Source organism: Schistocerca serialis, chromosome 7, assembly GCF_023864345.2.
Source record: "Schistocerca serialis cubense isolate TAMUIC-IGC-003099 chromosome 7, iqSchSeri2.2, whole genome shotgun sequence".
NCBI lineage: Eukaryota > Metazoa > Arthropoda > Insecta > Orthoptera > Acrididae > Schistocerca > Schistocerca serialis.
Window position 1 is genome coordinate 571,253,926 of NC_064644.1, and position 72,089 is coordinate 571,326,014.

A 72,089-nucleotide genomic window follows, 5' to 3' on the forward strand; every position below is an offset into this window, starting at 1 on the left:
TGTTCGTATTCTTCTGTGTCAGTAAAGGCTACCGTTCTTGTATCATTCAGATCATCATCTACCTTCGTAGATAAATTAGTTACCTGCTCAGAAAGTTCTACTACTTTTTCGGTAATGTACTGATTTCCTCCAGTGTTTTTCTGAACCAAGTTTCAGAGTGTTTATTTGTGTCGAAATCTTATCTACTGTGTCCTTTAGATTTTCCTAATTTTGTACAAGTTGCATGACCGTATCGTTAGACACAACTGAGTCAATTTTAGCCTGCAAGGGGTCGTGATTTTCATGAACAATAGTTTCCATTTCATTTAAGGCTGCTTCGTGATTCTGTAAAGCATTTTCATGACGTGAAAAAATAGGCTGAAAATGCTCACAAATTTGTGTTTTTACAACTTCAGAAATTTTTTGACATTTCTATTCTATTTTAAGTAACTCAGCGGTTAAACCTTCACTTGTTTATTCAAGTGTCTTTAATTTGTTTCTGATTTTGTTCAATTTGTTGCTGTGATTGTTTTTGACTTTGTTCAGGCATTGTGTCTAGCTTTTGAAGCCTTTGTCCCATTTGTTTCTGATTTTGTTCAATTTGTTTCTGATTTTGTTTCATTTGTTGCATTAACTGTAACAACAATGTATTAGTGTTTGGAACCTGTTCCTTTGTGCTTTTCGGCAGTGCATTTGCACCGGCAGCATTAGCATTTTGAGAAGCAGAAAATGTATCTTGATTTGATTGCGAAAAGGGTAATGATGCAAAACCTGAATCTACAGTATTTACACGATTTTGTCCTGTCATTTTGGATTTCTGAGGCGAGCTGTTGCCGACAGATCGATCGACAATACATCCCTGTCCACTAATTGTTTCACTGTCTACACCATTATTTACTGTCTGGTCCATTTCCCTATGCACAATTACCAGATTACTACTTTGAATACCTGATAATTCATTACAAGGTGGTGCTGGTAAGCTACGCTCGTCGTCGCTATCATTTCTCAATTTACTTTGGGGCTCAGTGTTACGTTTTTCACACGCCATAAATGTCACAATATTTCATACGATAACACAGAACAGCACAATTTGAAGAGCAAAATAAGAAAACACATTAAAATAGCACTGAGAATAATACCTAATTAATTGCAAGCGTGGCTACGAAATACTTGGTGCAAATCTACCTGCATGCCACAACTGTTTTACAGTACAGCAATGAAAAACTACAACCACGAAGGAAATTTTTTCTACAATTATGCGCTAGTAATAAACAGTAACTACACTAATTACTCAAACTACAAGGAAAATCAGAAGATTCCAGTGAGGTATCCTCGGCTAAGGGTCGACATATTAAACTTCCCGTTTGAATGTAAAGAATGACTGTGCTGGTAAAACTTCTACGTTACTTGATTTTCAAACTCCAGATTGAAACTGGACGTACTGAGACTGTTTTCTCTTTATTTATTCTGACCATTACTAAACTGACACACAATATTTTAGCGCAACGCTATCTGACATTCAATAATTCCTACAAAAGAATAGCCCTGACTAACAATAACCTATTCCCTTCATGAATCAATTACCTCACAAAAATCTTCGTTACTCGAACTACTGCAATACAGCGGGCGCCACTACTGGCAGCTAAACAAAAGATTCTAACTACTGAAGGCACTAACTACTGATAAGCACATAGTTAGCAAATTAAAGATTTTGATAGAGAACGATGTATTTACCTTAATAATGTGTTAAAAAGTCATTATATATGTATATATGTATGTAAATTCATGACAAGCAGTATACAAATTTCCTTTTTCTGACGGATACGCGTGCACATCGTCCGCTCATATTAACATTTCAGAACTCTGGCATCTCTCTTCCTACATCCACCACTGCTGATGGCTCACCTCCAACTACCCAACGCTACGGGCTGTTCATATCCAACTGCCCAACACTACACTGGCGAAAAACTTGCAACAACGAGTCCAACCAGCCCCAGACTGCACACAGCGCAGTCAGCGATTTTAATACAGAGCACTACGTGGCGTCACAAACCTAAAAACCTAAACAGCCTACTTACAGTCAGTCTTCTGACTGGTCTGATGCGGCCCGCCGGGAATTCTTCCCCTGTACCAACGTATTCATCTCATAGTAGCACTTGCAACCGACGTCCTCAATTATTTGCTGGAAGTATTCCAGTCTCTGTCATCCTCTACAACTTTTGCCCTCTACAGCTTCCTCTAGTTCCATGGAAGTCATTCTCTCACGTCTTAACTGTCCCTTCTCTTTGTCAGTGTTTTGCACAGATTCCTTTCCCCTCCGATTCTGCGTAGAACCTCGTCATTTCGTACCTTATCAGTTACCTTATGTCCGCCCATGCTAGCTGAGTGGTGAGCGCGACGGAATGTCACACCTAACGGCCCAGGTTCGATTCCCGACTGGGCCGGAGATTTTCTCCACTCAGGGACTGCGTGTTGTGTTGTGCTGGAAATGTAAAGTTATGACGTATGGACTGTAAGACTGTTAAACCATCCAATCCAGTCATGTTATTCGAAATTATGTGCTGCTTACCAACCACCACATCGACATAATATCTCACTTCTTAAGTACAACGATGAGCTTTTGATACTCGCCGATATTTACTTAATTTCTCGAACGCACTTTTCAAATACAATTAACTTACTGGCGAAACAGAGCACAGCGCATAGAACTAAAAGAAAATGAGCTAAAATCAGTATATACCTGATCTAAAATACAAGATTTTGCTGACAAGCCGACAAATTGTCGTTCGTGTTACATTTTAGATACTGTGATTCAGACATCTTCCCCCTACACATTTCTTAATACAAGATACATTTGTGAGAATGATTTCAAAATTTTCCACAACGTCTGAATGATTGGCACGAATTGCTTCGTGATTGTGTTCCTGGAAATCCAATACCGAACAGTTTAAAAAATATTTAATGTATCGAATTACCTCTGGCAACCTTCGATACACTCTTTCACAATCGAAGGATTAGCACATAGGGAGGTTGATATTGGCTATCTATCTAGATGTTATTTCTATCGCTATGAAATACACTCCTGGAAATGGAAAAAAGAACACATTGACACCGGTGTGTCAGACCCACCATACTTGCTCCGGACACTGCGAGAGGGCTGTACAAGCAATGATCACACGCACGGCACAGCGGACACACCAGGAACCGCGGTGTTGGCCGTCGAATGGCGCTAGCTGCGCAGCATTTGTGCACCGCCGCCGTCAGTGTCAGCCAGTTTGCCGTGGCATACGGAGCTCCATCGCAGTCTTTAACACTGGTAGCATGCCGCGACAGCGTGGACGTGAACCGTATGTGCAGTTGACGGACTTTGAGCGAGGGCATATAGTGGGCATGCGGGAGGCCGGGTGGACGTACCGCCGAATTGCTCAACACGTGGGGCGTGAGGTCTCCACAGTACATCGATGTTGTCGCCAGTGGTCGGCGGAAGGTGCACGTGCCCGCCGACCTGGGACCGGACCGCAGCGACGCACGGATGCACGCCAAGACCGTAGGATCCTACGCAGTGCCGTAGGGGACCGCACCGCCACTTCCCAGCAAATTAGGGACACTGTTGCTCCTGGGGTATCGGCGAGGACCATTCGCAACCGTCTCCATGAAGCTGGGCTACGGTCCCGCACACCGTTAGGCCGTCTTCCGCTCACGCCCCAACATCGTGCAGCCCGCCTCCAGTGGTGTCGCGACAGGCGTGAATGGAGGGACGAATGGAGACGTGTCGTCTTCAGCGATGAGAGTCGCTTCTGCCTTGTTGCCAATGATGGTCGTATGCGTGTTTGGCGCCGTGCAGGTGAGCGCCACAATCAGGACTGCATACGACCGAGGCACACAGGGCCAACACCCGGCATCATGGTGTGGGGAGCGATCTCCTACACTGGCCGTACACCACTGGTGATCGTCGAGGGGACACTGAATAGTGCACGGTACATCCAAACCGTCATCGAACCCATCGTTCTACCATTCCTAGACCGGCAAGGGAACTTGCTGTTCCAACAGGACAATGCACGTCCGCATGTATCCCGTGCCACCCAACGTGCTCTAGAAGGTGTAAGTCAACTACCCTGGCCAGCAAGATCTCCGGATCTGTCCCCCATTGAGCATGTTTGGGACTGGATGAAGCGTGGTCTCACGCGGTCTGCACGTCCAGCACGAACGCTGGTCCAACTGAGGCGCCAGGTGGAAATGGCATGGCAAGCCGTTCCACAGGACTACATCCAGCATCTCTACGATCGTCTCCATGGGAGAATAGCAGCCTGCATTGCTGCGAAAGGTGGATATACACTGTACTAGTGCCGACATTGTGCATGCTCTGTTGCCTGTGTCTATGTGCCTGTGGTTCTGTCAGTGTGATCATGTGATGTATCTGACCCCAGGAATGTGTCAATAAAGTTTCCCCTTCCTGGGACAATGAATTCACGGTGTTCTTATTTCAATTTCCAGGAGTGTATAATGTGAAAGGAATACTGATTTTACATTGTGTATGAGTCAGAATCTGGTCATATTGTCACTGAGTGATTCAAAAGTGAGCGTTGAATACGTTGTAACAAATGTTTCATACTTTTTTTCTCCAATTATTACTTGGCATGTTGTCGTAGCATATCGTCTCCCAAACTCTTCGACGACAGTCAGGTGATGTTTGTATTGATAAGAGTTCTCTGCGAGCATCGATCGATTCCTGTGGCCGATCAGATTATATTTGACATTACCCTGACACGACTTTATAAGAATTGTCCCACGAGTTTACATACTAAAATGTCTACAGAACTCTTGCACCAGGTATTCAACATTGAAAATATGGTCTACTGGTATGTTGAAAAACACGCCTGCATTCACTGAAACTGGGTGTGCCCTAGAAGTGCTGTTTGTTACGAAGCACCCTGACGTTATCTCTTGAACTTCGTAAGTTAACCCTTTCACGACGGATTTTTTTAAATTTTATATAGAAACTTCTTCTTTTGACCACTTAGTGTTTTATTAGTCTTACTTTCTGAAATTATGCCCTGGACCCTAGTGTCCCAGTAGTCTTACTGAGTGGGACACGGGTGTCCCACTAGGCCAATTGAGTGGGACAAACGTTGTCCCACCAGTACCCAACAGCATTAGCGGTTACTAAAATATATATAGAAAACAAGATGTATACAACCAGTTTTTTATTACACTAGTTAGTAACAATTTGTAGAACACATTCACTATCAAAGAATTTATTATAATTACATATGATATGTAGCAAAGCACTTTTTGCATAATGGATGCTGGCACATTTTGCAGATAGTTTTTATTCTTGTTTCCTTGTTGTTGCTGGAACACAAAACACACCTTCTTCTTGTAGGTCCTACTTCAGGGAGGTGTAGCCATACATTCTGCATAACTCTTGCTCTCTCAGAAGGGCGCCTGGTTGAGGATTTCCACTGTATCTTGGAAACCTTTTGTCCTTGGCAATCATCTGCTCTGCTAGGTTGACTAGAACTGGTGGGACAATGATGTCCCAAGAAAATGAACTACTGGGACATATACATCCCAAGTCGCAAAAACACGATTTCTGTTTTTTTTTCATACGATAAACTTTCACAGTCATGCGAATTATAAATCAATACAACATAAAAGAGTGTAGATAATACTTACATATGACACTCACGTTTTCTTAGCTCTATTTCAATGATACTCTTCAAGAAACGATGCAAATCTCACCACGAACATGTGATTTATTCACCACTATGCCGCCATGACAGTTTCACAAGTGCTGCCAACAGTCCAGACACTAGAAGGGAAGTTTAAAAGACTGTAATGTGCAAATTAATTGTTAAATTGGGACGCCTTCATCCCAACAGTCTACTTGGAACTTCTTGTGGGACATATATGTCCCGTAAGGTTCGAAAGGGTTAAGGTAGGACTAGAAAGTAAGTATTAAAGTATCGACTCCACAAGTACTGTGATTAAAAGCAACAAAGCCCCTGTGGTCTCAGTCGACTGCCTTTCCACACTCAGCCAATGTCCTCGTTTGGATGCGGTTTGAAGCGACGTGGGAACAGCACCGTTGTCTCCCGGCCGGCGTCGGCTTTGCAGACCTAGCAGCCTGCCGTTACTTCTCATTAGAGCAGAGCCGCAGTGGACATCCCAGGCAGTACCTGCCGTCGTAGCAGGGGCCTTCGCGTGGCACTCGGCCACTCTGACCTCCCAGCTGCGGGGGCGGACAGCACAGTGGTACGATAATCGTCTATCCGCCCCTCCCGCCTCTCGCCCCCCCCCCCCCCCCCCCCCAACCCGAAATCGTGGGATGTATCTGTGCCACCCAAACATGCGAGTGCCTTTGCATTAAATGTCCTTGGTGAATTTTTCGGGCTGTCGGGTTAATTATCTATGAAAATCCGAGCAATCGACATCCGCTATTATCTTCGTCAGGAAAGCAAAGAACTGTCGTAGTAGTCACAGCCCACACTAATGTGAATAACGTATATGTACACACTGTGACACACAGTAACCACAATAACACTGTCTTTGTTTCACAACATACAACAGTGGCTAAAAGAATCGTGACTCTTTCGTGGGCTGGATTTGCTACTGGGGTTAGTGAATATAAAGGAAATGGACAAAACACCTACGCAGCCTCTGCATGTAGGGAACCTTCTTCCACACCTTGTAGAGTGCATAGCTCGTATCTCCGTTGAAGCTACTGACGTTGTTGTTGTTGTGGTCTTCAGTCCAGAGACTGGTTTGATGCAGCTCTCCATGCTACTCTATCCTGTGCAAGGTTCTTCATCTCCCAGTACCTACTGCAACCTAAATCCTTCTGAATCTGTTTAGTGTATTCATCTCTTGGTCTCCCTCTGCGATTTTTACCCTCCACGCTGCCCTCCAATACTAAATAGGTGATCCGTTGATGCCTCAGAATATGCCCTACCAACCGATCCCTTCTTCTAGTCAAGTTGTGCCACAAATTTCTCTTCTCTCCAATTCTATTCAATACCTCCTCATTAGTTATGTGATCTACCCATCTAATCTTCAGCATTCTTCTGTAGCACCACATTTCGAAAGCTTATATTCTCTTCTTGTCTAAGCTATTTATCGTCCATGTTTCACTTCCATACATGGCTACACTCCATACAAATACTTTCAGAAACGACTTCCTCACAAATCTATACTCGATGTTTACAAATTTCTCTTCTTTAGAAACGCTTTCCTTGCCATTGCCAGTCTAAATTTTATATCCTCTCTACTTCGACCATCATCAGTTATTTTGCTCCCCAAATAGCAATACTCATTTACTACTTTAAGCGTCTCATTTCCTAATCTAATTCCCGCAGCATCACCAGATTTAATTCCACTACATTCCATTATTCTCGTTTTCTTTTGTTGATGTTCATCTTATACCCTCCTTTCAAGAACATGTCCACTCCGTTCAGCTACTCTTCCAGGTCCTTTGCTATCTCTGACAGAATTACAATGTCATCGGCGAACCACAAAGTTTTTACTTCTTCTCCATGGATTTTACTTCCTACTCCAAATTTTTCTTTTGCTTCCTTTACTGCTTGCTCAATATACAGATTTAATAACATCGGGGAGAGGCTACAACCCTGTCTCACTCCCTTCCTAACCACTGCTTCCCTTTCATGCCCCTCAACTCTTATAACTGCCATCTGCTTTCTTTACAGATTGTAAATAGCCTTTCGCTCCCTTTATTTTACCCCTGCCACTTTTGGAATATGGAAGAGAGTATTCTAGTCATTGTCAAAAGCTTTCTCTAAGTTTACAAATGCTAGGAACATAGGTTTGCCTGTCCTTAATCTATTTTCTAAGATAAGTCGCAGGGTCAGTATTGCTCACGTGCTCCAAAATTTCTGAGGAATGCAAACTAATCTTCCCCGAGGTCGGCGTCTACGAATTTTTCCATTCGTCTCTAAAGAAATTGTGTTGGTATTTTGCAGGAGTGGCTCATTAAACTGATAGTTCGGTAATTTTCACATCTGTCAACACCTGCTTTCTTTGGGATTGGAACTATTATATTCTTCTTGAGGCTGTTGATACACTTTCTAATATCATCACCGTCTCTGAGGACTGAGTCGTTGTTATTTGAATCGTCGGCTGGAATCATAGTGCGCTCAAACAAGATCTCATGCTCATTGGTAAGGCTGTCTGCCGGAGCAGTGGATTTTCCTAGAAAAGTACTTGTTACACTGTTATGCGTTCCGTACAGCCCTACGTAGAATGCCTCAGGAAGCAATTCGCACATTCGGAAGGGATATTGTAAACCTCTAGCGCTCTGAGTCAATGACTAATGTTTTAGAGAGGTTGAGAGACGGTTTTAATGTCAGGTACGTCTAAGAATCGTCCGATTTCAGTTTCTGTTGACCAACGGTAGCGAAAAAATTACGCATGCTCATATTGTTGGGATGATCACATTTAGGCCTGCGTTTTCCGGAAAGAACCGACATAATTTTATGTGCCTGTCAACCATTTTGTCCGAATACAGAGGAGATTGTAATCGTCCAATATGATTTTAGCTCTGTTTCAGAATATTCAGCACACATTTACTTTGAGCAGGACTATTGAAAATGTGCTCGTGACATTTCAGTCTCTGTGGGTCGGTTTACGATACACTGGATGGCCAAACCGGCCTTTCAAATTCCGCTGAAATAGAATGTATAAGACCAATCGTGTGTGCCCTGCCCATGGGAGATATCACATCTGAGAAAGCTGAATCAAAAGACCTGTCATGTGTCTCATTAGGAAAGGTGACACGTGAGGCGCTTTCAGGATGAGAAGTCGAGCTACCAGAGTCAACTGTCGTGTTTAACATCGTGTTGATGACACTAGTCGCCGCCAAAAACATGAATTCTACAACTGTGAATACACGGATCACAGGGATTTACTCGTCAATTAAATAATGTACAACAGCAACCGCTACACAGACACACCATGAATAATTGCGAAAACCCACTGGCACAAATACTAGAACTAATTTGGATACATCAGCAGTGAGCGATCGAAGCATATGAATGGGTCATATGCACTGATGAGCTGGCAGATTAAGAGCACTTAGTACCCAACTTGCTGCTACGTACCACTCAGTCGGCCGATTGAAAGTCTTCTGCACATGTGTGACCTGCTTGGCCACCGCTGCCGGTATGCACTTTGCCAGTGGAGTATGATCGCGTACCCCGAGAACCTGGAAACACGACTGTCCTCCCACCCGTGCCAACCAGTGACCCAAGTGTTTTGTGTAGCGAATGTTTATCTCTAATGAAATTAAAACCGTACGCATTCACAACTGTGTCTCACCAGTGAACAATAGGAACATTCTATCATATCGTGTGTACAAATGGATGTTGGACTGCAGTGCCCTGCAGGTGACACGCCCTACCAGTGGGACTCTTGCAGCCAACGAGTCACCTGAGCCCAGTAGAGTACGTGCAGAGTAATGTTGCCCGTGGATGCGATATCGGCAGCGCACATGAGGGGAGACAGATAGTGGTAGGGGATATGGGCAACCTCTGCAGGGGAAATGCAGAGCGCTGGAGGAGAACTGCCGTTATAAACTGAAGCCTACGCTCACATTTTTTCTAAATATTAAGTGGAACCTTTCCACACCTACACTTGCATGCTGACTATTAAAAAAGATCTGTTGCTTCTGCTTTGGTTTGTATGTATAAGGAATTCAGCAGGAAATGAAACAAAAACAGTGGCTTATTTTCTCCTGGCTTGTTAACAGTTTGTGCCTTTCAGAGAACCGCCGTGAGAGGCGGATTTTGAGTAAAACTTACGCATTTCTCTCGTTGCCACATTAGAATTTGCTTTCTCTGGCCAAAATACAGCAGAGTTTACACAGTGCCATCTCACTAAAATGCGAGATTTCTGAAATAGTGGTTTATTAAGTTTGTTAAGTGAGGGACTGAGAAAAAGTAAGATCGATATCTTATGAAAAACCAGAAACTCGATAGAAAAATGAACGTATAATGTCTTCATTTATGTTGTTCCAAAACCCACAGCATTTATCGTTTCATCAGTTATCGATGGTCCTTAAAAGCTACATTCTTTCGTCGAAAAAGCCTGGAGTTTGAGGAATAACGCCGTCGATAATGAAATTTTGCGTAACAACCATACTGAAAAATACTCCCTTATTTGCTAACATTTGCCAAAATCTCATTTCGATATGTCAAATAGTTTCTAAGATATGAGGAATAATGTCGATATTTCACTCTGGTTTAGTTACTGGCGCACGATACTGCAAAAGTGCTACACCAAATCGATTTTCTCGAGGTTAGTAACACATAGAGACCTTCTCCCAAGTCTAAAGAAAAATGCAGTATGTTAGCTAAATTTCATACACAGTAACATATTATACAATATGCACCAAACGCAAAATCATAGCGACCCCCATTTTTCACTGGAAACTTTTTCGAATCCGGCGCAGTGTCTTATGTTACTATAACTATGACTGTTAACGAAATGATAGGCATATCACCATGAAGCTAGCACACAAAAAATGCTATAGATAACAAAAAATGAACTTTTTAACCGAATCGTTTCTCTAAAACCATTTGAGAAACGCTGTAGAACGTGAGCATCGATTCTGTCATCGGCGACCTGCCGGAAGGGGGCAAACACTGTCAGCTTATCGTCCCAAACAAACGAAAGAACTCGCCCAGTGCCTTGGACGAAAACTGGCCACTGTGCGTCGGCCACCGTGTCCTGTGCGGACTCGTACATTAAGCACATCTGAGATGCCAGCAGCGCTATATGATCGTCCGCTGACGATGTTGTTGTGCAAGGAAATGCATCGGGGTTGGAAAATCTTGTGGAGACGTACGTAATATCACATTCTATCTTTCTGTTGTAAACATTTTCTTATATTTATTCACATTTAAAGAGAGCTGTAATGAATAAAAGCTCTTTTTAGAAGTGGATAAATATAAGAAACTGTTTATAATAAAAAGATGGAACGTTGTAGTTTTTAAATACAAGAATATCTGTAGCATGTCATGTTGCGTAAGAAGTTAGTATTAACAGCGAAACGAGAAATTAAAGTAAAATCCGGTTTAATGAAGGCTTATAACGCTAAGAAGACAGAACTCTTGAAAGGATTCTGGGAAAACGCAGTGCATCTTTAAAGGAAAGACCCCAGTGTGACCACTTCTAGAGTATTCTTGCATTTTGGTGTATATATCAAGCAGGCGTAGCGATAACATATCGAAGGATTTCAGAGACGTGCTCTCGGGCCCCAACAGTTTGGTGCTCCTGCAGTCCACACGGCGGTGCGAAGGAAAAGTTCAGAGAACCGAAATGGGAATGCCTGGCGGAAAGACGACGTAGTTCCCAACACATCTTTTTCGAAATAATAACAAACTGTGTTTTAAGAAGATTCTGTTGCCATTGTACTATATCGCATAGGTATCATTAGAATAATGTAAGATAGAGTACGCCGGGTTTACGGTCATAGAGACAATCAGCCTCCGCTAGCAGAATAAACGAATAAAATAGAAAAGAAAATCGGCAATACTGGCGCGATCTACGCTCCACCATGAGATGTGCAGCGGCTTGAGGAGTGTAAACTTATAAGAAGCAATCAAAAAGATTCCTCTCGAAAGCCGTGCAGCCCAGAATCGGTACACCAATTAGTCAAAATCGCCGTGAATACTAAGGTAGTCATCCCACCGAGGCACCAGGTTGAAGATAGCCATTAAGTAGGACACCGTTCTCCGCTGCGTGAAGAAGTTCGTAACTGCCTGCTTCACTTCCTCGTCCGAAAGGAATAGTCGACCCTCCTAGGCATTTTTTAAGGGACCGAAAGCGTGAGAATCGATGAGGAGAGATGAGGACTATGAGGTGGTGCTCGAGTGTCTCCCATCTGAATTGGTGTAATTTCTGTGTTACGATATTTGCGATTTGGGTACGTGAGCCATGACGAAGAAGCAGCAACCATTGTCGCCTTAAATTCTGTCCAGTACGCATTTTTATTCTTCGACGGATGTCTACCGGTGTTCGTCTTTCGGCAGCCAATAACAGAATAAAGGCACGCTGCTCCTGTTTCAATGCGTTTCGTAATAATGTCGCCATATTTCACGTCTCCGCATTTACCGCGTGCATGACAGTCAATCCTAAGGGCCCGGGTTCGATTCCCGGCTGGGTCGGAGATTTTCTCCGCTCAGGGACTGGGTGTTGTGTTGTCCTAATCATCATCATTTCATCCCCATCGACGCGCAGGTCGCCGAAGTGGCGTCAAATCGAAAGATCTGCACCAGGCGAACGGTCTGCAGGACGGGAGGCCCTAGCCACACGACATTTCCATTTCGGAAAGTCACGAATGGCACACTATTACTAGCATGTCGGTCTTTCTATGCTCGCATCGAAGTCGCATAGCATGTACGCTACAGCAATGCCCTCAAACGGAAACCTTTTGATCGTCCCTTATTGATACGCATATCAGTCGCCTTGTTTGTTAGTTGCAGTGAAGCGACAGTGGATTGGGACGTATTCCCAAAGATATCAGTGTTTCTTGGAGTCGATTCTACATAGCGTCTCTGCGGTGAAGGGGCATGTTTCAGTGCCAGTACATGAAAGTTCGCTATTCAGCCAGAACATTATCAACACCTACATACTATCGATATAAACCCGCCCAGGTGATAGCAGCGTCACCTGGCGAGGAATGGCTGCCATTCAGACCTACACATGGTGCATGTAGTGTTAGTAGGCGTGCAGACCTTGTGTAGAACAGGAAAGACGCACGTTCTATCTGAGTCTGACCGAGGCCACATTGAGATGGTACAGAGGCCCGGCGCTAGAGTTTCGGAAACTGCACGACTTGTCGCGTGTTCGAGGAGTGCTGCGGTGAGTTTTTTCAACGTGTGGCGGAACCAAGGTCAAAACACTTCAAGACGTCGTGAGGTTGGCCGGCCACCCCGCACTACGGATGTCGGGCGTCGTAGGCTGGGCACACTGGTAACACAGGACAGGCGGAGAACTGTGGCGGAACTAATGTCGGACTTTAATGCTGTCACAGCACAAGTCTGTCTGAACACACAAATCACTGAGCACTCCTAACGATGGGCTTCCGAGGGCGACGACCCATGCATGTGCCAATGTTAACATCGACAGCTGCGACTAAATGGTCACGTAACCATCGGCACTGGACGTTGGCGCAGTGGCAGAGTGTTGCGCGGTCTGATGAATTTTTATACCTTCTTCAACTTTAAGATGGGAAGGCGAGAATCTGGCGTCTTCCAGGCTCCTTAACAACTGTACAATGCGATAGAGGAGAGCTGGCAGCGGCTCCATTATGCTCTTGGAAACATTCATGCGGGCCCATGGATCCCATTAGCTCGTGCAAGGCACTATGATGGCCAAGGAGTGTGGTGCACTGGTTTCAGTCCACATACATCCCTTCATGACGATCACGTTTCCCGACGGCTGTGGCATTTTTCAGCAAGATAATGTGCCAGATCACAAGGTCACGTGAGTGATGGAGTGGTTAGGGGAACACAGCAGCAAGTTTCAGTTGAAGTCCTGGTCCAGCAACTCGCTAGATCTGAACCCTTTCGAAACGTCTGGGATGTCATTGATCGTGTCGTCGGAGCACATCGCCCCGCTCTCTGGTATTTACTGAAATGAGGTGACTCGAGTGCGCAAGTGCAGTGACAGCTCCCTCCAGAAACCTACCAAGTCCTCATTGCTACGGTGCCAAAGTGCTTCACACCACTGTTACCAGTCCCAAAGATGGATACCACGGATACTAGGTAGGTGGTCATAATGTTCTGTCTGATTAGTGTATCTAATTCTACTGCTTATTTGTGTATTCCGTTAAAGTAATGACAAAGTGAGTCACTGAACACACTGAGTGATTGTGTAGAAAATGTTGTTGGCTGTTATCAGTGTGCACGGTTTTGCAGACATCATCGTATGCTGCAGCTGTGTTTGTCATAGGACAATGGAATGTTGTGTCTCAGACACACCGTTAGTGCTGCTACCGCATTCCTCACCATTATTAACATTATTCTGTTACTGCTGAAGTCAGTGCGTCTGACTGCTATGCATAGGGCCCAGGTTCGATTCCTGGTTGGGTCAGAGTTTTTCTCTGCTCGATGGCTGGATGTTGTGTTACGATCACTTCATTATCTAACGCTAGTCGCCATTGCGGCATCAACTGAAAGGACTTGCGGCGTCTGAAGTTCCCCACATGGGGCTCGCATCCATCATCATCATCATCTCTGCCTAGAAAGAAAATCGCCTCAATGTGAGCAAATCTCACCAGTTCTGATATGGTCTGAGGTATGGTAACACACACACAGGTACAGTTGGGGATAAAATTTGCAAGTCCCTTTACCATTTCGTTAGTAGTAGGTTAATGGGAATGTCACCATACATTGCATGTTGCATGCATTCAGGACCGAGTATACATTCAGGGGAAAACTTGAGTGATTTATCTCCTTAAACTATTGTTATGTCAATGGATTTACGACCCCCAGGGAATAATCCATCATTCTGAGAAACATTACGCATATCAAGTAATTACCTTTCCACCACAAACACATCATAGCGCTAAATATATCTCAGGTCTTTATGCACCTACGTTTAAGAACAGAAGCCCCCCTTCTCCATTGCAACCTTTCCACTAAACATATCTGGTGAACTTTGTGTTCTGTACGGACAAGTTACTCTGTAACTACAACATATGATCTGAAGATGGGCAGCTAGCCCGAAACCGGTAATTGAAAATAAAGAATAGCGATCGAAGACTGAAACGCCATATTTTATTTAATGAACGATCGCGGAATACCCAGTGAGACAACCATGTCTAGTTTTGATAAACATCCAACCGATCACAGACATTCGCGATCGCAGTCGCAGTCGCTTCTTCCGCCGCCGGCAGGGACACTGCTACATTTCTCGGAGGCCAGTCAGGAGAGCAGGCATCTGCGCTTCCATCCTCTGGCATCCACACACCAGTCCTACTAAAGGCTGAGAGGTCGGAGAGCGTGTCACCAAGAAGTCAACCGATCAATTTCCAACGGGGAAACAATCGTCTGGTGCAAACATCACGCATATCCACCATGGTGTCTCCTCACGAGACAAACATGTCCACTTATGTCGCCGTCGCTACTCACACAGAACGATGGTCACTTAGCTAGCCCCTCCCCCCCCCCCCCCCTCCCCCTGCCGAGAGAAAGACCAGGAGGGTCGGCGCATTCTTTGTACCTAACAGCCCACCACAGGCTAAGTCAATCCGCGACTTCCGGCCGCCGACTCCTGCCGCCAGTCGAGGCACACATTGAGTCAAACAGCAGCTGCTTGGATGTATACAGTAGCTCTAACCAATTCCACCCTGACATAGACCCTCCGATTTAAAAAGTCCGCTGTACAGAATCCGACACAGGGTTGTTGTTGACCATACACCACGAATCATCATCATCATCATCATCATCATCATTTAAGACTGATTATGCCTTTCAGCGTTCAGTCTGGAGCATAGCCCCCTTATAAAATTCCTCCATGATCCACTATTCAGTGCTAACATTGGTGTCTCTTCTGATGTTAAACCTATTACTTCAAAATCATTCTTAACCGAATCCAGGTACCTTCTCCTTGGTCTGCCCCGAATTCTCCTACCCTCTACTCCTGAGCCCATGAGTCTCTTGGGTAACCTTGCTTCTCCCATGCGTGTAACATGACCCCACCATCTAAGCCGGTTCGCCCGGACTGCTGCATCTATAGAGTTCATTCCCAGTTTTTCTTTGATTTCCTCATTGTGGACACCCTCCTGCCATTGTTCCCATCTGCTAGTACCTGCAATCATCCGAGCTACTTCCATATCCGTAACCTCAACCTTGTTGATAAGGTAAACTGAATCCACCCAGCTTTCGCTCCCATACAACAAAGTTGGTCGAAAGATTGAACGGTGCACAGATAACTTAGTCTTGGTACTGACTTCCTTCTTGCAGAAGAGGGTAGATCGTAGCTAAGCGCTCACTGCATTAGCTTTGCTACACCTCGCTTCCAGTTCTTTATGTTGCCATCCTGTGAGAATATGCATCCTAAGTACTTGAAACCGTCCATCTGTTCTAACTTTGTTCCTCCTATTTGTCACTCAATCCGTTTATATTTCTTTCCCACTGACATTACTTTCGTTTTGGAGATGTTAATCTTCATACCATAGTCCTTACATTTCTGATCTAGCTCTGAAATATTAATTTACAAACTTTCAATCGAATCTGCCATCACAACTAAGTCATCCGCATATGCAAGACTGCTTATTTTGTGTTCACATATCTTAATCTCACCCAGCCAGTCTATTGTTTTCAACATATGATCCATAAATAATATGAACAACAGTGGAGACAGGTTGCAGCCTTGTCTTACCCCTGAAACTACTCTGAACCATGAACTTAATTTACCGTCAACTCTAACTGCTGCCTGACTATCCATGTAAAGACCTTTAATTGCTTGCAAAAGTTTGCCTCCTATTCCATAATCTCGTAGAACAGACAATAACTTCCTCCTAGGAACCCGGTCATATGCCTTTTCTAGATCTATGGTTCATGGTGTGCGTTCCTGTAGTCATGTCCTAGTTCATGAACCACGGGCAATGTATGAGTGGCCAAGTAAGTGGTCCCGACAGTCGGGATACCAGTTACTTTGGAATAAGGCTGGGCACCTCGGACGTATTCTGAGTCGTGGTCACCTTTGTGCTCATACGGCAAAGACTACCAAATCCATCGGTTAGTCCCTCAACCGTTAGGGGTAAAACTCAATGGGACACGGGGCAAGTAAGGCTAGCAACCTGCTTCCCTGGTACTTTAAATATGATGCTGGCAACAATCAGAGCAAAATGCCTCGGACCTTTGGAGGTGACGGAGTCCCACCTCTAACTGCCAAACCAGGGACTCCTAAGATATGACTCGGCAAACAAATGGTACACCACGAATTTCTCGCGCAAAATATACGAGTTATTTTCGAAGACAGAAGAAATCGGATCACATATGCGTTTCCAAATCGCTAAAGTATCGTAACTTGTGAAAATCCTGTAACAATATGGCGTAGCCTATATTTCCTGTAACTATTCCCTCCTCGGATAAAAAACCTGTTCTAATCAGCTTAATAACCGTTACGTTCTGCATCACAGGACTACAATATCGTATTTTATCTTTGACTCATCACGGAGAGTCAAAATCTGCCTCTATGGTAGGATGCCTCTTCGCTTTCGAACTTTCTTAATGTAACGAAATGCTTCACCACATACAAGCCTCTTAAGGCAACAGCATAGAGAATTTGTAAATATCAGTTTTATGCTATGTATCACTTTATAAACTTTATAATACATGTGATTTTATTACGGTGGTCACCTCTCTCTGAGTAAATCTGACATCGAAATTTCGTTAAAAGATAGTGCCATAACGAAAAACGTCTGATAACCGCTCCAAGTTTCGAATCATGTCCGTGGTATCCCAGGCCTCGCTTCCACCCGCCACGTGGCACGTCATTGATATCGATTTGATAGGGTAATTAATCAAATTGATCATAAGAGTCACTACGCACAGCGACAAAGTTTTTTATCAGAAGTCAGATAACACTTGCAAGGTAGTTCAAATGGCAGTCGCTGGAGGGAAGACGATGTTCTTTTTGAGGAACACTATTGAGAACCGACACTTGAAGCTAACTGCAGAAGGATTCTATCGGCACCAACATACTTTTCTCGTAAGGACTATGTAGCTGAAATTAGCGTTCATAAGGAGGCATATAGGGAATCATTTTCCCTCACTCTGTCTGCGAGTGTAATAGGAAAGGACATGGCTAATAGTAATACAGGGTAATCTCTGCCACATACCGTAGGATGGCTTGCGAAGTAAGCATATAGACGTAAATGTAAATTTAGTCCACCTATTAAAGTATCAGAATATCCATTTAATAGGCACACCGACGAATGTTGTCTCTTATTTATCTCGGTAAAAATATTCATATCAGCTCCTGCTTTTTCTCACTGCAGTCACTTCACTAGACGAATGTGAGAGGTTGTAACATGTTCACCCACAACACTTAGAAGAAGAGATACAGAGCTCACCTCTCAACTCTCCTTTCATCAGAGTGTCGGTTACCTGCTATATTCTCACGAATTCCCAGTCTTCGATACATAGCATTTGAATCCACGTCATTTCCATGAGTAAGCGGTATCCCCCCATCAAGTCACAGATTCCTGCTAATGCTATCACAATCCATCACATTCCGACGGCAGTGTTCCATTAGTTGAAAGGCTGACAGGCTGAAAGTCCCATCACAACGAGAAAAATAGCACATTGACATACAGGAGGAAATCTACAACCATGCGAGGTATAGGCGAACTGTACAAAAAAATTCAGAAGCATAACGCCTACAGTTCATCGATATCAAATGACGGTCTACAAATATAACTCAGTACATGTCGTAATCTCCTTTATCGTGTTCCTACGACTACCAAGCTAGAAATACGACAGTTTAATGGTGTCCGAGTCTTCATTGACAGCACAGTCTCCGTCTCTCCCTCCCTCTCTCCCTCTCTTTCTCTTCTCGTTACTTTTGTAACATATAGTAGCGTAAAACTAAAAAATTAAAAATCTCCTTAAACGTCACCTGATGGAGAACTCTATAAGATTTTGCCACGTATCTCTGTTCCAATATATCGGGAAACGAATACTGTCTTCATGTTGACATTTTCTACATGAGGCGATTCCATTAAATATATATGTATTGGTCTACTGGAGCAGGAGACCAGTGATCGAAGTCTCTTCTATAGACTTGTGTAACGTTTTTTTCGCCTGTACTGGGAGAGGGTTCTTGTTGTTTCATAACATGTTTGATACACTGTTTTTTGCTCTACCACGCTGAAGCAGTATAGGACCACAACTGTGTATTCAGCCATATTTTTTTTTTCCTACCATGACTTCTAGGTCTGTGTCAGGTGCTAAACTGACGTTAACATATTTCGATCCATTGACTCACACAGAAAACTGGACATCATATGGTGTAAACTATGCTGCTTCCTCAACACATAGGATTGTTAAAAGAAAAGACGGAGGCTGTGTTTCATACTGGCAAATATGTGGGAAACGTCGCAACGTATGGGAACTGGATGAGCGTGACCTTGTGGAACATTTCCATCAGCTGTCAAAAGGTGATAGCTTCTATATTTAATATCATCTCCCACACTGACGGTACCTACTACATGTTTCAGTGTAGTGTTTCAAAGAGACCAAGAGCATTCATTACTCATATTGCAGCCACGCACGTGATCACTGTTTCGGTGTTGGCCATCCCCAGAAGGTCTTGCTCCCACTAAGACGCCATCCCAAACAAGTGGTGTCGGCTGTTCATTATGTGGTAATCAACAGCATACCAGTGGACAGATGGGATGGAAAAGACGCCGTCGGAATGGGACGATATACTATAATAAGTATCGCAGTTGTTAGCATGATCGCCGGTCGCGGTGGCCGTGCGGTTCTAGGCGCTCCAGTCCGGAGCCGCGCTGCTGCTACGGTCGCAGGTTCGAATCCTGCCTCGGGCAGGGGTGTGTGTGATGTCCTTCGGTTAGTTAGGTTTAAGTAGTTCTAAGTTCTAGGGGACTGATGACCACAGCAGTTGAGTCCCATAGTGCTTAGAGCCATTTGAACCATTTTTTTGTTAGTATGATCAAATTTAGCAAATTTACCGGTATTCAGTAATTTCAACACCAACATGGCAGCATGCTTGTCGGTAAATCACCCCTCTACTACTATTTGAGTACAGTATACTAGATTTTGAATGTAGGTAGACGACTGTATAGTACATCCACTCATGGTTAATTCTCGGAAATATACCCCAAAGTACACCACACAGCGTCCTACACCGATGCAGTTAGCTTATGTACATATTTCTAGCACTTCGATCATAGTGCGGAATTTACGATTCGCCATCTGTGGATGGCAGAATATTTTCGCGTTCATAGGATAAAGTTGTTAATTGAAAGATCTCCTCATATTGTCTGCGGCCAATCCTCTCTGCAACAATGTGGCCAATTTAATTTGCAACTGACCAGAAATACGCGCTACATTCCACATCCCGTGAAGGAGCAGAGCGACCTGAATACGTAACTGCTGTTCAGTAAAGACTGTTATAGACCACTGTTCCTCACAGCACAAGATCTCTCCAGATGTGTGCTTGTCGAGGACGTTACCACCCCTTATCGGCGTATAGCACATATGAAAGTGTTGCGGTGATATAACAGTCTTTTAGAAAGATGTGCGTGTTTTATGCATGATGGAGGTCCAGATGGACTGATTTTCAAGCATTTACGTATATCAACTGTGATATAAGTTGTGAAGTATTGTTCTAGCGTTTGGAGTCAGTGCCTTCTTTGAACACATACGCTTCTAAGGCTACACGGCTCTACACTTAAACATAAAGGCCATATTATCCTACAAATGAGTAATACAACCTAAAATCGGACTGTGGCTTCTGTGTGCAGGAGGAAAGTTACCAGGGGCAGTGGCAAACCGCCATAAGACTTTTACATCTCCTCTGGCTACTGATCGTGGTGTTTATTTTCTCGTAAGCTATTGTCTCTTCGTATGCGTTTTCAGCTGCTGACGATCATTTTATAGGACTGTTGTGAACATATCATAATTTCTGAGCCGTAATGGGCTAGCACTTTGTAAATAGCAGGCGTCATACATCTCTGGAAACCTATGTAATGTTTGTGTTACAAAGAATCGATGTTCTCCTCGGTGTTTATGAATTTACAGTTTGTCACCACAGTTTATCGGGGAGAAACTTTTAGGGAGAATGTTGGCCATGGGCTGGAAATATGTTTATTGCACTGAATATTAACAGCGTAGCGGTCCACATGATTAATAGGTCGGAAACTGCACAGCTCTAGCATTATAGTGTGTTTACCCTGTAGCCCTTGGAATGTGTTTACGTTCCACGATCATTTCCCTCTCTCCAATACCTCTTAGTATGCACCCAAACACTGGAACAATACTTCAGAATTATTAGTACAAGTGATTTACACAAAATGTTTCAAACTCATTTTCTAAGTCACTGACAGAGAGGTCTGTGACGTACTGCAAACCCTGTGTGTGTTCATTTGCTTGCTCTGTGTATGGAGTTAGTGCAGCATGGTGTGTAAGTTCACCTGTCAAACACCGCTGTTCCGCGTTTGTTTCCTCATAAGATGCATTTCACATTGCTGGCGAGCTTAACATCATTTCTGAACCGGAATTGGATGTGGGCACTGGGCACTATGCACATCCGGAAATCTGTATCTTGCATGTCTCACAAAGAGTATTTGTTTTTCTTTGGTGGTAGTTTGTCACCGCAGTGAGTGGGATAGAAAACTTGGAGGGTCTATGTATGACATCTGTTCGACGTATATGTCCTCCATTAAAGTGTCAAGACCTTTGCACTCCGCATGACTAATATTTCAGAAACCACATGGCTCTAACATTTAGCGTGTATATGTGCAGAGCCGTGTAGCCTTAGGAGTGCGTGTATTTATGTCCTATAATCATTTCACTCTTGCCAATACCTTCTTGGTACTGACTACAGACACCAGAATATTACTTCGCAATCGATAGCACAGTTAATTTATGTAAAATGCTTCAAACTTCATTTGTCTGTCGCTCCATCATCCATAAACCACATGTTTCTTCTTAACTGTCTGTTATATCACCACAACAGTCTCATATCTACTATACGCCAATAAGAGCTACAAACCTTCACGACATGTACGTATCTGGAAAGATCTTGGGCACTTGGATGGGTGCCGTGAGTAAGACTGGTGCAGAACAGTCTTCGCTGAATAGCGGTCACGGACTCAGATCTCTCTGCTCCTTCACGAGGCGTGAAATGTAGCGGGTATGTTACACTCCTACTTCCAGCCAGTTCCATGTTAAATTGGCGACAGTGTTTCAGGGATGGTTGGTGGTGAGCCGTGACTGACTCGTGTGATGCTTTGCATTAAACTTTGGTTGCTATTCTGTGATTACTCTCAGTTATCGCAGTTATGCTGTTATCCTCTCTCTCCGCCAGTCGCAGCAGCAGCGTGTATCGATATTCCATGGAGGTAGAATAAGGGGAGATGGCGCTACGTATCCCAGCCGTACTACGTTTTGAAGCCATGGGGGCGTGGCTCGCTGCCATGATACTCTGACCAAAACATTGCCAGTGTGCTGTAGCGCTGCGTGTATTACAGTCGCTAATTGCACCATGTACGCATGTAACGTCATCAGATTGGTTGTTTCAAAGTTTTTGTTTACAATAAAATCTCGTAAAGGCGAAATTTCACGTTTCTTCTGATTAAAAATAGTTTTTAAAGTAATATTACGAATAGCTAGTCTTCAATGTAAACGATACAATTTTGTTAATTCAGTAATAAACGTGTATCACAAACTAAATAATAGAAACTGAAAACTAAGTTAGCTATACCCTCCCTCCAAAGCCCCATAAATACATCTTGTTTGTAATACGTACTGGGACAATTCAGTTACGTTACACTACTGGGAAACACTGTTCATTACCACCAATATTTACTGAAATACGGTACATAGAATGGGAAATCTACACAGTGTCCTGTTTAGGCCTATACTTTACGCCAGTTAATGTAGTGTTAGCTTTTAATTTGGTACACGATGAAGACAAAGTGAGTTACTCAACACTTCGATTATCGACGATACGTACGTATTATACTGAAACGTGAACTTGAAAACTAAGAATTTAATTCTTTGAATTAACATACCTTTTGCAAATGTTTTGGGTGTGTAGGGAAAACTGATGGTACAGCATTTTCTCGGAGCCTTACTGTTGAAAGGGAAGTTCGTTCTATGTCCTCTTCTCGGAAATGCTGAGAACATATAGTGCTCCATTTAGACGCACGCCAATTCTTCCTCCTCACGGCATTCTCCCACAGAGCTTTCCGACTTTCATTTTTAGGAAATCTAAAATCATCATACAGGAGAAAAACACGCTATAGTACAAGTACCGATGTAGCACACGTTCATCCACAATGAAGTTGTAAAATCACATTTAACGAGACAACTTACACATGAAATGTTATTCCCTTCGATTTCCCATCACAATCAGAACGATTCGTACATCCGAACACCACACAAGTCACCATAATAGCGCAAAATCCTTCCAAAAGCGAGCGACAAGCCTATGCACACAAGCTTACAAAAAATGGTTCAAATGGCTCTGAGCACTATGGGACTCAACTGCTGTGGTCATAAGTCCCCTAGAACTTAGAACTACTTAAACCTAACTAACCTAAGGACAGCACACAACACCCAGCCATCACGAGGCAGAGAAAATCCCTGACCCCGCCGGGAATCGAACCCGGGAACCCGGGCGTGGGAAGCGAGAACGCTACCGCACGACCACGAGATGCGGGCACAAGCTTACAGCAGCAATGTTTTGGTCGGATTGAGATGGCTACCCTCGGCTTCACATGGCTTCGCAGATGTGACGTCACGGCGTCTCCCTCTATTCTTACCTCCATGCGATATTCGCACCTTAGTACAATCTTTGGCCTCGCGCTTATAGTTTCCGGCTGTGCCGTGTGCGGGCAGTTGGTTGGTTGGCATGTAGCAGCGAGGAAATCTCCGTGGCGCGTGTCTGGCCAAGGCTGCTGGCGGCGTCCACGCGCGGTCGGAGTGTGAGGGGCTGTTCCCATTGCTATGAGGTCTGTGGCTCACCGATCCCGGACACGAAAATTGAGTCTCATTTAATCTACCGGCCAGCCCCAACTGTTCACATTTTGTCGTTTGAATTTCGCTGTGGGCTGTTGGGACATTCCCGCGAGGAACAAAGTGGGTTTTCAAGTTGGCGAAATTCTATCCGCCCTCCTTTCGAGTTGATTATTTTGAATTGAAGTGGGCCAGCGGAATCTTCTGCCTTGTGGCCGCTAACGTTCCGGTACCTGGCCTGGGCGTTGACGTAAATTCAGGCAGTGTGTTTTCCACGTTGTCCCGGCGGAGGTTCGAGCCCTCCGTCGGGCATGGGTGTGTGTGTTTGTCCTTAGGACAATTTAGGTTAAGTAGGGTGTAAGCTTAGGGTTCAAATGGCTCTGAGCACTATGCGACTTGACGTCTGAGGTCATCAGTCGCCTAGAACTGAGAACTAATTAAACCTAACTAACCTAAGTACATCACACACATCCATGCCCGAGGCAGGATTCGAACCTGCGACCGTAGCGGTCGCTCGGTTCCAGACTCCAGCACCTAGAACCACACGGCCACTCCGTCCGGCTGTAAGCTTAGGGACTGATGATCTTAGCAATTAAGTCCCTTAAGATTTCACACACTTTTTTTTTTCCTCGTCGTGTTGTGGCTGTCCAGCACAGCGTGTAGTTTGACAGCCGAATGTGTAATTCGTTCCATTGAACTCGTTGTTGTGTGCTGGTCGGGTGGAGCTGAAGTTATCCTGTCGCTTGGTCCGTTGACTGTCTGTCGGTTAGGTTGCCGTCGGATTGAGAATTGTTGGCCGACTGCCTGTCTCCCTAAGCGAGTGTTAGTGTTTGAATTCCAGGCCGACCGCATTCGGGAGGACGACGGTTCAATCCCGTCTCCAGCCATCCTGATTTAGGTTTTCCGTGATTTCCCTAAATCGTTTCAGGCAAATGCCGGGATGGTTCCTTTGAAAGGGCACGGCCGATTTCCTTCCCAATCCTCCCCTAACCCGAGCTTGCGCTCCGTTTCTAATGACCTCGTTGTCGACGGGACGTTAAACACTAACCACCACCACCGCCATCCAGGCCGACCCTTGGAAACTTCTGAGCGCCGTTTGATGTGCTGCCTTTTCTTATTTGTCCTCGATGTTTCTTTATGTATGGCTTCTAGCCGATCTTAAATTAAAGTTGTTTTGCCCTTAAAGCGTGAGATAGTTTGGGCCTTCAGCCTGATTTAAAGAAATTTTAGGATAAGGCCTTCTGCCTTTTAAAATTAAATTTCCTGTTTTGAGCCTTAAGTTATTTGCTTTCAGCCGATTTTAAGTTGATGTTGTTTTGCCCTTAAGGCATGAGACTGAATGGCGCATTAAGCCGGGAATTAAGTTCTAAAATTAATGTTTGGTTTGCTCTGGTTTTTAATGTTTTCTTCACTCTTGAAATGTTTGTCAAATGAATAAAGTAGTATGTTCGTGTGCAGCTGACAGCCACTCATTTTGGCCCCTTTCCACAAATTAAACCATTTGGCCTGTCTTGCAGGTATAGCAGGGGATCGCAGGTCGAAAACAATGTGAGGAGAGCATCAATTTTCGTCTTACGAATGGGAGAATCCTCGGTGGCTGCCACTCACATAGAGACAAATGGCCAGTCGCAATAGTAAATTCCACACTGTCATCGAAATGCTAGAATTATGTAGATAAGCTAAATGCATCGGTATAGCACAGAGTCTGGTATACTACTTGTAGACTTTACTGTACATGTCTGAGAGTTAACCATGAATGGTTGAACTCCACTGCTATCTGTCTACATTCTCAGTCTTCAAGAGTACTCTTTAGTGTGATTTCTATTAAACTTTGGGTTGCCAGATCGAGATGATCAGTGTACAAGGGTTAAACTGGAACACTGTGACACTGCAAAACACCTAGAAATTACACTTGACAGGTCTCTAGCGTTCAAAAACACTGTATGAATTTCAAATCAAAAGCCTCCAGCAGGAACAAGTTACTAAGAAAATTGGCCAGATCACAGCAGGCAGTCAAGCTGAAACAATCCAAATTCCGCAATGGCATGATGTTACTCCGCTGCTGAGTATGCCCCTCCTGTTTGGTACAAATCAACAGACGCCAAACATGTGGATATTGCCAAAAACGACATACGGAGAATTATAACTGGCTGCTTGAAACCAACTCGAGTCGAATGTCACTACCAACCAGCAGGGATTGCACCACCCACTGCTGGAAGAGAAACACCAGCAAACAGGGAAAAAACGAAACTGGAGCAGGAAAAAATGCATCCCATGCATGGGCGACAACCCTACCCACAACGACTAAGGCCAAGGAAAACTTTCCTCAGATCATCGGACAAATTAATAAACACTGATGAAGAAGCCAGGCTGTAATTATGGACGACCGAAACATCTCATTCTCCTGATTAGAAAAGATTCTCACAATCCTTGCGCCCTCGTAATCGTGAGAATTGGTCAGTCTGGAAGTCCTTGAGTAGGCTGAGGTCAGGAGAGGGCAGATCATGGGTTAAACTGGCAAAATGGAGATATATTTTTAAAAAAAGTGACTGCGGAGAAGAACAGACTGTTCAAAATATGCTTCAGTGGCGACTGTCTCCATCTACCTGCACCGAAGATGACCTTCACCATGCAATGGAAAACGCACTGGAAGCGGCCAAATTTTGGTCAAAGATTATAAAAAGTCCATTTATCTGTCAACAGTTGTATAAACTGTTTTTTGTGTGTTTCTTACATGAGAATAATAATAATCTACTAGATGGTACTCACAAAGTAGTGGAGGGGTGGTTTAGCGATGATACAGAAATTGGCAAGCATGCTGCTGCGTTGGCGTTGAAATTACGGAAAAACTAGTAAAACGGCTAAAATTGATCGCACTATCAGCTGTGTCTTACTACAATGCATCACCCCATATCGACGACGTCTTTTCCATCCCATCAGCCGACCACGTAATGATCGACTGACACCAGTTGTTGGTGACTGAGGGAGTTCTGGTGGGAACAAAAGTTTCCAGAGATGGCCAGCACCGAAACAGTGATCGCGTGCATAACTGCAATATGAAGAGTCAATGCTCTTGGTCTGTTCGAAAGGAAACAGCGAGGCACCTACTACCCGGTCACTGTGAAAAATGAGCTTATATGTAGAGAATAATGAATTATTTAGGAATAAAGCAGATGTGTCACTAAAGGCAGAGGTGTTTCCTTGTTGACAGGTGCACAAACAAAAGGTACAGAGCTTTGCTTTGCTAGCTTTTGGAATTAAATTCCTTTCTCAAGCTTGTAGGAGAAACATGCATACAAACACACACACACACACACACACACACGAACACTGACATGCTCACACCTGTCTCCCTACGTTGTGCTCAGGCGTGAACATATTAGTGAGTGTGTGTGTATTTGTGTGCCAGAGAAAGGAATTTAATCCCGAAAGCTAGCAAAGAAAAGCTCTGTACCTTTTGTTTGTGCACCTGTCGACGACGCAGCACTTCTGCCTTTCGATGAGTGGCCTCCTTTATTCGTAAACAATTCGTTACTGTCAACCAGACCTTTCCATACATTATTATATATTAAATGTAGAAGTTGTTTTAAAATATTCCACAATGCCGCAAACTCCTCCAGTTTCCGTATGTTCCGGTATCGCGCACATTTTTGTCAATAAGAAACACCGCTTCTGTCTTTTATTTCTACTGCCTTGTGTATTGTAGGAGTAGCATAGTTTACACCTTACGTGTCCATCTTTCTGTGAGAGGGAATTGATCGAAATGTGTTAATGTCGGTTTAGCACCTGACACAGACGTCCAAGTCATGGCTGTGTACACAAGTGTAGTCGCACACTGCTTCGACGTGTTACAGCAAAAAACGACGTACCAAACTGCTTGTGAACCGACAGCACTAGATCGCTCTCCTAGTGACTAGTAGTCGATACGCTCTTCCTCCACTACAGTCGACTAAACATTACACAGATATGTGGAAGCGACTTCGATCACTAATCACCTGCTCCAGTGCACCAATACATGTATATTTAATGGGATCAGCTCATATGGTCGATGTCAACATGCAGATGGTATTTGTTTCCCGATATATTGGAAGAGAGATAAAAGGCAAAAGCTTATTGAGTTCTCTACCAGGTGAAGTTTGCGAAGATTTTATAGCTCGTATTTTTATTCCGCTGTATGTAACAAAAATAACAAGGAGAGAGACAGAAGGAGAGAGAGAGAGAGAGAGGCACTGTACTGTCGGCAAAGAATCGGACACTATTACACTTTCGTATTTCTAGCGTGGGAATCATAGGAACACGAAGAAAAAGATTAGGACACATACAGTGTGATATTTGTAGACGGTCGTTCGATATCGCTGAACCATAGGTGTTATGCATCTGAGCTTCTTCGAACACTTCGCTTGCACTCTGCACTGTTGTGAATTTCCTCCTGTACGTTAGCCTGCTATTTTTCACGTTGTGATAGCTCTCAACGTGTCACCTTCTAACTAATGAAACAGTGCTGTCGGAACATCAAATTTCGTTATAAAGATATAGCCGTAACGAAAAACGCAGGATTTCATCACCCACCCGCCAAGCGGCACATCATTGATATCCAATTGATAGGATAATTAATTAAAACTGATCATGAGAATCACTTTGCATGATGTTTTTTCAGCAGTTGGGTTACACTCGCTGGGTACCTCAAATGTTAGTCCCTGGAAGGAAGAGAATGTTCCTTTCTAGAAACACTGCTGAGGGCCGATATTTGAAGCTGACAGCAGAAGGATTCTAACACCATCAATATACATTTCGCGTAAGGACGATATATTTGTGAAATTTCAGGTTTGACGCCGTCAATGTCAATGTCACCGTTTACTACTTTACTTTAAACGTAAGATTCATTGATATAGTACAGACAAATTAATCTTTAGAGTAGTCAGCCAAATGTAAAGGCAATCTTTAATGCTGTCATCAAATTTTAAACTGTATATTCTGATGATGTTCTCGTTCATTTGACGAGCGAAACCGGACATAATTAAAAATACAAAGTGCGACTTGTGGCTGTTTTTCAAAACTTATTTTTAACGGTCTTTCCCCCTGCAGACGATGCCTCCTATCGGCCAATTTTTCTTCCTTTTAGTACTTGGGGTGCGTTTATCTTTCTCTAGCTGTGATTGTAAAATGTTTGGTAGGCTGGTTCGTTACATAAGTGTGTCTCGGGTGATCTCTTTGCATTTTTAGTGTCGCACGCTTGTACTGTATGCACCCATAGTTTTTGCTATGCGTGTTCTGGCTTCTGAATTTGGATTTCATAATTTGTTGGACTTACAGAACATTAAATCATTAATTGTTTTCATTGTATTACATTAAATTTATATTTGCTGAGACAGTGTTCGAGTTCGATTAAACAGTCCTGAGTTTTTTGATTGGTTTAGATCATGCGTGGCACCAGTATGTCATATCACGCACGTGAAGTGTTGCTCCATCTTTGCACTCTTTTGGTTGAGGATGTCTGACAAGCGAAGGTTATATAGCAGGAGGGATACGATGGCCTCCTGCCTCTGGTATGAAGGTTTGAGATTCAAGTCCATTAACGACTATTCTGGAAAGGTGGTTGTCTAGAATATTCTACATTTGTACGGTTAGATGGCCATTTTTAACCAATTTACAGTATAAAATATGCCACAACTTGTCGAACGCCCTCTCTGTGTATATAACTAAGGCACAGTCCGGAATGTTGAGACGTCTTGTCACGCTGCTATGTAATTGCATTATGGGACAGGTGAAGGTGTGTTTATCACTACCGACTACTGTGAGAACAGTAACATGCCGATATGTTGGAAGGAGAATCAGCATTGGTCGTATTTTTTTGTTTTATTATCCGCAAGGTGGCTGGAACGGGAACTGACATTTTGGTGTCTTTATTGGGCATTTTCTCTCTGGGTATGTTTGGATTTGGGGGGGGGGAGGGGGGGCGGTCAGCCTTTCTTCTGAGTAGACTTGGTTTGCAGTGGGTCTTTCTGGGTGCAGTTGTTTGTTTCTCTGGGCTCCTTTCTAGCTCGTAGATGGAGATGCAGCTTGTTGCTAATTGGCACTTGTTCGAGATCTTTGCCATTGACGCTTTCTGATGCCCCTTTCACTGCTTCTGATGCGTTCGTATCGATGTGTTTCGCGTAAACTGGAGGCGATGCTTCCACTCGGAGCTCTGCGGCACGCAGCGAGAGGGCGCTGCTTGTGGATGGGCGGTCTGGCGGAAGAGAGGAGACCAGGGGGCCTTCCAGGACGGGGGCCTGTGTTACCAACCAACAGTTGCAGGTTTCCCTGTCTGCAAGAGGACACGTCGTAGGTGGTCACATAACCACACGTTGGTTCCTCAGTGGCATTTAGCCGTTGGTTTGGAGCATTTTCGTGGGGAAGGCTGCTTGTAATTCCACCGTCCCTGCGATGTACCTGCTGCGAGACCATTTTGGCGGTTATCATCATATAGCGGAACGTAATGGTGAGCTTCCGTCTGTTTTACTACATTTTAGTCGGGGACGAAGTAAATGAAGTTAATTTGGTGCGATTCGATGTTGACAGTGCTTGTGGGAGTTCGGCTGGATCAACATTTAGGTGTTCCTTTGTTTAAAATTTCCAGAATGGACTGCCAGTCGTAACTTGTGGGTGCTTTCGGTGTATCTCATATCCTTATCTACGCACTGTCCGGGTGCCACATTATATTAGGCTGTTTTACTTATTACTCTGTTTTGCACTGGGACTATTTGGTGCCGGCCGGGGTGGCCGAGCGGTTCTAGGCGCTACAGTCTGTAGCCGCGCGAACGCTACGGTCGCCGGTTCAAATCCTGCCTCGGGCATGGATGTGTGTGATGGCCTTAGGTTAGTTAGGTTTAAGTAGTTCTAAGTTCTAGTGGACTGATGACCTCAGCTGTTAAGTCCCATAGTGCTCAGAGCCATTTGAACCATTTGATTATTTGGTGAAGTCATTTGCGTTCTTAAATGGTAAAAGTAAAAGGGTTTACAATTGGTTCCTTGTCTCAGATTCCATTTATTTGTTTAAGATGCTGCTTTATGTACGTTAACTTTGTTGTTTTCGTGTTTTAGAAATCTAAATTCTTATTGTACTCTAACCGTGTAAAACAGGTGGGATAGGAAGCCTCTGGCTACCGATGCCGAATGTAAGCACTGGCTTCTCGTCAAGATTTCAGTCTGAGCCCTTGGTTCTCTCCGTCAATAAACCCTGGGTTACACTAATCTCCGCTACTGGTGTCTTTAAAATAATTTTGATAAGTGTCTAATCCGTTTTGAGTGCACTTCACATCGCTCCTTGCCGGCCGTGTTGGCCGAGCGGTTCTAGGCGCTACAGTGTGGAGCCGCGCGACCGCTACGGTCTCCGGTTCGAATCCTACCTCGGGCGTGGATGTGTGTGATGTCCTTAGGTAAGTTAGGTTTAACTAGTTCTAAGTTCTAGGGGACAGATGACCTCAGAAGTTAAGTGCCATAGTGCTCAGAGCCATTTTTGAACGCTCCTTATCGATTTCTCTGTAAAATTTTGCTCTGGGAGTGTTACAGTGCAGCGATTTTATTGCTTTAATGAAGGTGCTCTGGATACCACTGTGTATTTGATGTAAATTAATGTTTTAATTTTTCTGCTGTGTGGGAGCCCTGCACGTTACCTCTCCCAGATCTCCACATCCTTAACCATATCAGCTTCAGCAGTCTCGGTTTTCCTGCCGGTTATCATGGTGGTTGCAGTTGCCCCAAGTAGGTGGTCAGTTTCGACAAACTGGTCGTCCGACGCCTCTTCTGGGTTGATGGGTATGGGTTTCTGTATACATTTTACGGTGTCCGTCGTTTCTAGCGCCCTTGAAGACGTTGGTCTGTTCGGACACTCGACGTTTGCACTTTCGCCATTTTTCTTTTCTTGTGTCCCATTTGATCGCTAAGTCACTGTCTGCACGTCTTGCGTATTTTTGGGTTTGTGTGCATTTTTCTGTTAGGTGTTCTCAGCTGAAGCATCAAGTGCAGTGTGTTGGTCGCGCAGGTAACTTGTGCTGAGACTCCACGGTCGCAAGAGCATGTCAGCACTGGCCTGCTACCTGGCGAGCGCTAATGTTTGGGATGTGCCCTGACCTGAGTCTACATTTGATTCGAATAGCTCGTTCACATCTGTGTCCTATAGAAGTCAACTCCGCTTGTATTCCCGCTGTGGTTGTACCAAATCGATGTGTTTGATTACAACGCACATGCATGGAGCTGACTTTGGGTTTTATTCCCTTAGAGTGCAAATCTCTTTTAAATCGTAGCCTGAGTCTGGTGTATGTTGGACTAAGCATGCATCAGGTTTATATTTGACATCAGGATGTGTGCTGTATATTGTTCCTGAGCGATTTCTGTTCACCTTTACATCCGATAGAATAGTGCTACACTCAAACCACAAAGATAGTAGTAGAAGGGTTTCAGTACTTCCTCTTCAGTTTTGTTTTGCCTATTTAGAATCATCGACTTTGACACATGTGTCTTGTCGGTTACGACGGTCTCTTGCGTTTTCTCGGAGAGGGCCTATTGCAGCTCTACAGTTGTTCCCGTTTGTTGTTAGTTGAACCTTGCATGGTGTGTTACTTGTTCCTATCGAAGACGTTCCGGCATTTTTCCTCGTGGGGGCTGTCGCTACCTTCGCTCTGGCAGTACATTTCGGACTCCTGCAACCTTTGTTCATCGCAGCTGTTCCCGCCTAAGTTCGGTCAGTTTGCGATAATGGCGGCCAAAGGTTGGGCGGGCTATGTGTGAGCGTAGACGCAGAAAGCCTTTGTGTCGTGTTTCTGCCGGCCGAAGTGGCCGTGCGGTTAAAGGCGCTGCAGTCTAGAACCGCAAGACCGCTACGGTCACAGGTTCGAATCCTGCCTCGGGCATGGATGTTTGTGATGTCCTTAGGTTAGTTAGGTTTAACTAGTTCTAAGTTCTAGGGGACTAATGACCTCAGCAGTTGAGTCCCATAGTGCTCAGAGCCATTCGAACCATTTTGTCGTGTTTCTGCCAAAGGTACAGGGCGACACAGAATAACAGGAATGTTTGAAATGAGTAGTGGCTGCCATGGGCAGGTGGCTGCACTGCGGGTTCGTGACAGTTAGCGAGTAAACATTCCGCCATCATGGATCAGTGGAACGGACAACAGCGCGCGTCAGCCATAAAAATGTTTTGTAAAATCACTGGTAGTCTGGTAGCGGCGCAGAGGGAGTTTCGGTATTTTTATAATTTAGGACGTCAAGATGTTGTTTCTTCGAAACACGCGGTAAAATGTGGGACTAATAACTCTGAAGAGTCTGGATCTGTACTCAAGAAGAGACCAACATGACGACCAAAAAGCGTGCGTTTTCCAGGGAAGATTGATGTGGTACGCGCCGGCCATTGTGGCCGAGCGTTTGTAGGCGCTTCAGTCTGGAACCGAGCGACTACTGCGGTCGCAGGTTCGAATTCTGCCTCAGGCATGGATGTGTGTGATGTTCTTAGTTAGGTTTAAGTAGTTCTAAGTCCTGGGGGACTGATGACCTCAGATGTTAAGTCACATAGTGCTCAGAGCCATTTGAACAATTTGATATTCTACGCGAGCCTGTCCTACGGAACCCACGGCATTCAATTCGTAACTAAGCAGCAGTGGTTGAAATATCCTTCGAGAGAGTTCATAGAATTCATCATCTTGATCCGTACAAACTACAGATGGTGCAACGATTGAAAGAGAACGATTACCAGTTACAGTTAGGATTCTGTCAAAGAGTGATAACAAATGATAAGAAAAATAAACAATGACGATGAATTTCTAAATAAGTTGTGGATGTCAGATGAGGCACATTTTCATCTCACAGGTTATGTGAATATACGGAACTACCATTACTGGGCAACTACAAATCCTAATAATGCCGGCCGGGGTGGCCGAGCGGTTCTAGGCTCTACAGTCTGGAACCGCGAGACTACTACGGTCGCAGGTTCGAATCCTGCCTCGGGCGTGGATGTGTGTGATGTCCTTAGGTTAGTTAGGTTTAAGTAGTTCTAAGTTCTAGGGGACTGATGACCTCAGCTGTTAAGTCCCATAGTGCTCAGAGAACCATTTTTGAACTAAATCCTAATGACGTTCATGAATTCCCTTTACAAGCTAGCAAAATGACAGTATGGTGAGGTGCTTCATCGCATGGGATTATCGGACCGTATTTTTTCGCAAATGTACAGGGAAACACAATAACTGTCAATGCCGATTGTTACGTGCAGACGTTACGAACTTTCGTTACACCTGCTTTGAACAACTTTCCAAACGTTCAAGAAGCCTGGTTTCAACAGGACTGAGTGACATCACACAATGCACGGCAATCAATGGCATATGTGCGAGAATTGTTTGGCAACCGTATGATCTCACGATTCGGTAACATTCCCTGGCCACCTAGATCGCCAGATTTATCGGTTTGTGATTTTTTTTTTTTTTTTTTTTTTTTTTTTGTGGGGCTACATCAAGAGTAAAGTATACACGACTCGATCAAGAACCATAGATTAATTAAAAGAGAGAATTCGGGATGCAGTTCACAGTATCCCAGCTGAGATGCTGCTGCGGTCAACAAGGAATCTCAACAGCAGATTTGACGAATGTATTCGTACAGGAGGAATGGACAGTGTCTTGAAAGGAGGATATAAGATGAACATCAACAAAAGCAAAACGAGGATAATGGAATGTAGTCGAATTAAGTCGGGTGATGCTGAGGGAATTAGATTAGGAAAGGAGACACTTAAAGTAGTAAAGGAGTTTTGCTATTTAGGGAGTAAAATAACTGATAATGGTCGAAGTAGAGAGGATATAAAATGTAGACTGGCAATGGCAAGGAAATCGTTTCTGAAGAAGAGAAATTTGTTAACATCGAGTATAGATTTAAGTGTCAGGAAGGCGTTTCTGAAAGTATTTGTATGGAGTGTAGCCATGTATGGAAGTGAAACATGGACGATAACTAGTTTGGACAAGAAGAGAATAGAAGCTTTCAAAATGTGGTGCTACAGAAGAATGCTGAAGATAAGGTGGGTAGATCACGTAACTAATGAGGAGGTATTGAATAGGATTGGGGAGAAGAGAAGTTTGTGGCACAACTTGACTAGAAGGGATCGGTTGGTAGGACATGTTTTGAGGCATCAAGGGATCACAAATTTAGCATTGGAGGGCAGCATGGAGGGTAAAAATCGTAGAGGCAGACCAAGATGAATACACTAAGCAGATTCAGAAGGATGTAGGTTGCAGTAGGTACTGGGAGATGAAGAAGCTTGCACAGGATAGAGTAGCATGGAGAGCTGCATCAAACCAGTCTCAGGACTGAAGACCACAACAACAACAACATTTTTCATTCATTACTTGTAGTTTTACTGGATTGTAGAAATGTTTCCGTGTTTCTCTGTCACCCTGTATCTCTTTCGCCTATTCACGAATGTTGTATTCTGACTCCAATATTTGCTCTTGGCATTGGCGATCACGGGTTTGTGCGGCATGAATGGGACCCTAGCTCTGTCTACCCGTCCTAAGTGCCATAATGTTTCACTGTCATTCACCCGTGAGCGGTAGGGAGCATATCAGGGTATTCTGCTCAACATATATCGACGGATTATTGAATCTCATCTTGACTCTGGTTGTATGCTGTATCTCAGTTCCATAAGGTTTACTTCGCCAAATTACTCTTCAGTATAGAGCCATTCGTGCCTGTGTTTGAGCCACGCGAACTGCTCTTTCAGGGGAGACGGCTGAGGTGCTCTTGAGCGTTAAACGTCAAATGTTGTCAGATATGTTTCATATTCGAGGAACCAATTACGAGCTGGCGCCAAAAGAAGCTACAAAGTTCCAGCCGACTATACCAACTTTGTCATTTTGTCTCCTAACATAGATTCTATGCGACGTTCTTCGCATTTGCCATTATCTCAATATGATGTTGACACACTGAGCCGCCAGATTTCGGTCTCTTATCATAATAATAAAGGCTCGGAAACCGTTAATGTCAATATCGGCCCGTTAAGCTCAGTTCCCTGGTTTTATCTGTGTACATACTGATACACCCCACATTTCACAAGAAGAGCATACTGGATGTACTTTTCTATGCACTCAAATACAAGTTGGCATGGCCTTTAGACAGTCTAAAGGTGCTACAATTTTTACAGGTGGACAGTGGCATTTTTGGAAGCACTTAGGTTTCTATCTTCAACTCCCTTCTTAACACTATTATTTCGTCTGACTCTCTGAGTGTCTTAAAATAATAATGAACACGAGAGACGGAACACAACTACGAACCGTTATACCGGGTGATCAAAAAGTCAGTATAAATTTGAAAACTGAATAAATCACGGAATAATGTAGATAGAGAGGTACAAATTGACACACATGCTTGGAATGACGTGGCATTTTATTAGAACCAAAAAAATACAAAATTTCAAAAAGTGTCCGACAGATGGCGCTTCATCTGATCAGAATAGCAATAATTAGCATAACAAAGAAAGACAAAGCAAAGATGATGTTCTTTACAGGAAATGCTCAATATGTCCACCATCATTACTCAACAATAGCTGTAGTCGAGGAATAATGTTGTGAACAGCACTGTAAAGCATGTCTGGAGTTTGTTGAGGCATTGGCGCCGGATATTGTCTTTCAGCATCCCTAGAGATGTCGGTCGATTACGATACACTTGCGACTTCAGGTAACCCCAGAGCCAATAATCGCACGGACAGAGGTCTGGGGACCTGGGAGGCCAAGCATGACGAAAGTGGCGGCTGAGCACACGATCATTACCAAACCACGCGCATCTGTCGGACATTTTGTGAACTTTGTTTTCTTTTTTTTAGGTTCTAATAAAACCCCATGTCATTCCAAGCATGTGTGTCAGTTTTTACCTCTCTATCTACATTATTCCGTGGTTTATTAAGTTTTCAAATTTATACTGACTTTTTGATCACCCGGTATTTTGGATGTGCGCAGTAAGCGATGGGGCAGGCAGTTCATTTGTTTCGGGTGCGGTCATGCGCTGCAATCCGCTATAATGACGCTGCCGAAATACGCTGCCTCTCTTGTCACTGCCCTTGATTTGAAATCGCCGTGTGGGCATATTTACATGAGTTCAAGAGCTCGCAATGGGCTTCTTTTCTTTTGCTTACTAAAAATGTCTGGCTTTGTAAAAGAATTTTGATTTCCTTAGGTGCACAGGGAAAAATCTGTATGCTATAATTTGTTGGATGTTTCCATTTTTATGTTTTGTTTCTGATTAAATTTCAGAACTGGTGTGAAACGACATATCAAAAATGTCTGTTTTACTTCGAACTGTATTTGTTAAAACGTAGTTGTGTATAAAATTGTAACAACTTCAGCTTTTATATCTGTAAATATGCATTTATGTTTTCTCTTCGTACAATTCTACCATGTGTTAGATGGCTAAATGGAGTAAACACTCTGGAGGCCAAATGGGAAAAGAATACTAGGCGTCCTTTATCCGGATTTCTAGAAAAAGTTTCCTATTTCGTCCTAACAAAACATGGGTTTCGCTTTTTGTAGAAGAACGCTCTGTCTTGGCCATTTAGATGCACATGAGCATGAGCGATAGGGGCTGTTTGAGCTAAACGATCCAAGGGCGCTGCGACTTTACAGCTAGGGGTGGGGCCCTGTGGCTTCTAGAGCTTCGTTACAGAGAGCGTGAAGCAGCAACCCGCTTGCATGTGCTGTCAGCAAATAAGTGCTCTTCGTACTAGTCCAGCTGTAGAGTGACCTTCGTTGTACTTTAACGTTTGACAATAAGGATATGGATCTTAGTGAAACTACGTGCTCGACATTTAGACAGATAACATGGTTCGCTTAAAGACATAAAATCGTACCGATAAATAAATATGATTACGAGGTTTGCCTCACCTTTCAGTGAAGTGATAATTATCAGCTCCTCAAGTACGAACACCCATCTGCTTAATCTGATGGAAGCAAGGTGACAGAAACTTGAAGTACCAGCAACTGTCGGTAGTTCGCTGTACTATCTGAGTCACGTAACTCAATGTAATGTAAGCATCGGTTCGTATTAATGTGTTAAGTAATGTCTAATATACAGGGTGAGTCACCTAACATTACCGCTAGATATATTTCGTAAACCACATCAAATACTGACGAATCGATTCCACAGACCGAACGTGAGGAGAGGGGCTAGTGTAATTGGTTAATACAAACCATAAAAAAATGCACGAAAGCATGTTTTTTAACACAAACCTACGTTTTTTTTAAAAGGAACTCCGTTAGTTTTGTTAGCACATCTGAACGTATAAACCAATACGTAATCAGTGCCGTTTGTTGCATTGTAAAATGTTAATTACATCCGGAGATATTGTAACCTAAGTTTGACGCTTGAGTACCACTCCTCCGCTGTTCGATCGTGGGTATCGGAGAGCACCGAGTTACGTAGGGATCCAAAGGAAACGGTGATGGACCTTAGGTACAGAAGAGACTGGAACAGCACATTACGTCCACATGCTAACACCTTTTTATTGGTCTTTTTCACTGACGCATATGTACATTACCATGAGGGGTGAGGTACACGTACACACGTGGTTTCCGTTTTCAATTACGGAGTGGAATAGAGTGTGTCCCAACATGTCAGGCCAATAGATGTTCAATGTGGTGGCCATCATTTGCTGCACACAATTGCAATCTCTGGCGTAATGAATGTCGTACACGCCGCAGTACATCTGGTGTAATGTCGCCGCAGGCTGCCACAATACGTTGTTTCATATCCTCTGGGGTTGTAGGCACATCACGGTACACATTCTCCTTTAACGTACCCCACAGAAAGAAGTCCAGAGGTGTAAGATCAGGAGAACGGGTTGGCCAATTTATGCATCCTCCACGTCTTATGAAACGCCCGCTTAACATCCTGTCAAGGGTCAGCCTGGTGTTAATTGCGGAATGTGCAGGTGCACCATCATGCTGATACCACATACGTCGACGCGTTTCCAGTGGGACATTTTCGAGCAACGTTGGCAGATCATTCTGTAGAAACGCGATGTATGTTGCAGCTGTTTGGCCCCTGCAATGAAGTGAGGACCAATGAGGTGGTCGCCAATGATTCCGCACCATACATTTGCAGTCCATGGTCGCTGTCGCTCTACCTGTCTGAGCCATCGAGGATTGTACATGGACCAGTAATGCATGTTCCGTAGATTCACTGCCCCGTGGTTTGTGAAACCCGCTTTATCGGTAAACAGGTAGAGCTGCAACGCATTCTCTGTTAATGCCCATTGACAGAATTGCACTCGATGATTAAAGTCATCACCATGTAACTGCTGATGTAGCGACACACGAAACGGGTGAAAGCGGTGACGATGCAGTATGCGCATGACACTACTTTGAAGCAGTCCACCAGCTCTCGCAATGCCCCGTGTACTCATGTGTGGGTTCATGGCAACAGCAGCTAACACACCAACTGCACCCGCTTCTCCTGTGACGGGCCTGTTACGAACCCGCTACTACCATACCTGTTGCATACAGTTGGCGGTAAATGTTTTGCAATGTGCGGCACGTTGAATGCTCTCTGTCCGGGTACCGTTCTGCATAGACCCTGCAGGCTTCAGCTGCATGTCGTCGACACTCGCCATAGATGAGTATCATCTCCGCCTTTTCAGAGTTCGAATACACCATGGTCACAGTTCCTACAACACTACACTATCACAGAAGTCTGGTAACACGGTGTACTACAGTTGGTCTGCGTGCGGAGACGAATGCAGAATAACAATAGCAGCAAGCGCTACATGCGGACACTGCGACAGCTAGACCAAACCACAACAGTGCACTACAGCCACACTCGTAAACACGGTCGTCATCGTAAACATGTCCCTGCAGATGTTGATCGCCGACCGTGGCCCGTGTTTGTTACAACACGCAACTGAACGTCGGAGGTTTCAAGCGTCAACTTTAGGTTACAATATCTCCGGATGTAATTAACATTTTACAATGCAACAAACGGCACTGATTACGTATTGGTTTATATGTTCAGATGTGCTAACAAAACTAACTTGGTTCCATTTAAAAAAACGTAGGTTTGTGTTACAAAACATACTTCCGTGCATTTTTGTATGGTTTGTATCAAACAATTACACTAGCCCCTCTCCTCACGTTCGGTCTGTGGAATCGGTTCGTCAGTATTTGATGTGGTTTAGGAAATATATCCAGCGGTAACGTTAGGTGACTCACCCTGTATAAGAACTGTAAGTAATGTCTAATATATAAGAACTGCAGCATCTCAAACCTTGCTGCTGTCTCCATTCACAGAAATTATTATTACGTTGTTTGGTGTTGTGGTCTTTAGTCCTGAGACTGGTTTGATGCAGGTCTCCATGCTACTCTGTTCTGTGCAAGCTTCTTCATCCCCCAGTACCTACTGCAGCCTTCATCCTTCTGAATCTGCTTAGTGTATTCATCACGGGGTCTCCCTCTACGATTTTTACCCTCCACGCTTCTATTCTCTTCTTGTCCAAACTATTTATAGTCCATGTTTCACTTCCATACATGGCTACACTCCACACAAATACTTTCAGAAACGACTTCCTGACACGTTAATCAATACTCGATGTTAACAAATTTCTCTTCTTCAGAAACGCCTTCCTTGCCATTGCCATTCTACATTTTATATCCTCTCTACTTCGATCATCATCAGTTATTTTGCTCCTCAAATAGCAAAACTCCTTTACCACTTTAAGTGTCTCATTTCCTAATCCAATTTCCTCAGCATCACCCGATTTAATTCGACCTTTTTCTTCTTTTTGGTCATCAGTCTACTGACTGGTTTGATGCGGTCCGCCACGAATTCCTTTCCTGTGCTAACCTCTTCATCTCAGAGTAGCACTTGCAACCTACGTCCTCAATTATTTGCTTGACGTATTTCAATCTCTGTCTTCCTCTACAGTTTTTGCCCTCCACAGCTCCCTCTAGTACCATGGAAATCATTCCCTCATGTCTTAGCATAAGTCCTATCATCCTGTCCCTTCTCCTTATCAGTGTTTTCCACATATTCCTTTCCTCTCCGATTCTGCGTAGAACCTCCTCATTCCTTACTTCATCAGTCCACCTAATTTTCAACATTCGTCTATAGCACCACATCTCAAATGCTTCGATTCTCTTCTGTTCCGGTTTTCCCACAGTCCATGTTTCACTACCATACAATGCTGTACTCCAGACGTACATCCCCAGAAATTTTTTCCTCAAATTAAGGCCGGTATTTGATATTAGTAGACTTCTCTTGGGCAGAAATGCCTTTTTTGCCATATCGAGTCTGCTTTTGATGTCCTCCTTGCTCCGTCCGTCATTGGTTATTTCACTGCCTAGGTACCAGAATTCCTTAACTTCATTGACTTCGTGACCATCAATCCTGATGTTAAGTTTCTCGCTGTTCTCATTTCTACTACTTCTCATTACCTTCGTCTTTCTCCGATTTACTATCAAACCATACTGTTTACTCATTAGACTGTTCATTCCGTTCAGCAGATCATTTATTTCTTCTTCACTTTCAATCAGGGTAGCAATGTCATCAGCGAATCGTATCATTGATATCCTTTCACCTTGTATTTTAATTCCACTTCTGAACCTTTCTTTTATTTCCATCATTGCTTCCTCGATGTACAGATTGAAGAGTAGGGGCGAAAGGGTACAGCCTTGTCTTACACCCTTCTTAATACGAGCACTTCGTTCTTGATCGTCCACTCTCATTATTCCTTCTTGGTTGTTGTACATATTGTATGTGATCCGTCTCTACCTATAGCTTACCCCTACTTATTTTCCGAATCTCGAACAGCTTGCACCATTTTATATTGTCGAACGCTTTTTCCAGGTCGACAAATCCTATGAAAGTGTCCTGATTTTTCTTTAGCCTTACTTCCATTACTAGCCGTAACGTCAGAATTGCCTCTCTCGTCCCTTTACTTTTCCTAAAGCCAAACTGATCGTCACCTAGCGCATTCTCAATTTTCTTTTCCATTCCTCTGTATATTCGACTACATTGCATTATCCTCGTTTTGCTTTTGTTGATGTTCATCTTATACCCTCCTTTCAAGACACTGTCTATTCCATTCAACTTCTATTCCAAGTCATTTGCTGCCTCTGACAGAATTACAATGTGATCGGTGAACCTCAAAGTTTTTATTTCTTCTCCATGGATTTTAATACCTATTCCGAACTTTTCTTTTGTTTCCTTTACTGCTTGCTCAATACACAGATTGAACAGCATCGGGGAGAGGCTACAAACCTGTCTCACTCCCTTCCTAACCACTGCTTCCCTTTCATGTCCCCCGACTCTTATAACTGCCATCTGCTGTCTGTACAAATTGTAAATAGCCTTTCGCTCCCTGTATTTTACCCCTGCCACCTTCAGAATTTGAAAGACAGTAGTCTAGTCAACATTGTCAAAAGCTTTCTCTAAGTCTACAAATGCTAGAAACGTAGGTTTGCCTATCCTCAATCTTTCTTCTAAGATAAGTCGTAAGATCAGTATTGCCTCACGTGTTACAACATTTCTACGGAATCCAAATTGATCTTCCCCGAGGTTTTCCCATTCGTCTGTAAAGAATTCGCGTTAGTATTTTGCAGCTGTGACTTATTAAACTGATAGTTCGGTAATTTTCACATCTGTCAACACCTACTTTCTTTGGGGTTGGATTTATTATACTCTTCTTGAAGTCTGAGGGAATTTCACCTGTCTCATACATCTTGCTCACCAGACGGTAGAGGTTTGTCAGGACTGTCTCTCCCAATGCTGTCAGTAGTTCTAATGGAATGTTGTTTTCTCCCGGGGCCTGGTTTCGACTTGGATCTTTCAGTGCTCTGTCAAGCTCTTCACGCAGTATCATATCTCCCATTTCATCTTCATCTACATCCTCTTCCATTTCCATAATATTGTCCTCAAGAACATCGCCCCTGTATAGACTCTCTATATACTCCTTCCACCTTTCTGCTTTCCCTTCTTTCCTTAGAAATGGGTTACCATCTGAGCTCTTGATATTCATGCAAGTGCTTCTCTTTTTTCCAAAGGTCTCTTTAATTTTCCTGTAGGCAGTATCTATCTTATCCCTCGTGAAATAAGCCTCTACATCCTCGCATTTGTCATCTAGGCAACCCTGCTTAGCCATTTTGCACTTCCTGTCGATCTCACTTTTGAGATGTTTGTATTCCTTTTTGCCTTTTTATTATGATAGGGATGTAGAAAATCATGTGTCAGGCGTGAATAGCTTAGAACGCTTGAGAAAAAAGTAAACGGCAAGTTAGTTATTAAATCCGTTTGAGTTCGACATCACGTTATATAAAAAAATATGCACATCATGAAGATTTTATTATTAGCTGTGATGCTTATAGAGGACTATTCTCCTTCCTCCCTTTGTGGCAGAAGGAAACTGACTCTTTAGTCAAACCATTTTCAAATGCAAATTCGTCATTTGTTAAGTCATAATGTCTCTCTAGTTGATAGTTTACATTGTTTCCTGCAAGGCACAGTAGGGATACTTGAGTCGACAGTACGTTCGTAGCACAGTGTCTCCGCACCTGTTGTGCTGTGCAACACATAGTACACTTAGTACACTTTTTCAGTTAACATAAAGGCCAAAGGTCTTCCGAATTGTGTCACTGCCCAAGTCTATTTTAATCACTTATTTGTACTGCAACCGCAATCTTTTACTTTTTCATGGAGAGGCGGATTTGTGTGTTTTATAAGGCAGAACAGTGTTTCTGTTTTCTACCTTGTTTCAAGTACCTGGTCATCTTGGAACTTCAGTTGGTGATCTCTCTATCCCAAGACATTCAGTTACGAACGCCTTGTAAACAGGTTAGTCTTGAAGCAGGATGTTAAGATATACAGTACATACACATCTTTCCGCCGTTCTCTTAGGCAGAGCGAAAGCAGTCCTCAAGTTTCCGATATACGGAGCTGCGATGCCGTTACCGGAGCGTGACGTGAGTCAACACTCAACTTCCAGTGGTATCTCGTCGTTCACTTCTCGTTTCGTAGAAAACTTCACGCCAAGAAAAAAAGAAAAATGAGAGGTGAGAGAAGCAGCGAACCTCTCCGCACGAAGTGTTGACTTGCGAAGTGGCTGGGCACATCGGCAGCGCGAAGGGCGGGTGGCTGCTGGAGGCGCGAAGCGATGTCGCTCGTTTATCGGGGGTGACGACACCTCGCTGCAGCTCCAGGAAAATACGGGCACCAGCGCGCGGGGCAACCTGCACTGTCTCAGGCTGCGTCCTCCCACGTGTCACTGAGAAAATGAACACACATTTCTCGCCCTTGCATACGGTAGTAGACTTGAGCCGCTTAAAATATCTTTCCTTCATTTTTTCTGACTGTGGTATCTTTTGTAAAATCTGTATCGGATTCCGAAACTCTAAGTAACTTCAGTCGTACTACTCCGCTCATATCATAAGAACTCCATGGGTCAGTAAATTTTTTATAGTTTGCTTATGGGAAACTAAAACAAGGGAGAACTAATTTTACGCCGCTTATTACGTGCAGAAAAATTTTGCATGCTTTTCAGTACCACAACGTGGAGTTTCCAGAACCCTCCTCATAATAACAGACACACATTACATCATGGTTCAAATGGCTCTGATCACTATGGGACTTAACTTCTGAGCTCATGAGTCCCCTAGAACTTAGAAGTACTTAAACCTAACTAACCTAAGGACATCACACACATCCATGTCCGAGGCAGGATTCGAAACTGCGACCGTAGCGGTCGCGCGGTTCCAGACTGTAGCGCCTAGAACCGCTCGGTCACCCAGGCCGGCAATTACATCATATTTCTCCATGCTACGCCACCTTATAAGCTACGTTTTCGCCTCACACCGCATGTTACGTGTGTATTTTACAGCCACAGGCAGGGTAATTTTGAAACTTGTATCTGGAAAACGTGTAAAGATGTCTAGAAAATTTTCAAGGTAGTTCGACATCAGCATCTTAGGAATATACCACAAAAATTACAGCCATTTACTGTGTATGGCCGTCTTGGAGACCTCGAGTGGGGTTTGGTCGGCTGCTGACGACGACAAGATGGTGAAAAGCGGTTGTGCTGCGGTTTCCTCAAGCACCAAACACGAATTTACCCAAATGCATTCATTTATTCACGGGTATACTTGTCTATTTCATTAAACGATTGATTTTCTAGTTATATCCGGCATCCATCTATCTATTTAACTTTTACCCGCATATTTTACGTGTACGAGTAGGGTAATTTCGAACTTCTTTATCTGGAAAAGGGATGAAGATATCAAGAATATTTTGGAGATTTTCCGGTATCGGAATCTTAGCAATTTATCGTATAAAGTTCAACCATCCGCTCTGTGTAACCGCATTTAAATCCGAGGCTGGGTTTGGGGTACCAAAACAATAATGTTTTCAATAACTTTTCAACCCCACAGGACGCGCGGAGTAGCCGCGTGGTTTAGGGCGCCATGTTACGGATTGCGAGGCCCCTCCCGCCTGAGGTTCGAGTCCTCCCTCGGGCAGAGCTGCGTGTGTTGCTCTTAGCATAACTTAGTTTAAGTTAGTTTAAAGTAGTGTGTAAGTCTAGTGACCGATGACTTCATCAGTTTGCTCCCTTAGGAATTCACACACAAACAACCCTACAGATAATACAATTTTGACGTAATTTACACAAATCCCTCATTCATTCCTTCATAGCGGGTATACCCGTTAATTTCAGTCAGACGGTATCACAGATGTAGCCGTCATAATCAGTCATCAATCAAATTATTTAAAAATTATTAGCTACTTATATTATTTATACAAGTAATGAAACTTAGGGCCTCTATCTCATGGAAAAGGACAAAGATATCAAGACAATGTTCTAGGCAGTTCCATAGTCTTAGGCATGTATCGTAAAACTTCCAGCCATTTGCTGCACGTAGCCGTGTTGGAACCCTGGGCTGGCATTGCGTATTCTACTGAGACGAAAAGTTATGATAAACGCTTTTCTTGGTGGTTTTCTTCGTAATCGTCCATGAATTTTTGCAAATGCATCATTCATTCATTCTCTCACGGGTATACCCATCAGTTTAATTAAATCACTGGTTTACCACGTGTATTCTCGTCATCAATCAACTTATTTAATTTTTATTTGCAGATTTTCAGTGCATGAGTAGGTTAACATTAAAGCTCTGTATCTGGGAAAGGTATGTCAAGAACATTTTCGTGGTCCATCGAAATCAGGATCTTAGGTACATGTCGTAAAAAGTTCATCTATTTGCTGTGCACAGCCGTCTTGGAATCTATGACAGGTTTTTTGGTCTGTTGTTGGCGACGACAAATTGGTGAAACACACTTTATTTGGGCTTACTCCAGGAACCGCCCATGAATTTACGCAAATAAATCATTCGCTCATTCATTCAGTCAGTCATTCACGGGTATACCAGCGAGTTTAATTAAATGATTCATTAATTCATTCACAGGCCACTTTAATTAAATCATTGGTTTATCATAATGAGGCGAAACAAGTGCTATATCACTTTAAGGGTACAGAGGTGAGCGAATGTGCCGGGGCTTATTCCAGTTCACTACTGCCAGCGCCACATCATTATAACGCACCTGTGCAAAAGATTGAACCATAATTTAAGAGCGAAATTAAAGATTAAAGCAACTATTCAAGTCTTCGTCAACGCATACTGGAGAAGATTCATGTTATCATTTTAAAGTCTGAGAATGATCAAATGAGTGTGTTACGAAAAACATAAGATCTTAAGAAAAAATTACTGGCTCTGAATAATAAAACCAGAAAGCTAACAAGTTGTTCAAAACATGAAAATGAATGTCGCAACTAAACGTTACAAGTCTCCACTTGATCAGAGCAATATTTTGGTTAAAATTGGCGTTTCTACGAAAAATTGAAGCTGAAAATTCATATGTAGCCTCAGTCTCATACAAAAACATTCAATACACGTGTCACCAGTAAGCTACCTCCATTAGTTTTCGAGCTGAAACTTCCTGCAGATTAAAACTATGTGCCGGGCCGAGACTCGAACTCGGGACCTTTGCCTTTCGCGGGCAAGTGCTCTACCAAATGAGCTACCCAAGCACGACTCACACCCCGTCCTCACAGCTTTAATACCGCCAGTACCTAGCCTCCTACCTTCCGAACTTCGCAGAAGCTCTCCTGCATGCCTTGCAGAACTAGCTAGCACTCCTGGAAGAAAGGATATTGCGGAGGCACTTACCCGCGAAAGGCAAAGGTCCCGAGTTCGAGTCTCGGCCCAGCACACAGTTTTAATCTGCCAGAAAGTTTCATATCAGCGCACACTCCCCTGAAGAGTGAAAATTTCATTCTGGAAACATCCCCTAGGCTGTGGCTAAGCCATGTCTCCGCAATATCCTTTCTTCCAGGAGTGGTAGTTCTACAAGGTGTGCAGGAGAGCTTCTGCGAAGTTTGGAACCTGCCAGAAAGTTTCATATCAGCGCACACTCCGCTGCAGAGTGAAAATTTCATTCTGGTTTTCAAGTTATTTACTAGAAAGCAAATTTGAAACGAAAACGTCCTTAGTCATGGTAGAGTAAGTATCATTTGTATTTGTAATAGAAAGTTCTCACTACAGCATTCAATTACATTCTTGTATTAACACAGCTGGACGTAATCGCAAGACAGTATCGTAAATGACAGTGGTTACACGGAATCTTAAAGAGGCAATGCGACGTCATGTTCTACCGTCGGGTCATTCTATAAATTCTAGGCAGCAAAGTTTGAATGCAGTCGAGTTAAAACGTTTTCAGCAACTAAAGCAAAGTTATATCTATTTATATAAAGATTAAGAAGATTGTAAAGTGTTAAACGACATATCTTTTAACTAATAAGTGTCCTAGAAATGGGTCATTTAGTTACTACTATCTGTGCCTAGTGAGGTTGATGTAGTGCGCGCGAAATGCCGTGGCCGCTAGATGCGCAGTCGGCTGGGGAAGCGTGGGCAGAGCGACAGTGATGGGGGTTCGCTCAGAGCGCTGTAGGGAAAACGCCGAGCGCTGGAGGGGAACTACCGTCTGTGCTCATATTTTCTGTAAATATTAAGGAGGGGCCCTCCACCTCCACACTTGTATGCTGACTAACACTATGCCGTCCGGCAGTGGTGTCGTGAACATAGTATCACGCAATGGCCGGCGTCAGCACTTCAGTATCTTTTGCATTCTGTTGGTGTTTTATTTATGTTCCAATAAGTTACACACGTCAACAAGTTATTTGTTTTTAGAAGCATTTGTGTCCTTTCATCATGGGGCACGAAAGAGACAATAGGACTATTTACGATGAATGTGCGGACATCTTGTCTGACGTTCCGGACGACTTGGCCGATTGGGAAAAAGACACTGGATATCAAAAAAATGAAAGTGATGTAGAATCGTTGGAAGATAGTGAAACACGTCCAAGAAGAAATCGGCGAACGCTACGGTTGCCAACTGATTCGGCTGAATCAGACGAACAAGACAGTGCACAGAGGTCAGACTTTGATTTACTGAGGGCCAATAATACATTTGAAGGATCCCAGGGTTCAAACATATTTCCCAATGATACACAGAGCGTCGAGGATATCGTAGAATTAAATATTGGGAACGATCTATTTTAATATATTAGCAACGAAACCAACAAGTACTACAGTAAAAATTGCAATAGAAATGCCAAATTTGTCGACATTACAGACCCGAAATTAGAAAATGGTTTGGGCTTGCTATCCTCATGGGAATTGAAAAAAAAGCAAGGGTCGATGATTATTGGTCAACGAATCTGTTGATAGACACACCGATATTTCGCAAAACGATGTACCACAACCAATTCAGACAAATATTTTCATTTTTACATTTTTCCGACAGCAAGGACTGCCCCCGTCGGAGGTTCGAGTCCTCCCTTGGGCATGGGTGTTGTGTTTTCCTTAGCGTAAGTTAGTCTAAGTTAATTTAAGTAGGGTGTGAGACTAGGGACCGATGACCTTAGCTGTTTGGTCCCTTAGCAATTCACACACATCCGACAGCAACAATAAACCGGATAATGTCGACCGGCATTAGAAAATGGTAGCGAAACGCAGGAAGATCTGCAGCGGATAGGCACTTGGTGCAGGGAGTGGCAACTGACCCTTAACATAGGCAAATGTAATGTATTGCGAATACATAGAAAGAAGGATCCTTTGTTGTATGATTATTGTATGATTATATAGCGGAACAAACACTGGTAGGAGTTACTTCTGTAAAATATATGGGAGTATGCGTGCGGAATGATTTGAAGTGGAATGATCATATAAAATTAATTGTTGGTAAGGCGGGTACCAGGTTGAGATTCATTGGGAGAGTCCTTAGAAAATGTAGTCCATCAACAGGTGGCTTACAAAACACTCGTTCGATCTATACTTGAGTATTGCTCATCAGTGTGGGATCCGTACCAGATCGGGTTGACGGAGGAGATAGAGAAGATCCAAAGAAGAGCGGCGCGTTTCGTCACTGGGTTATTTGGTAACCGTGATAGCGTTACGGAGATGTTTAGCAAACTCAAGTGGCAGACTCTGCAAGAGAGGCGCTCTGTATCGCGGTGTAGCTTGCTCGCCAGGTTTCGAGAGGGTGCGTTTCTGGATGAGGTATCGAATATATTGCTTCCCCCTACTTATACCTCCAGAGGAGATCACGATCGTAAAATTAGAGAGATTCGAGCACGCACGGAGGCTTTCAGACAGTCGTTCTTCCCGCGAACTATACGCGACTGGAACAGAAAAGGAAGGTAATGACAGTGGCACGTAAAGTGCCCTCGGCCACATACCGTTGGGTGGCTTGCGGAGTATAAATGTAGATGTAGATGTAGAAAGTGCAATTCGTAATTGATTATTTTTCCAAAAAGTTTAAAGAAACATTTAATATAAGTTAAAACATCTCAGTTGATGAAGGAATGATACCGTAACGTGGACGATTAAATTTTAAAGTTTACGGTCCGTCGAAAATTATGAAATACGGAATATTCATTCGGATGCTGTGTGATCCGATTACGGGATACATTTTCTCATTCAAGATATATCCGGCGTTGGACAGCCTTTAGCAAAACCAGTGATGGAACTATTGACAGCTTCTGATGGGAAGTGGCATCACCTCCGCGTGGATAATTATTATAACGCTGTAGAACTTGCAGAGAAGTTAGTTGAAAAGAAAATTCGAGTTTGTAGAATTATACGGCAAAACGGAGGATTTCCAGAATATTAAAGCGGGCAAAACCCAATGTGTATGAAGCTTGTCATCAACGGAAAGGTGACAAGCGGCCGGCGACAAGCCAAGTAATCCGAATTAGCGTTGACGGCGCCAAGCGAATAAATTTGTGCGAGACGTGCGGACGGCAAAGTGTTAAGAAAGAACTCCTGTCACCTCCGCTTTCATTAGTATGTAAAAATAATTCTGCCGAAAATGCGGCGATTAATTTTCGTCTAGTTTGTTATCGATTTGTAGCCTTCAAAGAGGCGTCATGAGTGGCGAATTTTGAGTGAAATCTACACATTTCTCTTGTTGCCATTTAAAAATGTGCTTCTTTTGTCAAAACAAATCTGAGTTTACACAGTCTCACCTCACTAACACGTTTTTCAGACACAGCTGCGAGAGAATTCTGAAACAGTAGTTTATTAAGTTTGTTAAATGGATAACTGAGGAAAAGTAATGTCAGTAGCTTATGAAAAAACACATCCTTGGTACAAAGAAACGTGTAACGTCTTCACATACGTCATTCCATCCATAGCATTTCTTGTTTCACCAGCTATCAATGGCCCTTAACAATTACATTCTTCCACCGAAAAAGTCTGTAGTTATTTGAATAACAACGGCAGATAATGAAGTTTCACATAGTAAAAATATGGTAAAATACTCTCCTGTGTGCATGCTGTCATTCACCAAAATCTCATTTCGATATCTGAAATCGTTTATGAAATATGAAGAATGTTGTGGATAGTCCAATCTGGCTTTATCACTAGTGCGGATCGATCGCAGATGGATGTGCTACATCTGGAGAATACTCTGTATTGTAGAACACTCAGTATAATGGCGTTTATTGAAACTGAATGGTTCAAATGGCTCTGAGCACTATGGGACTCAACTGCTGTGGTCATAAGTCCCCTAGAACTTAGAACTACTTAAACCTAACTAACCTAAGGACATCACACACATCCATGCCCAAGGCAGGATTCGAACCTGCGACCGTAGCGGTCGTGCGGTTCCAGACTGTAGCGCCTTTAACCGCTCGGCCACTCCGGCCGGCCATTGAAACTGAATTACACTTCTCGAACAATCACTATATACACACAAAAACAAATAACTTGTAGACGACCATTCATGAAGGGCGACGGTGAGGCCCATCGGAGCTGGTCCTAGCTCGGCGGGGAACTGCTGTACTGCTGCTGCGCTGGCCTTATAAAGTAGGCGGAGGCAGGCGGAGTACTCCAACTTTCCCTGCATCTGTGAGGCGACCTCTGCAGAAAAAGGTTCGCATTAGTCTCTTCTTTGGTTCAACTGTCTCTGAGCACTATGGGACTTAACATCTATGGTCATCAGTCCCCTAGGACTTAGAACTACTTAAAACTATCTAACCTAAGGACATCACACAACACCCAGTCATCACGAGGCAGAGAAAATCCCTGACTCAGCCAGGAATCGAACCCGGGAACCCGGGTGCGGGAAGCGAGAATGTTACCGCATGACCACGAGCTGCGGACGCATTAGTCTCTAGCAAGTTCTGTTTGATTTCAAGAATCGTTTTCATCTTGGTAGCGCCTGCAAGTGCTTGTTTATTTTATATGGTACACAGAAGTGTCTTGAGTGTAATCTGCCTAACCGGGGCCATCTGTAGCAGACGTAACAACATCAAATCAACTTTCTTGAGAATGGTGACAGATCGATACCTCTACAAAAGTCTAAAGAAAAATTCAATATGTTAGCTAAATTTCATACGCTACAACACATTACGTAACATGTACCAAACGCAAAATCAGAGCGACCTCTGTTTATCATTACATTTCTGAATTTCACACAGTTTCTTACCTTCACGTAAATATCGCAATAACTATGAATATTAACGAAATGATGGGCACATCATCGTGAACCTCACATATGAAGCTGTAAGTAAAGAAAAAATGAAATTTTTTAGAGAACAGTTTTTGTAAAATCGTTTGAGAAAGTTTGCAGGGTGAGCACCTAGATTCTTTCATCACTGAAGGGCTGAAAGGTGAAAGCACCTGTCGGCCTCCCCTTCCAAACAAACGAATGAACTCGTTCTGTGCTTTGGACGAGAAATGGTCACTGCGCATACGCCACCGTATCCTGCTTGAGCTACAGCAGATGTTCAGTTTGGCGGTCCGCTGCGCCCCTGTATAAACACAACCAGAGCGGCAGTGAGGAGACACACCGAGGTATCAAACTCTCCGCGTCAGGCAAACGCTCGCGTTCATCGTGCCTCGGATGACGTCAGAGTTGGGCAAATGAATGCTTAGGGACTGCATTTCCGAACTGTACACCATCCTGGTTAGCTTAGATATCACGGAAGTAACCGTCTGTGTGCCACTCGTTATACTGACAAAACCGAGTCGCAAGTGGCGAAATTATTTTCCACTTTTAAGGCGACCAATTAACTTTTGGTGATTAGAAGTTAGAGCAATAGATTGTTTTACTTGGAACTTCCTCAGAGGTCGCCTCTGATCTGTTGTTAGTTACAGTTCCAAAACTTATATTTTGTGCGTGTGAACATCTGCAGGATATATCAATCAGTTAAGCCACAAAACTTTTATTTATAGTCATAATTCCTGATCTCACTGAGTAAATAGCAAACAGGAGCATGTTCTTTCAGTGAGCACAGCGAGTAATGTGGACTTGAAGACTGGACAAAATGGCCAGTATGTTCTCCATCGCTTTCTGACTGAATGCGAAGATAGTTTACATGCCGGCGAAGTTAGGAGGAAAGCACGAACATACCTTTGAAGAGTCTTTTCATAATGACACAACGACAATTTGATTATTAGCCGCTGCATTTCCCTTATCGGCAGGCAGTACCAATATACTCTTGTCGGTGTTAAAATTCTTAATAGCTTATACCTCTTCCTTCTTCAGGTCGCAAGCCGGTGATTTTGCTCGGCGCAGTAACCTGGTTGTTTCAGTGCTAATTTCCTTTGACCTTTCACAAGGAAGCATCCGGATGGCCGCTTTGGTATTGGCAATGATGACCTCCATGGGTATAGTTTATATAGCGAAATTCCATCCTTTTTCAAGTCCAGACACTTCCCCTGTCGTAATGAAGACCGAAGATTATGAGCAGGAGGTCTGGGACCCATTAGATCCGACGACGTACCGAAAACGAAGCGCAGATATAACGCAGCGTATCACACGGAATACGAATCGGGTAATCATGGGGTCTTCTCTGCCGGCGGACATACAGAGGAACCTGCGCAACACGAATCCCTCCTACCTCGGCTGTATGGATTACCTAAGATCCATAAGAACAACGTTCCACTAAGAGCGATTGTTAGGGCTCCTTGCTCACCGACGTATTAACTGGAAAAGCGCTTGGGCCCTCTGCTCCAACACCTCATGGGGAAGACTAGCACATACATAAAGTGCTCGGGACATTTCATTGGGAAGCTGAAAAATCTAAAACTTGCAGCAAATGACGTCCTGGTCAATTTTAATGTTCTTTGTTTATGAAAGTGCCACTTTGTGACTCACTGGAGCACATCGGTTCCAAAGCTCTTTCATGCATGTCTCACTACGAGCTACTTCAGGTGGAGTAGCAACTTCTACAAACAGCTGGAAGGCGTCACCATGAGTAGTCCTCTTAGTCCAGAGGTGGCCAGTTTCTTCATAGAAAATTTCGAACCAAAGGCACTGGACGTGGCGACTTGTAAACCTAAGGTGTGGTACAGATACGTCGATGACGCTTTTGTTGTGTGGAGCCATAACGAAGAACAGCTCGGTGACTTCCTAAGACACTTGAACAGCCTCCACGCCAACATAAGATTTACCACGAAAGTAGAAAAGAACAAAAACTACCATTTCTTGATGTGCTGGTCACAAGAGATAGTGGAACCCTGGGACGCAGCATGTATCGAAACCCGACACACACGGACCGATAGCTGCACAAACTATCGAACCACCACCCAAGCCAGAAAAGAGGCATGATTAAAACTCTGCCGGCCACGGTGGCCGAGCGGTTCTAGGCACTACGGTCTGGAACAGCGCGGCCGCTTCGGTCGCAGGTTGGAATCCTGCCTCGGGCATGGATGTGTGTGATGTCCTTAGGTCAGTTAGGTCTAAGTAGTTCTACGTTCTAGGGTACTGATGACCTCAGATGTTAAGTCCCATAGTGCTCAGAGCCATTTGAACCATCAATACTCTCGTAACGAGAGCAAGACGAGTAAGTGAACAGCAGCCCCTAAGAAGCGAAATGCTTCACCTGGAAAGTGTTCTGAGGAGCAATGGATACTCCACAAGTTATATCGGAAGTATAACACTCGGCGAAGTGACAAATCAGAGAAAGAAATGTCGGGTACGACCTTTCTGCCATACATTCCCAGAGTGATGACAGAATCGGCCCTATATTGCCCAAACACGCCGTAAAGTCTGTTTACAGACTAACAAAGATGATCAAACAGTGTCTCAGATCGGCAAAGGGAATACACCGCATACCATGCATATTCGGAAAATGAGTGGACAATCGATTAACACCAGGGTCACAGAACATAAGCGACATTGAAGGTTGGGACAGGTGGAGAAATCAGCTGTGACAGATCACGCGCTGTGTGAGTCCGATCAGGTAGTAAAATTCGCTGACACGAAAGTTGTGGCAGCAGGGAAGAACTATCATACCAGCAATTTTAGAGAACCTATAGAGATACACAAACACGAGAACAGCTTCGACAGGAAAGAAGAAAGTCTCAAGGTAAACGTATCCTGGCTTCGTGTGCTGCAGCGAACGACCATCGCAGGTAGCAACAGGAGAACCGCACCGGAAATGACGTGGAGAAGCCCTCGGACGCTGGCACGCCAGGTACAAATAGTCTGTGGCCGCCAGTTCACCACCAGCAATGGAGGGTGAAGCTTTAACAATGACAGCCACTCGTGCTGGCGAAACGTCAGTAAAATAATCAGACGAACGTCGGCCGAAGAACCTAGCGGTTTGTCAACAAGTGGCCACGGAAGCTTTAGCAACATTTTATCATAAAAGTGTCATCCAGTTGTGCACAGTCGTCTTGGAATCTGCGACCGGTTTGGGTCAGCTGCTGACGGCAAAACATCGGTGAAAAAGGCCTTTTTTTGGGGGGGGGGGGGTTCCGGAGGGACCACCCAAGAATTAATGCTCATTTATCATTCATTCATTCGTTCACTCACGGGAATATCCGTCAGTTTATTTAAATCATGGGCATAACATGAGTATGTGCGACATCGATCACTTTTGCGTGTATATTTTGTATGTAGGGCTAGCGTAACTTTGAACCTCTCTATCTTTTTTTTTTTGTCATCAGTCTACTGGCTGCTTTGATGCGGCCCGCCACGAATTCCTGTGCTAACCTCTTCATCTCAGAGTAGCACTTGCAACCTACGTCCTCAATTATTTGTTGACGTATTCCAATCTCTGTCTTCCTCTGCAGTTTTTGCCCTCTACAGCTCCCTCTAGTACCATGGAAGTCATTCCCTCATGTCTTAGCAGATGTCCTATCATCCTGTCCCATCTCCTTATACGTGTGTTCCACATATTCCTTTCCTCTCCGATTCTGCGTAGAACCTCCTCATTACTTAACTTATCAGTCCACCTAATTTTCAACATTCGTCTATAGCACCACATCTCAAATGCTTCGATTCTCTTCTGTTCCGGTTTTCCCACAGTCCATGTTTCACTACCATACAATGCTGTACTCCAGACGTACATCCTCAGAAATTTCTTCCTCAAATTAAGGCCGGTATTTGATATTAGTAGACTTCTCTTGCCAAGAAATTCCTTTTTTCCCATAGCGTGTCTGCTTTTAATGTCCTCCTTGCTCCGTCCGTCATTGGTTATTTTACTGCCTAGGTAGCAGAATTCCTTAACTTCATTGACTTCGTGACCATCAATCCTGATGTTAAGTTTCTCGCTGTTCTCATTTCTACTACTTCTCATTACCTTCGTCTTTCTCCGATTTACTCTCAAACCATACTGTGTACTCATTGGACTGTTCATTCCGTTCAGCAGATCATTTAATTCTTCTTCACTTTCACTCAGGATTGCAATATCATCAGCGAATCGTATCATTGATATCCTTTCACCTTGTATTTTCATTCCACTCCTGAAACTTTCTTTTATTTCCATCATTGCTTCCTCGATGTACAGATTGAAGAGTAGAGGCGAAAGGCTACAGCCTTGTCTTACACCCTTCTTAATACGAGCACTTCGTTCTTGATCGTCCACTCTTATTATTCCCTCTTGGTTGTTGTACATGTTGTATATGATCCGTCTCCCTATAGCTTACCCCTACTTTTTTCAGAATCTCGAACAGTTTGCACCATTTTATATTGTCGAACGCTTTTTCCAGGTCGACAAATCCTATGAAAGTGTCTTGATTTTTCTTTAGCCTTGCTTCCATAAGCTGATTGTGCGATAATTCTCACACTTGTCAGCTCTTGCCGTTTTCGGAATTGTGTGGATGATGCTTTTCCGAAAGTCAGACGGTATATCGCCAGAGTCATACATTCTACACACCAACGTGAATAGTCGTTTTGTTGCCACTTCCCCCAATGATTTTAGAAATTCTGATGGAATGTTATCTATCCCTTCTGCCTTATTTGACCGTAAGTCCTCCAAAGCTCTTTTAAATTCCGATTCTAGTACTGGATCCCCTATCTCTTCTAAATCGACTCCTGTTTCTTCTTCAATCACATCAGACAAATCTTCACCCTCATAGAAGCTTTCAATGTATTCTTTCCACCTATCTGCTATCTCCTCTGCATTTAACAGTGGAATTACCGTTGCGCTCTTAATGTTACCACCGTTGCTTTTAATGTCACCAAAGGTTGTTTTGACTTTCCTGTATGCTGAGTCTGTCCTTCCGACAATCATATCTTTTTCGATGTCTTCACATTTTTCCTGCAGCCATTTCGTCTTAGCTTCCCTGCACTTCCTATTTACACTGCTGGCCACCGTAAATGCAACACCCTGAAGGAAGCATCCGAAACAAGTGAAATTTACACCAAGGGTTTGCAGCGATGAGATATGCAACTGATTAGAATTTCAACGCAGACGCACATCACGCGCGCCTGTGGCGCCACCTCATAGCGCCATTTAAGGCTTGGCGATTTCGACGAGTGTACGTTCGGCACGTATGATTACCTTGTGGTTGTTTCGCAAGACGATCAATTATGCCTCGTAGACAACAGCGAACATCCTTTGATCAAGTATCCGAGTTCGACAGAGTAAGGATAGTGGCTTACCGAGATTGTGGATTATCATACAGAGAAATCGCTAGTCGTGTTGGACGAAACCAAACAACTGTAATGCGGATATGTGACCGTTGGTGCAGGAGGGTACGACGGACCGACGTGGTCGATCGCATTCACCTCGGTGCACCACTGCACGTGCTGATAGGCAAATCGTGCGCATGGCAGTGACGGATCGCTCAGTGACATCCCGAACCATAGCACAGCACATTGCGTCTGTAACGCATCATCCAGTGTCTGCGCGTACCATTCGACGCCGTTTACAGCAGAGTGGTCTGTCCGCAAGACGTCCATTGCTTCGTCTACCATTGACGCAGAATCACAGACGTCTCTGGCGCCAATGGTGTGATGACAGACGGATGTGGACAGCAGAATGGAATGACGTTGTCTTTACTGACGAGGCACGTTTCTGTCTGCAGCACCACGATGGTCGGATTCGAGTGTGGAGACACCGTGGAGAGAGGATGCTGGACAGCTGCATTATGCACCGCCACACTGGTCTTGCACCGGGTATTATGGTATGGGGTGGTATTGGGTATTACTCTCGCACGCCTCTAGTACGCATTGCCGGTACTTTAAATAGCCGGCGCTACATATCCGAGGTGCAGGAGCCAGTTGTCCTTCCTTACCTTCAGGGCTCGGCCACAGCCATATTTCAACAGGGTAATGCGCGACCACACGTGGCACGCATTGTCCAAAGGTTCTTCGTCAATAACCAGATTGAATTGCTTCCCTGGCCGGCTCGCTCTCCGGATCTTTCGCCGATAGAAAACATGTGGTCCATGGTTGCTCAACGAGTGACCCAGATTACATCCCCAGCTGCCACACCAGATGATCTTTGGCAACCTGTGGAAGCTGCTTGGGCTGCTGTACCCCAGGAACACATCCAACGTCTCTTTGACTCAATGCCGAGACGTGTGGCAGCGGTGATCTCCAACAATGGCGGCTACTCTGGCTGCTGATTCTGGCAGGAACCACATGTCACAGACGTCTGTAAACGTAATCATTTGATACGTGGTCAACATGTTATCTACAAAATAAATTTTGTTGTGCTACCTCTTGTCTTTCATGGTGTTGCATTTACGGTGGCCACCAGTGTATTTCATTCCTCAGCGACTTGTATTTCTGTATTCCTGATTTTCCCGGAACATGTTTGTACTTCCTCCTTTCATGCCGGCTGAAGTGGCCGTGCGGTTAAAGGCGCTGCAGTCTGGAACCGCAAGACTGCTACGGTCGCAGGTTCGAATCCTGCTTCGGGCATGGATGTTTGTGATGTCCTTAGGTTAGTTAGGTTTAACTAGTTCTAAGTTCTAGGGGAGTAATGACCTCAGCAGTTGAGTCCCATAGTGCTCAGAGCCATTTGAACCTCCTTTCATCAATCAACTGAAGTATTTCTTCTAATCAACTGAAGTAATTCTTCTGTTACCCATGGTTTCTTCGCAGCTACCTTCTTTGTACCTATGTTTTCCTTCCCAACTTCTGTGATGGCCCTTTTTAGAGATGTCCGTTCCTCTTCAACTGTAATGCCTACTGCGCTATTCCTTATTGCTGTATCTACAGCGTTAGAGAACTTCAAACGTATCTCGTCATTCCTTAGTACTTCCGTATCCCACTGCTTTGTGTATTGAATCTTCCTGACTAATGTCTCGAACTTCAGCCTACTCTTCATCAATACTATATTGCGATCTGAGTCTATATCTGCTCCTGGGTACGCCTTACAATCCAGTATCTGATTTCGGAATCTCTGTCTGACCATGATGTAATCTAATTGAAATCTTCCCGTATCTCCCGGCCTTTTCCAAGTATACCTCATCCTCTTGTGATTCTTGAACAGGGTATTCGCTATTACTAGCTGAAACTTGTTACAGAACTCAAATAGTCATTCTCCTCTTTCATTCCATGTCCCAAGCCCATATTCTCCTGTAACCTTTTCTTCTACTCCTTCCCCTACAACTGCATTCCAGTCGCCCATGACTATAAGATTTTCGTCCCTCTTTACATACTGCATTACCCTTTCAATATCCTCATACAGTTTCTCTATCTGTTCATCTTCAGCTTGCGACGTCGGCATGTATACCTGAACTATCGTTGTCGGTGTTGGTCTGCTGTCGATTCTGATTAGAACAACCCGGTCACTGAACTGTTCACAGTAACACACCCTCTGCGCTACCCTCCTATTCATAACGAATCCTACACCTGTTATACCATTTTCTGCTGCTGTTGATATTACCCGATACTCATCTGACCAGAAATCCATGTCTTCCTTCCACCGTCGGGGCGCAATACGTAATCAGGGGAGATAGACTCCGGCAATCGCCGCAAGAGTAATGCCAGTATGCGCTGCGTCAGTAGCCAGCACTCGCTGGTTGCGGCACACGTCAGACGGTGTGCATCCGAGTCAGCGACTGAGCATGTCGGACACAAGGGGTCGTCCGTCTGATGTATGGAATGTAGCCTCTGACGAGTAGCGAACTTCCCATTCACAACCACGTACCACAATGAACGCACCGTCGTAGGTAGAAAAGGCGTGTGTACCGCTCGCCACACCGTGTTCCAGGCAACTTCAGGACGTCTGTGGGTGACCGTATTTACAGGTTGCTGCTGTTGATAGAAGCGATAATAGTCTTTTGTGCTGGGCTTCCGTGTCGTCGGAAGTTCTGACCGTAAGTAGCTGAAGTCAATCAAGAACTCTCTGATGTGGGTGAGTGCCGATGAAATGTGTCCTACAGAAACCGGGGGATGCAGTGAGTGTGGCGCCACTTCCGCTATCAGGCTGCCCGTCAGAGTGGCGTGGGCAGAGGTCCATGTGCGACGCATAGTGTTGAGATAAAGCGATCGCGCACGGCTATATACATGAATTAAACCGATACCGCCCGCCCGCTGCGGCAGTTTCAGGGTGGCGTATCGGACTTTTAAAACCCGGTGCTTACGAAATGTCCATATGCTGCTTAAAATCTGTCGGCCATCGTAGCCGTCAAGGGAAGGATATGCGCAAAATAGTTCAGTTTTGAGACAAGATAGGTGTTGACATAACGTATTCTGAGGAGCATATCCAAGCGACGCAGTTTTTTGTCCTGCAGCAGAGCACGTGTCTGGTGTAGGAGCCGGCCGTACGTAGCCGCCGCCGTGCGGCGGACATTGCTATAGAATTGCACTCCTAAACACTTGAGTACGGGCACCTTGTCAAAGGGCACCGCCGTTGTGTGGGAAAGCCTCCCTCCGACGTCCATGTGTTTTGTCTTCTTCACGTTGATGACGCTCCGAGCGACCGCCCCGTACTGGCGTAGCCACTGTAGCGCCACGTGCATTTCATCCTCTGATCTGGCCAGGAACACCACGTCATCGGCGAATGCACCACAGCAAAAGGTCACGTCCCGCAAGGAGATACCAGTTAATCACTGCCGTAGACCATGTAAAGCTGGTTCAAGCGCTGCAGCAAACAATATACCCGACAGGGAGCACCCTTGTCGCACTGACCGTCCAACAACAATGTGACCGGACTGATAACCGTTGACCATCATGCGGGAGCGCGCTCCGTGGACCAGTCGAAGGACCACCTGTGCAGACTCCGGAGAGAGGCCCATGTGGTGCAAAACTGCGCGTAAGAAGCCGTGGTCGACGCGGTCGAATGCGTGGTCAAAATCTACGGCGACAAAGGCGCCTCGTATTTTGCAGGCCGCCGTCAAAGCAATTACGTCGCGGTATGCTCCTAACGCCGTATGAATGTTTCTGACACCACCTAAACATGTCTGATCGGTGTGGATGACTTTCCCGATAGCGGTGTGGAGACGCGCGCGGAGGATACGGGCGAAGATCTTGTAGTCGTTGTTGAGGAGTGTGAGTGGGCGAAAATCCTGCCACCTACAACCACCATTCTGTTCCTGTACTGGGATCAAGATGCCTCCTGTGAATTCTGCGGGGACAGTGAAATCAGGGCGGATCAGGTCTTGAAACATTTGTAGCCACTTGTCACCCATAAGGTTGTAAAAAGTGCGGTAGAATTCCAGGGGTAAACCGTCCGGTCCAGGCGACTTGTTCGGTGCTCCACGTGCCAAGGCCGATGTCAGCTCGTCGGGTGTAATGGGCAATAGCAGACTATCATCGGGTGCCACGTCCCGAGGGGCGGGAAAATCGTGCAACAGCTCGTCATAATCACGTACATTTCGCGGATCTTCCATGTACAAGGTCCCATAGTGTCGGGCGAACGTGTGCGCGATGTTCGTTTGTGTCACTGCGCGGCCGCCCTCCTCCGTGTTTACCGCCGCAATGAGCTGACGTTTGCGGTGGCGCCTCTCGCGCACAATGTGATACACTGACGCTATTTCGTTGGGGATACAGTCTTGCACTCGCGCACGGATGCGGACACCTACTAGCTGCTCTGTCATGATGCGAAGTAGACCAGCTTTGATGCGTTGTACGGACATCTGACGTTCGGGAGACGGCGGTTGCGTCGCCAGCTCACTAACGCTGTATAGTAGAATTCTGATGTTGCCCTTTGCCAGTTCGATCTGTCACGCCCGTAGGCCATCAAGGTCTTTCGGAGTGCAGGTTTGACACATCCCAGCCACCACAGCAACGTGGAAGCATACATGGGCAGGCGCCTGATACATCGACGCCACGTGTCAGTGACTGCTCGCCGACACGCTTCCTCGCGATGGAGGGAGACGTTCAGCGTCCACGGGCCCCTGCTGCGTCTTGTGAGTTGTCGGGGCAAGGTGACAGTGCAGATGTACGCGAGATGGTCCGTGAAGGCCGTCGGCCAGAGTTCTGCATCACGGGTTGCTGTGCGGAGGGCACGCGAGACGTATATCCGGTCCAGACGACTGGCAGAATGGCTAGTAAAGTGCGTATACCCACTCTGGGTCCCATGATGTAAGAGCCATGTGTCGTGGAGCGCGAGGTCACGTATCAATGTCACGTATCAATGCTTGTAGAGCCGGGCATGGGACGTAATGCGGCATCTGGTCCTCGGGCCGCAGAACACTGTTAAAATCGCCGCCCACTATTTAATGGTCTATATTTCCTTGCAAAAGTGGGGCTACCTCCTCCGAACAGAAGACATGCCTGTCACGACGGTGCGAATTACCGGAGGGAGCGCAGACGTTAATGAGGCGACTGCGCCAAGTGTGAGTGCGATGCCTCGCCCGTTCAGGAAGTACGTCGCGTCCGTCGCGTCTATGCCATCTCGGAGAAGGATGGCCGTTCCTCCTGCGCCATCACTTACGAGTAGGCTGTACGTGGTGTGGCCATATAGGTCTAAACGCAGCTCGGGACGGACCTCCTGGAAAAGGGCAATGTCCAAGCCTGCCGCTCTGATCATGTCGTGTAACATGCGGGTCTTGACAGTGGAGTGGACACCATTTACATTGACTGTTCCCACACGGTATGACTGAGACATATCAAGTGATGGAGGCAGTGTGCCGGTGCAAGCCCACAGTGATCTCACACACCACACACCACACAGCCATCCATCTGCATGCTGTGCATTACTGTGCCGTATGAGTCCCTGACTGGCAGAGCCCTCCGGGCTCAATGTCAGCCATGGGCTCTGGTAGAGATATCGATGTTTGCTGTGCATCATCTGCTTCCATATCGTCTGCCCAATCACCAAGAGACGATTGTGATGTCATTGGGGGCTGGTCGCTTTCACAGAAGCCCAAATTTGGGGGGTCGACGCAATGCGCCTCGTTTTCTGGGCCACCAGATTTAGGAGAGTGTTCCTTGTCTTCAGGCACCTTCTGGTGAATGATGCCACTGGAGTCCGTTGCAATTGTGGGCGAGTCAACGAAGTCGATGTCTTCTGCCGGCTTCACATCCCTGTCCTGTTCTTCAGCTGACAATCGCCTCTTCTTGTGTCGCTTGGGTGATTTTTGCTTTCGGGTCCGAGATTCGACATCCACTGGGGGGCGGGGCTCGACACAGTCTCGGTCTCTAGGAACCCCTGTGTCTGATCCCGACAGTGACGATGGCTGGGTGCCCACGACGCTGCGGTGGGCAGAGGCTGTAGGAACCTCTGCACCGTTGGGCTGCGGCGTCGTCGACGGCGCTGACTCTCCAACGGAGCTGGCAGCGGCTTGAGGAGGTAGCAGGTTTTGATCATCCATCACATCATGTCGTGCCGCCTCCACATATGTTAGCGGGAGAGAGGTCATAGTGGATCGTTGGGGAAATTCATTGCGGGGCACCTGAACGAGGCGGCGCTGCAGACACTCAGTTCTAACATGGCCCTCCTGGCCGCAGCCCGAGCAGGTCCTCGTTTGTCCATCATATATAACAATTGCGCGGCAGCCACCAACGAAAACATACGATGGAACGTGCTTCTTAAGTTCTATGCGCACTTGTCGTACCCCGTTAAGGACAGGGTACGTTTCGAATGTGTTCCATTTCTCCTCTCTGTGGCTCAGAACTGTGCCGTATGGCCGCAGCGCATCAACGACTAGGTTGGCAGGGACTTCGTAGTTCAAAGATGCGCACGGTACGCACCCCCAGACCAGCATGGTCAACTCCTACCACGCTCACGTTACCGTCTGCGTGACAGAAGCGAAAGCCGTTTGCAGATCGTTGGAGGAATCTGTCACAGACCGCTTCGTCAATCAGTTTGAGGTACACTGTACTGGTGACAATAGACAGATGAATTCCTATCAGTTCTTGTGGTTCTATGTGCTTGATGTATCGTAGAAACCGTTCAATTTCATGGCCTTCTGTCTCGTGTACGATGCGTTGAACGTTAGTTTGATTGTAGCTTTTCGATACGAGAACGCCATGTCGGGTCGGTACAGGTACTATACGGCGATACAACGACGCGACCGCGCGCTAGCGGGTAAACAACAACATCTGCGGAGCACTGCCCGGCGCGCCGAGCCCGTCCGCACGGTAACACGGCTGAAAGCCGACTACCCCTAGACTACGGGTACCTCTTTATCTAGCAAAAGAAAAAAGATACAAAGAAACTTGTCGAGAGCGGGATTTGACGATATATGGTAGTAGTTCAGCCATCTGCTGCGTGTTGCCGTCTTCGAATCCCCGGCTTGGTTTGGTACCAAAACATCATGATTTCAGCAATAATACGTGGGTTATTCCAAAAGTAAGGTCCGATTCGCCGTAACTATTGAAATTTGGCGCCAATGACAAAACACGCATGCGCGCCGACTCCCGGCAAGCCTTGCGCATCAAACGCCGCCATTCGCTTTGTTACTGTTCCTGAGTGTAGGTCACAGTGTCACTTTACAATGTTTAAGACAATTGATCAGCCCGCCGATTGTGAAGTAAGGGCAGTGATACGGTTTTTGTCTGCAAGAAACAATTCAGCGGCCGAAATCCATCGGCAGATTACTGAAGTGTACGGTCCTAACATAATGAGCGACAGTAAAGTGCGCAAGTGGGTGCGAGCTTTTAATGAAGGACGGGATAATGTGCACCATGAACCACGGTGTGGCCGACCATCAGTGATTTCAGACGATTTGGTCAATGCGGTTGACAAAAAAATTCGTGAAGATCGCCGATTCACTATTACAGACGTAGACATGCATTTTCCGAATGTGAGTAGAACAACTTTGTACAGAATTGTGTCTGAACATTTGAAATTTCACAAATTGTGTGCCAGTTGGGTTCCCAGGCTGCTTACTGAGCCCCAACGAATGAAAAGAATGGCTTTTGCTCTTGATTTTTTGGAGCGATATCATAAGTAAGGTGACAGTCTTTTAGACAATGTTGTCACAGGGGATGAGACATGGGTTTCTCACATCACTCCAGAGTCTAAACGTCAGTCAATGCAATGGCGTCACACGTCATCGCCAGTCAAGGTCAAGGCAAAGCAGACAATCTCAACACGTAAGGTTATGGCGACTGTGTTCTGGGATAGACGTGGAGTATTGTTAGTCGACTTTATGGAGAGAGGAACAACGATTAATAAAGCCGCCTACTGCGCTACCCTGACTAAACTTCGACGTGCAATCCAGAATAAGCGACGTGGTCTTTTGTCGTCTGGAATCTTGTTGTTGCATGACAATGCCAGACCCCACACTGCAAATGAAACGCAAGCTCTGATCAAGAAATTTGGATGGGAACAGATGAACCATCCTCCTTACAGTCCGGACCTGGCGCCAAGTGATTTCCACCTGTTCCGTTACTTAAAGGAGTTTCTCGGCGGCAAGGGCTTCGACACAGATGATGAAGTGAAAGAAGCAGTTAAGGACTGGTTACCGTCACAGGCGGCCGATTTCTATAACATGGGCATTCAGAAGCTTGTTGAACGATGTGACAAATGTTTAAATAAGTATGGAAGTTATGTAGAAAAATAGATAAAGATGTAAGGAATGTAAATAAAACAATTGTTTTGAAAAAACATTTTAGTTTTGATTTTTTTTTTATAACCGGACCTTACTTTTGGAACAACCCTCGTATAAGCCTACCAATAATGCAATTTTGACAAACTGTATCCGAAAAATTTACTCTAGTACATCCTTCATTCATTCATAACGGTTATATCTGTCAATTTCATTCAATGGATATTACGGATCGAGCCATCCGTCGTCATCAATCATCTGCAGTGTATACAGGATGGTCCACTGATCGTACCGGGCCAAATAACTCACGAAATAAGCGTCAAACGAAGAAACTACAAGGGACGAAACCTGTATAGCTCGAAGGGGGAAACCAGAGGGCGCAATGGTTGGACCGCTAGATGGCGCTGCATGAGTCAAACGGATATCAACTGGGTTTTTTGTAAATAGGAACCCCCATTATTTATTACATATTCGTGTAGTACGTAAAGAAATATGAATGTCAGTTGGACCACTTTTTTCACTTTGTGATAGATGGCGCTGTAATAGTCACAAACATATGGCCCACAGTTTTAGACGAGCAGTTGGTAACAGGTAGGTTTTTTAAATTAAAATACAGAACGTAGGTCCGTTTGAATATTTTATTTCGGTTGTTCCAATGTGATAGATGTATCTTTGTGAACTTATCGTTTCTGAGAATGCATGCTGTTACAGCGTGATTATCTGTAGAGACCACATTAATGCAATAAATGCTGAAAATGATGTCCGTCAACCTCAATGCATTTGTCAATACGTGTAACGACATTCCTCTCAACAGCGCGTAGTTCGCCTTCCGTAACGTTCGCACATACATTGACAATGCGCTGACGCATGTTGTCAGGCGTTATCGGTAGATCAAGATAGCAAATATCCTTCAACTTTCCCCACTGAAAGAAATCCGGGGACGTCAGATCCGGGCTTCGATAACCAATCCACCTGTCATGAAATATGCTATTCAATACCGCTTCAACCGCGCGCGAGCTATGTGCCGGACATCCATCATGTTGGAAGTACATCGCCATTCTGTCATACAGAGAAACATCTTGTAGTAACATCGGTAGAACATTACGTAGGAAATCAGCATACATTGCACCATTTAGATTGCCATCGATAAAATGGGGGCCAATTATCCGTCTTCTCATAACGCCGCACCATAAATTAACCCGCCAAGGTCGCTGATGTTCCTCTTGTCGCAGCCATTGTGGATTTTCCGTTGCCCAATAGTGAATATTATGCCGGTTTACGTTACCGCTGTTAGTGAATGACGCTTCGTCGCTAAATAGAACGCGTGCAAAAAATCTGTCATCGTTCCGTAATTTCTCTTGTGCCCAGTGGCAGAACTGTACATGACGTTCAAAGTCGTCGCAGTGCAATTCCTGGTGCATAGAAATATGGTACGGGTACAATAGATGTTGATGTAGCATTCTCAACACCGACGTTTTTGAGATTCCCGATTCTGGCGCAATTTGTCTGCTACTGATGTGCGGATTAGCCGCGACAGCAGCTAAAACATCTACTTGGGCTTCATCATTTGTTGTAGGTCCTGGTTGACGTATCACATGTTGCTGGACACTTCCTGTTTCCTTACATAACGTACCTATCCGGCGAATGGTCCGGACACTTGGATGATGTCATCCTGGATACCGCGCAGCATACATTGCACACGCCCGTTGGGCATTTTGTCACAATAACCATACATCAACACGATATCGACCTTTTCCGCAATTGGTAAACGGTCCATTTTAACACGGGTAATGTATCACGAAGCAAATACCGTCCGCACTGGCGGAATGTTACGTGATACCACGTACTTATACGTTTGTGACAATTACAGCGCCATCTATCACAAAGCGAAAAAAGTGGTCCAACTAAAATATTCATATTTCTTTATGTACTACATGAATATGTAATAAAAAATGGTAGTTCCAATTTAAAAAAACGCAGTTGATATCCGTTTGACCTATAGCAGCGCCATCTAGCGGGCCAACCATAGCACCATCTGGTTTCCCCCTTCAAGCTAGATGAGTTTCGTGCTTTGTAGTTTTTCCGTTTGATGCTTATTTCGTGAGATATTAGGCCCGGTTACTATGAATGGACCATCCTGTATAATAATTTTGAAAAGCTTACTTTACGTATACAAGTAGTGTAGCTTCGAACATCAGTAACATTGGAAGCGGATAAAGATGTCACGAAAATTTTCGATGTAGTTCTAGACCGAGATGGTAGATACATATCGTAAAAATTTTAGCCATTTACCGTGCATAGCCATCTTGGAATCCTCTGCTGGTGTTCGGTCCGCTGCTAACGGCTTACTACACTACTTGGAGACACAATATTCTCGCGCAATTCCATTAAAGGGGCTTTCGTGATCAACACCCTTTCTTCACACGGTCCTCCCCGTCTAAGGGCCTTTCTAGGTTCCTAGCTGTCTGATCGCTTTGAGCAGAACTGTGGTGTTGCTCAGGACAGTGTCCCAAGTGTTACCCACTTTACCACAGCCACAAACTGCATCACGTCTACAGCATGGACACCTGTATATTTGGACCATTTTACTGTCTTCTGTTTCTCCTTGAACGTTGAAATAGCAGGCCGTCAGTTGCAACTTACAGTGCTGAGGTTAGAGGAGTTGGCTCCAAGACAGCTTCCAGTTTTCCGCAGATAAATGTGTGTGTGTGTGTGTGTGTGTGTGTTCATTTTAATCGTTCGCGTCGTATTTTTAATTTACCTGACTTGAATAAAAGGGACACCAGTCTACATTTGAGACGCGTTGAGGCTTCTGGGCTTCATTTTACACTTCCATCTGTCGCTGCTCCAGTTTTGTATCTCTTCTATGCGTTCGCGCCTAGATTACGGACGCACAGTATACAGCCAGAGAGGTCTTCTTACCTGATTATTGACGCTCTCCATCATGGGTGATTTCAGGATCAGCCCCATACCCAGTCTCTGTGCTGAGGCTGGGGAACTACCACTCACCATCGGCTACATATCTTCATGGTGCCCCAGGCAAGAAAATTCCTCGTAACTCCGTCTTCATCTGCATATCATACTGAGGATATTGGGCATCTGTGTGCGATCTGTGGAGTATTCTGGAGTCACTTGGTGTAGTGAAAGTACAACCCTGTGTTTTAACCGTCTGACACCGTGGTTACGGCATATGCCCAGTGTAAGTTTTGATTTATTGCAGTACAGCAGAGACTACAATCCTCAACGTGTTTTAATAATTTATTTTGTGCCATTTTAAATGAACACCACAACTCTACAGCTCACTTTAGGATGCGTCGAAACATGGCACCTCTATTAAATGTTCTGTTGTTTTCCCTGATCGTATCCTCAAGCTCCAACTGCTTCGAGACTTTACTGCGTTTGACACGGGACTGTGCGCGAAATTCCAGGCACTGCAAACAGTGATATGTGCTTCGGGTGCTAAACTTCTTCTTTGTACCGATTCTCTGAGTGCGCTTCACTTTCTACAACAGGACGCTTTTCTTTCAGTTACAATGGCTGGGGAAGGAGGCGTCTTTCTGCTGGATATCAGGGCTCATGGGTATTGCGGGAAACGAAAGGACGGATGTAGAAATCAAGGTGGCGTGCAGCTATAGCTGCATGCTATAGTGCCCCTATTGAGGTGCAGAGCCATGCGCCGATGGGGAGTGGCTGGAAGTGACAGATAATAAGCTGCGTCCAGTAAAGTCAACTATGCGGCCGTGGCGTACCTCCTTTTCGGCCTCGAAACGGCATGAGGTCCTCCTTGTTCGTCTTCACGTAGACCACAGAAGTCTGACACCTGGGTTCTTGCTCTGGCGGGAGGACTCTTCAATATGTGGTGCTTGTGATTTAGAGAGCCCTGTGATTAACATTTTACTCGACAGTGTTTCATTTTCAAACCGGAGGGTAGCTGCAGATTTGATGGTAGAGCTGCCCTCTATTTCAAATGACGTTGAAACGAATGTTTTACAGTTTTGTGACCTGTCCATCATGTTTCCTGAAATTTTAGGGAAATAATGTTAATGGTTAACAGAGTGACCACTTCACCCACGTTTTTTGTATGTGGTCGACCAGTCATATTTCTCTACGCATTTCTTTCAGTTCTTCTGTGGTTTTACTTCTGTTTTAATCCCATGTATATCATCTTTCACGTGTCTCCACTGTATGAAAGCCTGTGGGATAGGATGACTGTGTGGATCAGCGCAAGTGAGGTGGGAATATCGGAATGTGTGTTCACTTATAGGTTTCGTCATCACTGAGTGACAGCAATCATTTTATCCACATTCGTTTCTTTTCATGTATTTAAGGGTGTAATCTGCCAGGAAATTCGAAATCAGCGTACACTCCGCTGCAGAGTGAAAATTCATTCTGGAAAGGACAATGTTTGATACTATTAGCATGAGCGCCCGCGAAGAGCGGCAACAAGTCGCACTGGCCCCTCATGGAATCCTGAGTCTTTTATTCATTACGAAATTCTCACGTGTCTCTAACGATGATTGTAATTCTACTCAGCCACACATTTAGCTTTTCAGAAAGCTGTGTGAAATACTGTAGCTTCAGCTATCCATGTATGACATAGGATTGTTTGGTTTTTAGTCTTCACTGGAAATGATAGTTTTCTCTGTGCGGTGGCAGATATGGAACTGTCCACGGTCTACTTTCAGATGAAAGGAAGGGACGTTTTCTAGGAGTTATTTTTGTTGCTAATGCGGCGGTTGTCCATTGTTCCGGCGATTTGAATTTTCCCATCTGCTTGTTTGCGCCTGGCTTGGGGGATCCGATCGGAAAATTTTTTTCCTTTGTTGTTGTTTCATCCTTCACGCCTCACAAGGGCGGGGAGTGGGCAGTCAGCAGCACAGTTCTCCGCTCTTCAGCCAAGCGAATTAAAATAAAGTACAGTGGGAAGTAAAAAAGAATTGTTTTTCTTCTATATGAGATTAAAAATCAAGAACCGATAGTTAAGAAATGGAAATACACACGTTTCAAAAACACGTCACAGGAAAGTGAAATTCTTCTGATAGAACACTGGAGTACAGCCCTTTTACTTAAAAACTGAAGAAACTGCATTAGGGTGAAAGGCGTTGCCAGAAGAAAGAGTATGTTTCCTTGTGTGGAGGGATGAAGCTAGAAAGATAGAGGTCTGTTAGATAGGATAAACTATGGAAATGAGGGTTAGGAGCTGAGGTGCATAGTGGGAAATACAGTCAGTGGGACAGACATAGAGTAATGACTATTGTGTTATTTGGGTAGGGCAGCAGTTGAAACAAGAAAAGGATGGGGAGGCAAAAAAGAGACGAGCCCTAATGCGGAGTGGGATAGGTGGGGAAGAGTTTAGTTGATAATATCAGGGTGTATCTCATTGTCTGGGAGAGGGAAGTAGTTCAAGTTTCGTTGGGGTAGGATATGGAGTGTATGGCTGTAGAGATGGAGGGATGAGTTTATGAAGGCACAGCAGCATACCAGTATTGATGATCAGAAAGGAGGCAACTGGGTGACTGAAATCTAGTTTGTTGACAGTATAGGAGACGTGGAGGTGTTTGATGTTGGTGAGGAGGGGTGAGAATTTGATGACATAAAAGAGGATCCATGTGGGGGGAGATTAGACACAGTGCATCGCGATCGAGAATTTGGAGGGACTTATAGATCTCTGCTGACTCATGGAAGATTTGCATACCAGAGGATGGCTTGGATCATGGTTTCGTAGGTTTGGAGAGATGTAATCTCCTTATTAGTAGTTTTAGTCTATTTTTGATTTTCTGCAGGATGGTTAGTAGGTGAGATTTCCATATTAGTTGCTGGTCAAGAGTTAGTCCAACATGTTTTTGTGTGTTAGCTGGATATTATGGTTGTAAATGGTAAGGGAGAAGACATGAAGGCAGAAGGTGCAGGTGGATCATCCTATAGTTATTGGGTGGGTTTTCGAGGGATTGATCTTGAGGAGTCATTGGTTACACCAGGAGGCAATCTGATTGAGGTGGATTTGGAGAGATGTTCAGATTTCTGGGGTATAGGGTAGGGGACCAGGCAAGTTGTGTTATCAGCATACTGAAGAAGGTGGACTAGAGATGGTGTAGAGGAAGTGGTTGGGGCATATCAGCAGTGTAGAGGAGATAAACGAGAGGTGAGAGCCTTGGGGCACTCCTGGAAATGGATGGAAGGTACGAGAAGTAGTATTGTTAATAGTGACAGAGGACGGTCGATTAGATAGGAAGGATGCAATAAGGGAGACATAGTTAATTGGAAATGCATGTCTGGAGTTTGAGAAGGAGACCAGAATACCATACACGGCTGTAAGCTTTTTGTAAGTTGAGGGAGACAAAAATAGTGGATTTGTAGGAGTTGAATTGGCGGGATAAGAGACGGATGAGGCGCAGGCGCTGTTCGTCATAGGAGAAATTGGGACACAAGCGACACTGATTAACGGAGAGGAGGTGGTGTTGGTTCAAATGTTAATGGATGCATTGGAAGAGGATGGATTTCAAGACCTTTGCTAAGCACTGGGGTTTGGCTAATGGGATTGTAGAAGGAGGTATCAGTAGGGGGTTGGTTCAAATGGCTCTGAGCACTATAGGACTCAACTGCTGAGGTCATTAGTCCCCTAGAACTTAGAATTAGTTAAACCTAACTAA